General features: G+C 35.4%; 2 protein-coding genes and 1 pseudogene across 11 annotated transcripts; 1 reads left to right on the forward strand and 2 right to left on the reverse strand.

The window, feature by feature from the left end:
- The first annotated feature begins 27,863 nt into the window (after positions 1-27,863).
- Positions 27,864-29,289, forward strand: LOC150038716 (uncharacterized; annotated as a pseudogene).
- Positions 29,290-29,838: 549 nt separating this feature from the next.
- Positions 29,839-37,554, reverse strand: LOC120084039 (polyadenylate-binding protein-interacting protein 3-like). 10 transcript variants are annotated; one of them, XM_090317929.1, is made up of 17 exons: positions 37,201-37,483; positions 36,942-37,003; positions 36,669-36,781; positions 35,626-35,783; positions 35,388-35,549; positions 35,117-35,253; positions 34,689-34,876; positions 33,565-33,742; positions 33,219-33,452; positions 32,280-32,407; positions 32,065-32,122; positions 31,935-31,968; positions 31,390-31,694; positions 31,083-31,235; positions 30,782-30,880; positions 30,532-30,594; positions 29,839-30,360 (listed from the first exon to the last, which is right to left on the reverse strand). In XM_090317929.1, the coding sequence occupies exons 4-17, from the start codon at positions 35,762-35,764 to the stop codon at positions 30,331-30,333; spliced, it is 1,908 nt and encodes a 635-aa protein (XP_090174055.1). In that variant the 5' UTR covers positions 35,765-35,783; positions 36,669-36,781; positions 36,942-37,003; positions 37,201-37,483; the 3' UTR covers positions 29,839-30,330. The 10 variants fall into 10 exon arrangements, with proteins under 10 accessions (XP_090174055.1, XP_038895873.1, XP_090174060.1 ...); XM_039039945.2 differs by having other exon boundaries at positions 31,935-31,971; XM_090317934.1 differs by lacking the exon at positions 36,942-37,003 and having other exon boundaries at positions 36,669-36,751; positions 37,201-37,534.
- Positions 37,555-46,552: 8,998 nt separating this feature from the next.
- Positions 46,553-48,907, reverse strand: LOC150038717 (uncharacterized). Its single transcript, XM_090314238.1, has 2 exons — positions 48,820-48,907; positions 46,553-46,878 (listed from the first exon to the last, which is right to left on the reverse strand). Exons 1-2 carry the CDS (start codon positions 48,905-48,907, stop codon positions 46,553-46,555), a joined length of 414 nt encoding a protein of 137 aa, XP_090170364.1.
- Positions 48,908-72,089: the final 23,182 nt, after the last annotated feature.

Below are 72,089 nucleotides of genomic sequence, written 5' to 3' on the forward strand. Positions count from 1 at the left end.
AGGTCCTAAAGAAGCCTATCTCTAAAAAAAATGATAAACGAAAATTATGAAAAGAAAATGAGTATATGTTATCAAACCACCCTTTAAATTATGAATTTGAATTTGTATACAAAGAATACTTACACCCATATAATCAACATTAATCATCTGACCGATCACCACAGCAAATCTTAAAAGCTATTTGTTAGGTCTTGAAAAGAGCTATGTTTTCTATGTTAATTCCCTCAATTCTACTTCATTTATTTTCTTAAAATGTCTATTTTATAGGTAAAATCCAATCCCGACAACAATGGAGTCATCACAACGAATTTGAAGCTAAATCAAGCCAAAATAGACCAAAAGGATAACTAAGAAGATCAAAGCTAAATTACCAATCTGCCCCTCAGCTAAAGCAAATAAGCACAGTTCAGCAATACTCGGAGCGTCGCAACGCTTCCAGAACAACATAGGTCAGCGCTACTCCAACGCTACAAGATAGAATGCATCATTTTGCTACAAAATAGGGTGCAGCGTTGCAATGCTCCAGAGAATGACCGAAAAATAAAAACGTGCATGCACGTGCCTGCCTGCTCAAACCAATGTTGCAACCCTCTTCAATAAAAATTCTTCAGTTTTCAAACTTTAAAGAGGAAGAACGTCATATTTTTTTTACAGAGATTTCGATTCCCACAAACACTAAGAGCTATTCTTTGTAAATTTTAGATTCTATCAAAATTATTTCATTCTTTGTACCAATTATGCAATTCTCAATGGATATCTGGAAGAATTTACATCTCTATGAGAAGATAAGTATTTTTCTTGGGGAATTATGTAGATTATCATTTTCTTGAATTGAAACTTTTCTTTGAATTTCTTCATGTAATTACTTGTTCTTGAATGTTCTTGCTGAGATTTTGAATAAAATTGATTAAAAACGAATTGACAACTCAATTTTGATCAATTTTTGTATGCAAAATTACATGGTTCTATAACAAAATTATAACTAGATTGCAAGAATTAATAATCTTGATAGAAAACTTGGACTTCTTTTCCTATTTTCTTGAAGGACCTACTAATTCAGAGCATTCATACAATCAATTATTTTGATTTCAAGAATTGTCATAGTTAAGAAAACTCACGAGTTTAATGCTATTTAGGGATTAATTGTGGAATGTCTTTAAGGATCAATTAAGAACTAAATTAGAGTTAATTGTTTACTTGACTAATTAGGCATTAGGGTACTTCCTTAATGAACTATGGAACAACTTAATTGCATGAATTTTGTTAAATCCATGATAGAATTTTCTAAATCTACTATAAAATCCCCATATTCATTTTCCCATTGAAATTTATAAAATAATCTCTCTCATTTCTATCATTACTAAAATTTTCCTATCAATTCTTGCCTTTACTTTTATTTTTGTTAGTTTATTTACAAACAAACCTCCCCCAATTGTTAACTTTTTGAATTCAAAGTTCAATTTTGCCAATTAATAGAGGTTCTCTGTGGATCGATGATCCGTGCAAAATAGGTGTCATTAATTCTATCTTACTCAAGAAAATGAAATGTATAATGCTCGAACAACTACTAAAACTAATATGTAGTTAAAGTGGAAGTAGGAGGTCGATCCCAAGTGAACCTCTATTAATTGGCAAAAAAAAATAACCTTTGAATTAAAAAATATAACAATTTTGAGGGTTGTTTGTAAAGAAACTAGAAAAAATTAACTAGAATGAAGATGAAAACAATTTGTAGCTCAATCTTACTATTTTTTTAGAAGAGAACTGATAGAAAAAGATTCTTGGGAAATCGTGTTACTAGGTTTAATCCTATCATTGTTCTTGAATAATTACTTGAAAACTCAACATCCCATAATCCAAAAGGGAAAGACCCTTAAAGATCCATATAGCCAATTAACATGAATCATATCAATTAGCCCTAATCTAAGTAAAAAACACTTCCATATAGCATATATCATGTTCTTTTCTTAGATTGCTTTAAAGACATAGGTTATCATGATTATGACATTCAAGAAATACATTAGAATAAATTTGAAGAATGGTTGAATGAATGTTCTAAATTAAGAAATCCAAGAGTTAAATTCGGAAAAAGTCCTAATTGACACAAGATAACTTAATTTGTGTAACCTATCTCACCATTATGCAATAGTTCCAATCAAGAATTATATACAAGAATTCAATGGAATCAAAGTGTCAGTTATCCTCCATTAATTTCTATTCAAATTCAGCCCAAAAACATTCAAGAATGCAGAAAATTCAAGAAAATATACAAAAGATTTCAAGAATTCAAACCTAGAATTAGGATTTTTCAAGAAATATAATTACCTAGCCATAGAATTGAGAAGTCTTGAAATAAATCCTTGAAAAACTTATGCAATCCATGAATAATTTCACAAAGAAGATTTGTGAAATTGCAAAAAATCTCTCAATACAAAAATAAATTTATGATCATTTCTCTCACATTTCGATCTAAGCTCTCTTTAAAACCAAAAGAAAAATGAATTTTCTCCTCCAAATGAAGTTTGAAATTGATGCCTTTTTGTTCTGAAGAGGGTCGCAATATTGCGACGCTGCAAATAAGAAGTCTAACGCTACATTGTGTAGGCACGCACGCGCACGTTTTTATTTTTCCATCAACTTTCAAAGCATTGCGACGTTGCCCTATTTTGTAGCAAAATGGTGCATTTTTCCTTCAGCGTCGAGCTAGCATTGAGCTTAGTGTTGAGGGGAGTGTTGCGACGCTCCGAGCATTGTTGAAGTGTGTTGAATTGATCCTTTTAAGGGGAAATGTGGTAATTTGTCTTGGTTTTTATTCTAAAATGATTCTTTAGTGCCGTTTGGCTCATTTTAGCTCTAAATTCTTTGAAATAACTTCATTTGTATCGGGATTGGAATTTACCTATAAAATAGACATTTTAAGCAACAAATTGAAGAATAATTGAGGGAGTTAGTACTAATAAGATAACTCTTTACAAGACCTATCAAAATACCCCTAACTTAGCTCTTGGTCATCCCGAACAAGTTGAAAATTGAAGTATGCATTCATTCAAGCAAATATGAATTGTTTTATTGTTTATTCAAAGTTTCATTCATTTATTCAAATTGATTTATTCAAGTTGGCACATTTTCATCTACTCATTTAAATGGTCTATACATTCAATTGTCTTACATAATTAATTGATTCTCATCTCTTTTCTCAACAATCAAGGAAGTAAGGATACAAAGAAAGCATTTAGAAATTTAAAGTTTTTCTAATAAAAAGGTGAAGCTTATTTTGAAAAGAAAAAGTGTTTTTCTTGCAAAATCATAAAAGAAAAGACTACTAAGTTTTAGTTTACTCAAAGGCCAAAACTAGTAGAAATGTGACATCCAACTCTCAATTCCTCTTCGCCCTATATTGGCCCAGATATCGGTTTAAGATATACCTAACTTGCATTGGAGAGAGGCAATTCTAATACAAGGGTGTCTTTTAAGAACTCATGCACATAAAATGTAATTGGCATTTCTTTTAACTACAAAGATAGCTTTCACACTCACACCGCCAGGAACCTATCGCTCTTTTCTTGCAAGCCCTAACTAGACATGATGAAGGCATCTCTTTTCACTTCTATCCATGCACACACATACACACACATTAGTGATAATTATGTTAATTTTTTTTATGTTAATTCTGCAAATTTGCTTTTTATTTCTATATATATATATACTAGCAACCTTCTTTTTAAGGCCCATTTTATTCCTCTTTGTCTAGACTTGCTACTCTAACAAGATGGTTGTTCTCATACCAAAGTTTGTCCTATCGAGGTAATAAAAGAAATCTAAAAAAACTAAGTAGATGTGACATTTCTAAAAATTTTAAGATTCTAAATAAATCTAAAAAACTAAATATTCAATTTTTTTTATGAAATTAAAAGGAAAATATTTTTTTCTTTGGAAAAATTAGCTTCAAATTTTTGTTAGAAAATTCTGAGAGGTCTAAAATTTTGTTTGCATCCTTCCTTGAAAGTGTGTCATCAAAATTTCATTGATAAGAATCGAGAAAAATCAAATGATGAATAAAACGAAGTGAATGAGATTTTTTTTATGTATTTTCATGCATTCAATCATTCATGAATTTATTGCATTCAAGGAAAAATGGTCTTTTGGAGCATAAAGAATTCAATAGTCATGTTTTTCAAAGAATCAAAATTACGCTATCAAAATGAATCAGGTCCTCAAATTTATCTAGATATGTTAGATCAGAGTCGCAAAATCTATGTAATCAGTCTAACTAATCAACAATCTGTTAACCCGAGCTCAGATGTTCAAAGGTTCAAGACATGCATTTATGTGTAAAAAATTTTAGTAAAGCTCATTTTTAAAGCTCATCAAAGAATCCTAAAAAGAATACCAAAAAAATGCAATGTTTCCTACTCCCAACTTAAATATGGAACATTTTTCTCAATGTTTAGAATAAGCAAATGAGTTCAAGAAACAAAAAGTAAGGAATGTAGAGAAAAATTTTCCTAGTTTTTGTGGTTCATCATTTATTTGCTTGAGAAAGAATTCCTTGCTTTTGTTTTGTTTTTCCTTGAGAGCTCCTTTTTTTTTTTATTGATAACCTACAAAGAACAGAAAAAGAATCAATTGTTCTTTTTATTAATAAAAAATATGCAAAAATAAGAAAGAAAGAAAGAGAAAAGAAGAAAAAAAATGAAAAAGAAAAACATAAAATTTGTCTTGTCCTTGCAAATTTTTAGCGTCGGTTGATCGATTGGTGAAGAGATATGTCATGTGTATGAGGGATTAGTCAAATACAAGTCAAAATAAACTTGGTTTACATGCCCTTCATTATAGATTTTGAGTCTGTGCCTGTTTGCCTTGAAGATTTTTGCTATTTCAAGACTTTTTATTTCGACTGTGCCATAAGAGAAAACATTAGTAATTTCAAAAGGACCTAGCCATTTGGACTTGAGTTTTCCAACCATCAATTGTAATCTAGGCTTGTAAAGCAAAACTTTTTGTTCAATTTTGAAGTCCTTTCTTATTAATCCTTTGGCATGAAAATTTTTGGTTTTCTCTTTATAAATTTTTGAATTGTCATAAGCATCTTGTTTTATTTCTTCTACTTGTTGTAACTCTAAGATTCTTTCCTTTCCAGCTTGTGCTATATTCAAATTACATTGTTTTACCACCCAATACGCTTTGGGTTCAAAATCTACTAGAAGATGGCATGCCTTGCCATATACAATTATGTACGGGGTTGTTCCTATAGGCATCTTAAAAGCAGTTCTATAAGCCCAAAGTGCATCATTATGGAACTCCAATCTTTTCTTTTCAGGTTTACAGTCTTTTCTAAAATATTTTTCACTTCTCTATTGGAAATTTTCGCTTGGCCATTTGTTTGAGGATGATACAGAGTTGCAACACAGTGATGAACTCTGTATTTCCTCAATAATGTCTCTATGATCCTATTGCAAAAATGTGTTCCTTAGTCGCTTATAATGGCCTTAAGAATTCTAAATCTAGAAAATATGCTATTTTTTAGGAATTTTGGAACAATAGAAGAATCATTTGTTCTAGTGGGGATTACCTCAACCCACTTAGAAACATAATCTACTCCAAACAAAATGTACAGATAATCAAACAAAGAAGAAAATGGACCCATGAAATCTAAGCCCCACACGTCAATATTTCACAAACAAGAATGGAATTGAGAGGTATTTCATTTCATTTAGACAAAGATTCATATTTTTGACACTTTTCACAAGATTTTCAATATGCATACGAATCAGCAAAAAGAGATTTCCAAAATGGTCTTGAATCTAAAATTTTTCTAGTAGTTCGTTATGGACTAAAATGACCTTCACATGCATGCTCATAACAAAACGACAAAACAGACTCAAATTCTTTGTTAGGGACACATCTCCTAATGATTTGATCTGAAAAAAATTTCCACAGATAAGGAGAATCCCATACAAATTAATTAGAGTCACTTTTTAGTTTAGAGCTTCTAGATGAAGACGTGTTAAAGGAAAATTTACCCGTCATAAGGTAATTTACCATGTCGTCGTACCACGATAGGAAAGTAGTTAACTTGAAAAGATGTTCATCAGGAAAGTCTTCTCTAATTAGAATTAACTCTTCTTCTTACATGATTCGACTTTGATGGTCGACCACTGAATTCTCAGATCATTTTCTGTCTTGATGGTCAAGTTGAATTCTTGCAAAAGAAGGATCCATCTTACAAGTCTGGGCTTTGATTCTTTCTTCGTCATGAAGTACCTAAGAGCAGCGTGATCAGTGTAAACAATTATTAGAAAACTGAGAATGTAAGATCTAAATTTATCTATAGCAAAAATATTGGAAAGAAATTCTTTTTTCGTGGTTGAATAATTGATTTTAGATGAATTGAGCATTCTAGATGCAATACAGATCACGTGGCACTTCTTAACTCTTTGTCCTAATACCGCCCCTACTGCTAGATTGCTAGTGTCGCACATGATCTCAAATGGCAAGTCCCATTGGTGGTTGAAGGATTGGAGTTGATGTCAACTTCTTTTTTAGTGTGTCAAAGGCTTCCTTGCATTCCTTATTGAAATCAAATGTGGCATCTTTTTAAAGTAGGCTTGACAAAAGTCCTTAATGAACCTCTTGTAGAATCCTGTACTACCAAGAAAAGAGCATACTTTCCTAATATTTTTAGGATAGGGAAGGTTAGCTATGACATTTATTTTTGCTTTATCAACTTCTATGCCTTTAGAAGATACAAGGTATCTTAAAACTATTCCGTGAGAAGCCATGAAGTGACATTTTTCATAATTCAAATCTAAATTTGTTTCTATGCATCTATTCAAAATCAAACTCAAATTGTGCAAACAATCTTCAAAAGAATTATCATACACAGTGAAGTCATCTATGAAAATTTCTATGCACTTTTCTACGTAGTCGGAGAAAATGCTCATCATGCATTGTTGAAATGTATCTGGGGCATTACATAGCCCAAATGACATTCTCCTAAATGCATATACCATAAGTGCAAGTAAAAGTAGTCTTTTCTTGATCTCTATGTGCTATTGATATTTCATAAAATCCAGAAAAACCGTCAAGAAAATAAAAATATGGCCTCCTGGCAAGCCGTTCAACCATTTGGTCAATAAAATGTATAGGAAAGTGATCTTTTTTTGTTACCTCGTTGAGTTTTCTAAAATCTATACAGGTTCTCCAAACGTTTTGCACACTCACTCGAATCATCTCATCTTTTTCATTTTTTTACAATGGACATTCCGGTTTTCTTCGGTACCACATGTATCAGACTTACCCATTGGCTATCTGGAATTGGGTATATTATTTTGACTTCAAGTAGCTTGAGGATTTCTTGTGAACAATTTATTTCATGGTTGGATTTAGTCTTCTTTGAGGTTGAACGGTTGCCTTTGCTCCATCCTCTAGAACGACTCTATGCATGCAAAGGGAATGGCTTATCCCTTTGATATCCAAATTCCAACCAATTTCTTTCTTATGGTCCTTCAATGTCACAACCTCCTCCCAGATTATCCTCTTAATCTGGAAAAAGATGTGACGGTAGCAGTTACTAACCCCGTTGCCTGCACTTATCATCTTCAATGTCACAACCCCCTCCCAGACCCATACTTCGGCCTCTCATTTAGAACTACCTACGTGCACGTGGAGTTTTCTAAGTACCATCAACACCTAAGTACTATTACCCAAGTACCTTCTCCTTGTCCTTCAGTACTGGGTTCTTCTCTAGCATCAAATCAAGCTTTAATAATAAAACGTTTACATTAAGAATCATCCTATCATAGCCTTTCTCTAGAAATGCATGCTTCATCATAGAAACTTAACTTTTGTAATGAATTTACATTATACTTTGACATGCGATAAAACATATACAAGCTGGAGAAAAAATGCTATGGAATTCATAAAACATTTGTTGCTTGAGAACGTATAAACTCATCATCAACATTACTAAAAATTGCATGGTCTTTTATACACAAACATTGAAAACATTAAGTTCATTTTAGTCACTCACTACTCGTCGGGGCTCTTAATGGTTTGTAAGCTTCTCCTAGCTCCTCTTGGCCTGGAACGACGTAATTCTTGGTTAGATTCCTTAGAATTCCTGTCAAGATGCTTCAAGTAATTTGTTTACTAGTGAAACCTTCATCAATAAGATCATCATTACTAGCGAGATTGTCATCATAGAGAGACCTTCTCCATGAGCGAGATCCTCCTCATGAGCGAGATCCTCATGAGCGAGATCAAGCATTTCACTAGCAAGATGTCATCATAGCGAGACTTACTAATACTAGCAAGATTTATATCAACACCAGCGAGATTCTCTTCTTGAACGAGATTTAGCACAAAATTAGTTAGATTATCATCCTGAGCGAGATTCACATCTTCCTTGTCTCGTTCTCACTCTCTATGGTGAGCTGCTTGCTTGATCTTCCCAAGCAGCTACCTGTTTACGCACCGAATTCCAATTTCAACTTCAAAAATTCATAACTCTATAGAACTTTTCTCAAGAAACTTCCTTATAAAAACTTGTTTATAATTGAGTTAACTTTTTTTACCTACAAATTTCAGCCCTAAATTCTTTGTAATTTGGCCTGGAGCTTCCAATCTTCACCCCTGGCCTTGATTAATTTGAGAACCTAACCCTTCTTCAAATTCTTTACTTTTCATCCTTCTTCCTGTGAGATCTTTCCCTGATAGACCAACCTCAAAAACTAGATTCTCCCAGGTTTTAAATGGCACTGGTCTCACTTAATTCGCTGGAGTCATTTGCCAAAACCGAGCTTCTGAATTTCATCCTCCCTTTTATACTTTTGGTCGCCTCCCATGAATGAGTATCAAACCGCCACCTCACCCAGTAATAACTTAGTGCTTTTCGGCAAAATTCAATTAATAAATCTCTTCAATCTCTTCTTTTTTTTCCCTCCTTCATAATTGAACCATAGATTTTCACTTATCAACTAATTAACATAATATCCTCATGGCTAAACATACTTATATAGAAAATTTAGAATTCGGGGTTTACATTCAATGTTTCTACTAGTGAGCATTCTTGAGAAGATGTGAGTTCCTAGATATAATCATAGGAAAGGCTCTCTTCTCCTAGGAAAGCTGAGGGAGAAGGGAGAGTCTTAAGCTCGATCCTTTGTACTTGAGATTCCACAATATCATTATTAGAAGAATTATCATTCAAACAAAAATCACCAAAAGTAAACAAAGAGTCAATCGAAGAGTCATCATCATCAAGATCAATGGAGGGGGCAAGAAACAATCCAAATTTTCATCAATAGAAACAATAATTCATCAAACATGTCGCATGTATCTATGGACCAAAGAGATAAATACTCCTCTAGAAATTTCATGGCATCATAAATGTTGAAGGACTTTACCTCTCCATCAAATTCTACTGAAAAAGACCTCTTATTTACATCAATTCTAGTTTTTGTTGTTTTCATGAAGGGTCTACCAAGTAAAATATTAGAAGAAGAAGTAGAGTATGGTTCATCCATTTTCAAAATATAAAAATCAACTGGAAAGATTATTTCACCAATTCTCAATAAAACATCCTCTATTATGCCTAGGGGTTGTATGTATGACCTATCAGCTAGTTGTATGCAAGCAATCGTTTTTTGTAGGCCATTCAATTTCAGGTCTTCATAAACATGAAAAGGCATAACGTTTATTAAACACCTAAATCTAGCATAGCATGAGTAATAATTCTATCTCCTATTTTGCATGGCAAGGTAAACATTCCCAGATCTCTACATTTTTTGGGCATATCCTTTTTTATCGAAGCAAAGACATTCTTGCTAACTGTTAATCTCTCCTCTTCCTTCCCTTTTCTTTTCTCAGTACACAAATCTTTTAAAAATTTAGCATACCTAGGTATTTGTTCAATAGCATTAAGCAAAGGGGTGTTAATTTGTACCTTTTTGGACATTTCAACAAGCTCTAAGTCGGTATCTTCTACCTTAGGTCTTGTACTAGGGAATGATGCCTTACGTACATACAGCTCTACTTTAGGAGGGGATTGAACTATATTTGCATCTTGGGAGGAGGAGAGGATTTCCTTACCACTTCAGAGAGTGATTGCGCTTACATTTGCATGCTCCAATTGACAGGGAGCTTTCCGGATGATTTACTCTTAAGCTTACTTACCACAGTTGCAAGTTGCGTGATTTGTGAGCCCAAATTTCAAAAGCCTTGTCTAGTCTCTTGTTGAAAGGATTTGGTGTCTTGTTGAAGTTGTTTGGTTTCTTGTTGAAGTTGTATGATGTCCTTTTGCAAATTATGGAGTTCCTATTGAAATTTAAAAGAGTGGTCAGCAAGGGATTTCACTACATCCTCAAAAGACATACCTGACGAGCTTGAAGAAAATTGATTCTGATTCTCGTATTGCCCTTGAGATCCCCATTTGAAATTGGGATGATCTTGCCACCTTTGGTTATAAGTTTTCCCGTGGGGGTCGTACTTTCTTTGGAAACCTCCTATTACATTCATTTGAGGTTGACCTTGCGGGAAAGCTTTGGAAGCATGTCCAACAACACCACATGTTCCACAAGTTTTAATTTGGGGGAGTCCTCTTTAGCTTGAACAACATCGTATTTAAGGGTCCTTGATCAAAAATTCTGTGAATTCTTCGCCATGGTTGATATTAGTTCACTAGCTTCAGTGGGCGTTTTGTCTATTGGGGTTGATGCCCTAAATCTCATAGGGTCTTATAGTTGGTAAACACATGTATGAACAAACATTTGTGATATAATAATATGAGATATTTTTTTCACTGATGTCTATGAAATATGGGATATTTTAATTACATTAACCACAAACCAATAAACTAAGATCCATGGTTATCATTGTAACTTAAGCATGTATGTGGAGACATATAAGTGGATCGTGCCTTAAGTGATAACCTAAATGGTCTGTAGTATATGGATAAAAGAGGGAAACCTTATCTTGGTGACATTACGAATACAGCCCGCTTTGTAGATGTTACAAGTATTGTAAAGTAGTACAGGTGGTCTGATCCTAATCTTTCATATGGAGACATGCAAGTGGAGGTATCCTATATAAAGGAGTTTGTATAAGACCGGACCACGAAATGTTTATTCTCGTTATTTAACGTCGTTCATGACAGAGACTTTCATTTCACTAGGATGACAATAGGTAACATAACCTTAATCCGAGTGAGTTGGGAACTTCTGCCTGTGAGAGCGGTCCTTTGATTTGCATGGGTGCGAGTGGCAAGATTGCCGACTCAAACCTACCACTTTAGAGATTCGTTTGATTGGGAAGCTGGGAACTCAGCTACACGAGATGGAATTCACTCCTTCCCCAAAGTAGGGGTAAGTAGATAGATTGCTCCCTTAAGGGCTAATTCTGGAGCTTGAACAGTGTGGTGCCACACACTTTCTCATGGCCTCAGAAGTGATCACTCATAGTAGAACTATGACGTATTGTTCATTAGAAGAATCATTGGCACTTAAGAAGTTAGATGTAAATACGGGGCAAAATGGTAAATTGGCCCAGCTGTAGTTACGAGCGATCTGTGAATAACGGTTGTTTGGTTATATCCAATGGACACAGAAATATATATATAGTACAAAGAGTGTAGCTATCGGTCTTTGATGGAGTGCCTGACAGTTAACAAATGGTGGATATTGTGATTAAAGAGTTTACTCAGTTATTCACATACCGTTGGAGCTTCAAGCTACAGGCTCATAAGGTCCCCTTGGAAGCTCAATGGATTCAAGTTGAGAATCAATCTTTGGGTTAGTTTGAAGTGTTTGAATTAACAGGAGGAAATTTAATTATATATGATATAATTAAATTGGTTCAATTATATGTGATATAATTGATTTGATGTATTAGATACATTAATTGGAGGAATTGATATAAATTTGATTTATATTAAATAAAGGAGAAAAGAACTATGGTTTAAATATTACATATGATGTGATATTAAAACTATAGGTTATAAATATAATATGATAAGTTATATAATAAAAAAATTATGAGATAATTGTTTAGTTGGTTATTTTTTTTCTCTATTAACCATGCAAGTGGGAGGTTAATTTAAGTTTTAATAACTGAAGAATAAAATGAAAAGAGTTTTCATTTTATGGACAATCGCTTAATTATCAAATTACTAATCGATCAAGTGTAAGAAAGTTATACGATAGCCCTTTCGAGAGACTAAACGATAGAGCGAGAGATTGGCTAGACGATTGCTCACGAGAGCGAGAAATTGCTAGACGATTTCTCATGAGAACGAGACGATGCTAGACGATTGCTCACGAGAGCGAGATATTGTTAGACAATTGCTCACAAGAGCGAGAGATTGCTACACGATTGGCTAGACGATTGCTCATGAGAGTAAGAGATTGCTAGACGATTGGCTAGATGATTGCTGACAAGAGCGAGAGATTACTAGACGATCGAGTACCTATTGTCTATATGATAGACTAAACCTTTCTCCCACTTAGTCGATCGTGTAGCTTGATAGTATACATCCTCTTTCCCTCTACCAAATTCACACGGAGCCCACACCTCTTGGATTCTCACTCCAAGAATACCAAGGTTATCGAGTCATAGTGTCAAGGGTTGTTGTTCGAGGATCAGACAGTTCGTGATTGCAACGAGAGCGAGAGAACAGTTCGTGATTGCAACAAAAGCGAGAGTTTTCCAAATGATTGCTCATCGTTTCTTTGCGTTGGTGATCGTTGAGATTTCGTTGAAGAAGAGTTCCTCAAAGGTATGTCTCTTGATGCCATTCGTTTTAGTAACAAAGCATGCTATAATTTTCTCTATAATGCATAATTATTCTTGTATGTTTGTGAATGCATTTATTCTTTTACAATGGGCTTGGAAAGATCTTGCTTCCGCTCACTGATTCTTGAATAAGAGATCTTTCAATTGGTATCAGAGCCAGGTTATTCTGATATTCCAAATCCATTGATGTATTAAATTGCATTTATATTCTTGGTGGGTTTTAAGCATGTCTACATTATGTTTAAATGTTAAATGTATTTGTGGATGTGGATTAATGAAGTTTCTGGGATGATTGCCTTTGGTTATTGCTTTCTTTTATATTTCAAATTTAATTGTAAAGGCCCCTGTGTTTTTGGGCATATTAACTTGCTATCAAGCCTGTAATTCAAAGAGTTTGAGTCTGTAAGAGTCACTCGTGATAAAGCTTCAAGGCATGGAGATGTAGTTTCCTTCGAGGAAGAAGAAGACCAAGAGTTGGTCAGATCGTGTGGCCCAGGCTAAACAGTCGTTTAGATTTGGCTAAACGATCGAGTAAAGAAGTTCTACCTCGATCATGTAACATTTACTAAATGATCGTTTGGCTTATGCTAAATGAATGAGTAAAGTGTTTACTCAATCGGTTTGTGTTGGCTACTCAATCCTGTAAACGATGGGGGTAGACGATCACAAAGAAAGCTACATGATCAGGACATGAGGCTTTACCTGGACAGTTCAAGACCCGGTTCGCCAGTTTGAACCGGTTTACTCGATGGTTTATGTAATAGTTAGTTTTTTATTTTTGGTTTTTTTAGGCTAATCATCCCGATCCATTAATTTTGGTGAATGTACATGAGATGTATGTTTAAATTATATGTCATATAGTATGCCATATAGTTTTAAATCCCACCATAGGTTATGAATTTGTCATGCATCATCTCTATATTGTAAGAGTTATGATATAATAGTTTGCATGATTAAATTACTTTAAAGCAGGCTCATGCATCATATAATATAAAAGTTATATTTATGCATGCATTAAGCATATTCATGCAGCATCTTTATATTATAAATGTTATAATATAAGGTGTTGGGATTGGTGTCCTAATTCTCCCGGAGTCTCGTTGTTTTAATTATGCACATTGTTTTATGAATAAAATAATTGTTATTTCATTCTAGCATTTACCTATATCCAATAAACAAAGCTCCATGGTTATCTTATGTAAACTTAAGCATGTATATGTGAGGTGGGATACCTGATCCTGGTGACACCACGGATACAACTCGCTTTGTAGAGGTTTGTAAGTGTTGTAAACTACTACAGATGGTAGATCCTGGCCATTCATGTGGAGACATGTAAGTGGGGGTGTCCTATACAAAGAGTTTGTATAAGACCGAACCACGAGATGACTAGACTCTGTATATAACACCGTTGATACTGGAGACTTACATCTCACCTAAATGACCATAGGTGATACGACCTCAACCCTGAGTGTTTTGGGAACTTTTGCCTTTGAAGACGGTCCTTTGATTAGTATGGGTGAGAGTGGCCAAATTGCTAACTCAACATGTCTACCATTTTGGGGATTTGTCTAATCTGGGAGTTGGGAACTCACTTACACAAGATGAAATTCACTCCTTTCCCAAAGCAGGGGTAAGTAGAGAGATTGCTCCCTTAAAGGCTGATTCTGGGGCTTGAATATAGTGGCCATAACTTTTCTTTGGAAAAGATGACTCAGTCATAGTAGGACTATGACTTATGTTCATTAGAGGGATCAGTGGTACTTAAGGAGTTATATGTAACTATAGGGGCATAACGGTTATTGGCCGAGTTGTACTTACGAACGATCTGTGAAGAGTTATCGCACTGTTGATTGGTTAAGATGGACACATAATATATCTGTGATAAGGAGAGTTCAGTTGTCGGTTTTTAGTAGAGTGTCTGGTAGTTAACGGATGGTGGATCCCGTAACTAAAGAGTTTAGTCAGTTATTCACGTACCGTTGGAGCTTCGAGCTACAAGTCCAGAAGGTCCCCTTGGTAGCTCAATGGATTCAAGTTGAGGATCAATTCTTGGTGTTGATTTGAAATGTTCAAATTGACAAGAGGTAATTCAATTATATATGATATGATTGGTATGGTGTATGAGATACATCAAGTGGAGGATTAACGTAAATGAGATTTACATTAAGTGTCATGGAATAGAAAAAGAGCTATGGTTTATATGTTTCATGAGATGAAATATTAAAACTATAGGTTATAAATATATTATGGTAAGTTAGTTATCATTTATATTTATAACAATATTAATGAATATTAATTTCAGTTTTAATAACTGAAAAATAAAATGAAAAGAGTTTTCATTTTATGGACAATCATTTAATTATCAGATTACTAATCGATCAAGCAAAAAAAAACTATACGATAGCACTTTCAAGAGACTAAATGATAGAGCGAGAGATTGGCTAGACGATTGCTCACGAGAGTAAGAGGTTGCTAGACGAATGCTCACGAGAGCGAGAGATTGCTAGACAATTGCTCATGAGATCGATAGATTGCTAGACGATTGGCTTGATGATTGCTCACAAGAGCAATAGATTGCAAGACGATTGCTCACGAGAGCGAGAGATTACTAGACGATCAAGTACCCACTATCTATACGATAGATTAAACTTTTCTCCCACTTACTCAATCGTGTAGCTTGATCATATACATCCCCCTTCCCTCTACCAAATTCACATAGAGCCCACACCTCTTGGATTCTCACTCCGAGAATACCAAGGTTACCAAGTGGTAGTGTCAAGGGTTTCCACTCGAGGATCAAAAAGTTTGTGATTGCAATGAGAGCGAGAGGATAGTTCGTGATTGAAACAAGAGCAAGAGTTTTCCAAATGATTGCTCCTCGTTTCTTTGCGTTCGTGATTGTTGAGACTTCGCTAAAGAAGAGTTCTTCAAAGGTATGTCTCTTGATTCCCTTCGTTTTAGTAACAAAGCATGCTATAATTTTCTCTATAATGCATAATTGTTCTTGTATGTTTGTGAATACGTTTATTCTTTCACAACGGGCTTCAAAAGATCTTGCTTCCACTAACTGATTCTCTTGAATAAGAGATCCTTCAATTGGTATTAGAGCCAGGTTGTTCTGATATTCCAAATCCATTAATGTATTGAATTGCATTTACATTCTTGGTGGGTTTTAAGCATGTCTACCTTATGTTTAAGTGTTAAATGTATTTGTGGATGTGGATTAATGAAGTTTCTGGGATGATTGCCTCTAGTTTTTGCTTTCTTTTACATTTCAAAGTTAATTGTAAGAACCCCTGTGTTTTTGGGCATACTAACTTGCTATCGAGTCTGTAATTCAAAGAGTTTGAGTCTGTAAGAGTTGCTCATGATGAAGCTTCAAGGCATGGAGATGTTGTTTCCTTCGAGGAAGAAGAAAACCAAGAGTTGGTTAGATTGTGTAGCCAAGGCTAAATGATTGTTTAGATTTGGCTAAACGATCAAGTAGAAAAGTTCTAACTCGATCGTGTAACATTTACTAAACAATCGTTTGGTTGATGCTAAACGAACGAGTAAAGTCTTTACTCAATCAGTTTGCGTTGGCTACCCGATCGTGTAAACGATAGAGGTAGACAATCACAAAGAAAGCTACACGATCAGGACGCGAGGCTTCGCCTGGGCGGTTCAAGACCCAATTCGCCTATTTAAACCGGTTTATTCGATGGTTTATGTAATAGTTAGTATTTTATTTCTGGTTTTTTAGGTTAATCATCCTGGTCCATTAATTTTGGTGAATGTACATGAGATGTATGTTTAAATTATATATCTTATAGTATGCCATATAGTTTTAAATCCCACCATAGATTATGCATTTGTCATACATCATCTCCGGATATACTATACATAAAGGTTGTTGAGTGTAATCCAGTTCGGCAAGCTTTCTTAACGTTTGCTCCCTTATTTCACCCATTGTGTTTGTTTGTGTTGGTTCCTCTTCTTGACTCGATTCTTTAAATTCTCCTTCTTCTCTTATTGTTCTTTCCTTACGTAGTTTCCTTTCCTCACGAACAATATCTATAACAAAATCACAAAAGGCACTCCGAGAGAAGCGGTTCATGCACAAAAGGAAAGTTTAATCAAACTAACTATTTTTTTATTTCATTTATGTTTTTGTTATTTTAAAAAGGAATTCAAAGATTCTAAAAGACCAATTGCACGGCTCCCTGGCAACGGCGTCACTTTGATTGGTGCAAAATAGGTGTCGTTAATTCTATCTTAACCAAGCAAATGAAATTTATAATGCTTGAACAACTATTAAAACTAAAATGTAGTTAAAGTGGAAGTAGGAGGTCGATCCCAAGTGAACCTCTATTAATTGACTAAAAATAACCTTCTATCTCAATCTTACTATTTTTTTTAGAAGAGAATTGATAGAAAAAGATTCTTGGGAAATCAAGTTACTAGGTTTAATCCTATCATTGTTCTTGAACAATTACTTGAAAACTCAACATCCCATAATCCAATACGGAAAGACCCTTAAAGACCCATATAGCCGATTAACATGAATCATATCAATTAGCCTAATCTAAGTCAAAGACACTTCCATATAGCATTTATCATGTTCTTTCTTAGATTTGCTTTAAAGACATGGTTATTAGGATTATGACACTCAAGAAACACATTACAATAAATTTAGAGAGTTGTTGAATGAATGTTCTAAATTAAGAAATTCAAGATTTAAATTGGGAAAAAGTCCTAGTTAACACAAGAAAACTTTATTTTTGTAACCTATCTCACCATTATGCAATAGTGCCAAGTAAGAATTACACACAAGAATTCAATGGAATCAAAGCGTCAATTATCCTCCATTAATTTCTATTCAAATTTAGCCCAAGAACATTCAAGAATGTAGAAAATTCAAGAAAATATACAAAAGAACTCAAAAATTTAAACCTAGAATTAAGATTTCCCAAGAAATACAATTATCTAGCCATAGAATTGAGAAGTTTTGAAAGAAATTCTTGAAAATTTAATGCAATCCATGAATAATTTCACAAAGAAGACTTGTGAAATTTCAAGAAATCTCTCAATACAAGATCAAATTTGTGAAATTCTCTCTCAAATTTCAATCTAAGCTCTCTTTATCAATAAAAAAAAAATGATTTTTCTCCTCCTAGTGAAGTCTAAAACTAAAGTCTTTTTGTTCTGAAGAGGGTCGCAGCATTGCGACACTGCGAATAAGAAGTCCAATATTGCATTGCACAGGCACTCGCGCGCGCGTTTTTATTTTTTTGTTTACTTTCGGAGCATTGCAACGCTAGGTAGAGCATTATGACGTTGCCCTGTTTTGCAGCAAAATGGTGCATTCTGTCCTGCAGCGTCAAGCTAGCATTGAGCTTATTTTTGTGGGGAGTATCACGTGTTGGGTTGTATGTCCTAAAACTCATAGTTTCTAATGTTAAACATTTCATATTATCAATAAAGATGTTATTGACATTTATTCAATAAAATTGTTATTGAATATGTAAATTGCACTTGTAGAGACTAAATCCATTAAACTAAGATCCATGGCTATTACATGAATACTTGAACTTTATCTAGAGACATAAAGATGGATCAATTTCGAGTAAATAACCAAAATGGTTTGTAGTAAATGAATAAGGTTGGATACCTTATTCTGATAACACTATCGGATGCGGTTTGCTTTGTAGATAGTACAAACGATGTGATCCTAGATCGTTAATGTGGAGACATGAGAAGTGGGTGCATCCTATGCAATGAGTTTGAATAAGATCGGAACAAGAAATAAGTCACTCTTACTTTATAACATTGTTTACTATTTAAGACTGATTATTTCGAGTAGATGACCTTAGTAACTCAACCTTAATCCTGAGCTAACTATGAACTCCTATTTATTTGGGATTATCCTTAGATTTGCATAGGTAAGGGTTGACTCAACAGCACTGGCTCAATAAGCCTCCCATTTCAGGGGTAACACCGGTTGGATAGCTGGGGATATAGGGTGCAAGATGGAATTCACACCTACTCGATTTAGGGATAGTAGAAAGGTTGTTCTCTTAAGTGTTGAATTCAGGTCTTGAACAAGGGGTCCCGCCCTTTCATTGACCCGAGAGGGACTCGGTTTAGTGATTGGATCACAAACCAATTGTTCATTAGAGGATCAGTGAAACTTAAGGAACAAGATGTAATTTCGGGGGTAAAACATCATTTGACCCAGCCGTTATTATGAACAACCTATGAAGGGTTAACTTACTAATTATGATTAATCAAGTGGACAGAAATATATCTACAGTAAGGAGAGTGCAACTATCGAGCTATAGTGGTGTGTCACCATAGTTAACGAATATTGATTAATTTGGTCTAAAAAATTTAGCCAATCAATCCCAAATCGTTGGAGCTCATGATTTATAGGCCCATAAGGTCCCTCTACTAGCTCGTAAAACGTTAACACCTTGGATTAGTGAATTGAGTGATTTTGAAATGTTCAAAATCGAAATTAATTTTTTTATTTTAAGTGTTCAAATTGAATTTAGGTTTTCAATTTGAAGTGTTGATATTGCAAATCATGATCTAATTTTGAAGTGTTCAAATTTCCAATTAGGATTTCAATTTGAAGTGTTCCAATTGCAATTAAGATTTGGATCATTATATTCGATATAATTAACGTTTAATTTTATTGAAATTAAACGAAATTGGAGAGTTTAAAATACTTAAATATTGGTTACATGAATAGGATTCATGTTTAAAATTAGGTATTTGATTAATTTAATATTTGATATTAAATTATTATTTAATTAATTAAAATTACCTTGATAATTAAAATCAAAATTAATTTTTTGATTTGCAATTCAATTTTAGAAATTGATTTAATTTTGAATTAAATCAAAATAAGATTGAAAATTAAATTGTGTTAGTGGCGAAATCCATAATTTTGAGTGATTAGGTGGATTAATCTCAACAACAATACCTAGCCCTTCAATTGAGTGCCCTTTGAAGTGTCAAAGTTGTTGGAGTATGAGTGCTTGCATGTAATTGTTCCATAAAAACCCAAATATCTCAAATTGATGGAGATGACTGCTGGAATTTGGTAAAAATCTATTGAAACTCTTTTTCTCTTTAAAACCCTTTTTATTACCTCACTCAATTCACTTCAATTTTGGGTTCCACCACTCAAATCCAAGGCTGAGAATAGTAGAAAAGACACTCTTGGTGGTCTAGTGTTGATTTGAAGGTCAAATTCATGAAGAGCAGCTTGAATTTCATGGAATTCTTCAAAGGTAAAAGTTCTGAAACCCTCTTCTATGAAAAATGTTTTCATGCATGCTTGTAGAACTCAAATTAGGTGTAATTAGAGTTCTTATTGATTCTGATTGCTTCCGTTGCATGCTTGTATATTCTATTAATTGGTATAAGATTTTGATTTAAGCACTCAATTAACATTTATTTGAGTTTGGTGGGTGAATTTCTATGGATGCATGTTTGGTTGACTGATATGGTTGAAATTCAATTTTGGCATTAGATTTCTCTTTGATTCAGTTGTTAAATTTGTAGTTGGTTGTTGATGATGAGCTTATATGTGTGCTCTAGATTTTGTAATTTTTTTGGAGTCAATAGAGTTAAAATTAGGTTGTAAATGAAGATTGAAGGAAGCGAGGTCCATAGTAGAAACCTAGAGGAGCAGCTACTGCCAGCCAGCGTTGCAACACTGCTCTTGATGAAGCCCATGGCGTTGCAATGCTGGGATGGAGCGTTGCAGTGCTGCTCATCCTGTCCCAGCAAGGCACGCGCTCGTGAGCCAGTTCGCATGGGGTTAATCCCGTTCGACCGGTTTGGTCGACTCCTGGTCTGGTTCAGCACAAATTGGACGGGTTCAACCTCATTTAGAGCCTTAAAGAACCAGTTCGGGCAGTTCAGGTCTGGTTCGGGTTGAGTCGAGCTGTCCAGAATGGTTTTGGAGTAGTTTTTTGCCTTTATTTGTAATAATTAGTTATTATTGCTTGCTTAGGATGCCAAAGTTGAACCATTTCAGTGTTGTTTAAATATTTATGCATGTTATGTATGTTATATTTAAAATGAAACATGTATGTGCATATTGTATGCCATGTAAATTTAAAATCCCACCATAGGAAACATGTTACATGCATTGGATATATGTTATAAAAAGTTATAATATATAGTATGCATGTTTAGGGTTTCTAAAGTTTAATATAAGTGTTATATTAAAGTTTGAATGCATTTGGTAAAAGTTATGGATGCAAACCATATCTATTATTTTATAAGTTGTTATAAAATTGAATTAAACATTAAAATCTATAACAAAGATAAGTTGCATACCCACGTAGGTTAACCACTTGTTTTAATAGTTAAAATACGTCATTATCTTATGAAATATACTTACAAACTCAATCGCTATATAATCCTGTCTAAGGCTGGAGGTATTTAAGTTGACGATCTACGGAACACTTTCTACCTGGGGATTATGGCCGAATTATTGAGCGTTATTAATTGGTTTTATAAGCATGCGTGAGCGATGTGAGGTAATAAAATCGGTTCATCACCTAGACATCGTAGGTTAAATCTATTTATAAACGTTATACTTGGATAAACAACATAGACTTAGGTTGTTTAATTAGCCGGAATAAACCTAAGTAAAAGTATACCCAAACAAGTAGAACACTTCAGTAGGAGAATAATAACATATATGATATGTTGTTAGAACACTTTAGTGGGAGATTAATAACATATAGGATATATTGTTCATAGCTCTAACGCCCTAAGAGTTCACACTATGAGATTCATGCTTCGCTTCGTGTCACCATCGAAGTGACCTCCATTCGAAAAGTATTTGCATGGGTCAAGATCAAGGTGAATAAGGGAAGTAGTTCATAGTAAAATTAAATATATACGATATATTGATTTTAGCTCTCATGTCCCTAAGAGTTCACACCGTAAGATTCATGCTTCGCTTCGTGTCACCCTGGGAGTGACCTCCATTCGGAAAGTGTTTGCATGGGTCAAGATCAAGGTGAATTAGGGAAGTAGTTCATAGTAAGTGGGTGAAGGATATGTGTCAACGTGTCCTGCGCGCTTTTCCATTGGTTCGGACTATGACATTCCTCGTCAACTTGTTGACTTTAGGCAACCTTTGCTAGTCATTTAACGAAGGCTATCCTTTCGAAGGGTTGTAACATGGGATTTGGAACAACTCAAACTCCATAAATGGCTAGGATTTCTTAGGTCCATTCCCAACCTTGACTCTCCAATTCGGTAGAATCATTAGGGTCGATCTCTGATGTCTCAAAATGGAGGGTTACATTTACAGAATTACTAAGTGTTGGTAATTTCTGACTGGAAATGTTAACTAAATGATTATAGGAATAAGAGTTATTATGGAGATAGTAATTAGTCAAGAATTTCTTGCTTTAGTGAAAGAGTATTTGACTGCCTCTCGGTAGCACTTATTCTTACTCACAATAGTATTGTTGCCAATAAATAATGAAATTTTGGTACATTATTACTTTTGCTAAAATTGAGTTGGGTTTAATTACAATTTACTGATTAGAATTTGTTTAAAATTTCAGTATGTCAAATTCTTTAAAATTACACGCTTCCAATTTAGTTAATGGTTTGAATCATTCAAAATGCAAATCAAACATACTAGCTTATGATAATTCGAAATTTGTTTTAACAGAGGAATGTCGTCTATCACCCAACTCATCTACAAATCAAAAAGTTTTGAACAAGGGACTATATGCTTATGTATGGACCTATGGATTTGATCCTTACAGGATACACTAGTTCTGATTTTCAGACTAACGTAGATTCCAGGAAATCTACCTCAGGATCAATTTTCACTCTTAATGGAGGAGCTATAGTTTGGAGAAGTATCAAGCAAAGTTGTATCATTTACTCCACCATGGAAGCGGAATACGTGGCTACATGCGAAGCTGCTAAGGAAGCAGTATGGCTACGCAAATTCTTAGCTGATTTGGAAATCGTTCCAAATATGCACCTGCCTATCACACTGTATTGTGATAACAGTGGTGCAGTTGCTAACTCAAAGGAACCCAGAAGTCACAAGCGTGGAAAACACATTGAAAGAAAGTACCATCTCATCCAGGAGATCGTATACAAAGGAGACATGCTCGTCACAAAGATAGCCTCTGAAGACAACCTTGCTGATTCATTCACCAAGGCCCTCTCGGCTAAAGTTTTCGAGGGTCACCTAGTTGGACTAGGACTCCGAGTAGTGTAATCTAGGATAAGTGAGAGAATGTCTATGGTATTATAGATGCCCTAGTTTATTGTATTTATGTATCTCTACATTATATTGTATATATTTGTTCTCACTGGAGTTTTAGTCCAAGTGGAAGATTGTTGGGAATGTCCTAGAACTCGCAATTCGTGTTAAACATTCTATTTTATCAATAAATTGTTAATTTTGCATCTTAGTATGAAAATCCAATAAACGCATCCTTGGCTATAGTTTGAATGTTGTAACTTTATGTAATGACATAAACAGGATCAAGTTGACAATATATAACCTAAATGGTCTAATAAGTATATGGATGAAATTGGGTATCTCATCCTGGTAACACTATTGGATGCGGCCCACTCTGTAGTTTTTACAAGAAGTTGTAAGGTGCTACAAACGATGTGATCCACAAATCGTTCATGTTGAGACATGAGAGTGGAGGCATCCTATGCAATGAGTTTGCATATAGACTAAACCACAGAGATAGTCACTTTTCTTTATAACGACCGTTTACTATTAAAACTAACTATTTCATTTAATATGTAACCTAGGTTAACTCGATCTTAATCTTGAGCTAGCTATAACTCCTGTTTGTTTGGGATTATCCTTTGATCTGCAAATAGTGAGAGTAGTCCAACAGCACTGCTCAATAAGCTTATCATTTTGGGGATAAAATTGGATGAATAGCTGGGGACATAGCCTTGCAAGATAGAATTCACACCTACCCTATTTAGGGTTAGCAAATAGGTTGTTCTCTTAAGTACTGATTCTAGGTCTTGAATAATCGGGGTCCCGCCTTCTCATGATAGAGAAAGAATTTTATTCATAGAGATTATGAATCAGAATTGTTCATTAGAGGATCAATAGAAACTTAAGGAACAAGATGTATTCACAGGGGTAAAACGATAATTTTAACCTAGTTGTGATTATGAACAACTTGTGAAGGATCGACTTACTGATTATGGTTATTAAGTGGATATAATATATCTATAGTGAGGGAAGTTCAACTATGGGTTATCGTGGAGTGTCCCATTAGTTGACGAATGGGGTTAGATCGGACTAATGAGTTTAGTTGATTGATCTCGAATCATTAGAACCCATAATTTGTAGGTCTGTGAGGTCCCTCTACTAGTTCGTAAATGGATAAGCTTTAAAGTAGATTGAGAAATTAATTTGAAACGTTCAAATTAAATGGAACAAGAGAATATATATTTAAATATATGAAGATGGTTATTGTGCAAAAATAATTTAATATTTGATATTAAATTAATTATTATTTTTAAAATAATTTATGAAATTAATATTAGAAAATCATTTTTCAATCAAAATGGTTTTGAAATCATTTTTTGCTTTAAAAGAAAAATGAAAATCGTTTATGCATGTTGCACAAAATGGAAAATGCACTTTTTCCATTATCTTCATCTTCATGCTCATACAAAAGCCATTATCTTTTCTTCATTAAATCTCCAAGCATGAGCTACAATCTATGCATTTCACTTCTTTGCATGTTCATCTGTAATATATAAAAAAGTTTGGAGTCATTTGAGAAGGAGAGATACAGAAATTTTGAGAAAAAAACCTCTGTAAGAAGAAACCGTTCTTCTTATCTGGCTGCTGTGTGTTCTTCATTGTTCTTCACCTTTTCAAGCTGTTATTGAGTCCCACAACTCTACTTAAAGCTCCAAGAGGATAGTAAGGAAGGCTTTGAGGTGGTTCACGGTGATTTCTGGTGAAGACAACCCCTGTTCAATCGGATTCTTGAAGAATCCTTCAAAGGTATGATCTTAAAACCCTCTTTTTAGAAAAGCATGCTTTAGTTTCTGCCAAAATTAGTGAATTTGAATGCTTATGGATTCTTGATACTTCCATTGCATGTTATTGATGTGGGAGAGTCAGGAGATAAGGGACTCGAGGAAGGAGAGGAAGTGGATAGAGGAGTCTGTTGGCAGAATGGGCGTTGGAAAAATGAGTCAAGGCAAGGAAAGATGGGCTCATTCATTGGGTGGGTTATAGGGACTTGGGTTGGGCCTTTTGGGCCTAGATAAATAGAGTGGGTTGGAGAGGCAGTGTTTGTTGGGCCATGACAGATGGGCTGGGAAGGGGTTCTATTGGTGGTTAGGGAAACCATGATGTTATTGGTTATGTTGGAGATGGTGTGGGTATTTGGGCTGGAGGGGATCCAAAGCCCAATTTAAAAGGAAAGTCTTCTTCATTGAATCGGACATGTCGAGAGATGATTATTTTTCCATCTTCAGTGAGACATCAAGAACCTTTATGGATCAGTGAAGGCCCAAGACAAACACATCGTCGGTTGTGTAGGTCAAACTTGTGAGCTTGGTACAATCGAGGTAACAGGCACAGCCAAAGACACATAAGGAGGAGATATCCAACTTTTGTGAAGGAGAATCTCCATGGAGCTTTTATCCTAAAGAACAGAAGAAGGGAAACTGTTAATAAGTAAAGTTGCAGTTTGAAAGGCATACCACTAAAAGTTAAGTGGCATAGAGGCCTGAGCAAGGATTATGAGGTCGTTTTCGACAAGATGACGGTGTTTGCACTCAGCACAGCTATTTTGGGTAGATGTGTAAGGACAAGAGACTCGAATTTGAATGCCCATGTGTTTACAGATATGAGTAACATTTTTTAATTCACCACCACCATCCATTTGTATGTTTTTTATAACTTTACCAAATTGAGTATGCACAAGAGACTGAAGTCATTGAAGGTAGAAGCAGTATCACTCTTCTATTTTGAGGGGTATAGCCATGTGAATCTACTGAAGTCATCAATGAATAGAGTGTAGTACCAAAAAACATCGACTGACAGCACTAGGGCAGGCCCCCATAGACCAGTATGAATGAAATCGAAAGGGGACTATGCGTGAGAAGGGGAAAGGGGAAAGGGCATGTTGTGCATTTTTTCGAACTGATAAGCTTCACAAAACTCGTTTTTCACATTATCGGAGATTTTGAGATTACATCCACTAATTAATTTGTTCAAAATTATAAGGGATGGGTGTCTAAGACATTTGTGTAGTAAAGATTTAGACACTGATACATTTGTGTGAAAGATATGCAAAGAAGAAGAAGTGTGAGCAGCCAAGCTAGCACTCCCATTTATCTGAGTGTTAGACAAATTATTTATCAATGGGCTTGTGCATTCCATCAGGTAAAGACCATCCTTAAGTGTGCCTCTCAGTAGCTTCTCCCCCGAGTCCTTGTCCTTGATCACACAAAAATCAACATGAAACTCAACAAAAATATTGTTATCCTTGGCCAGCTTAGAAACACTTACTAAATTCTTAACTATATCAGGAACATATAGAATATTTAGCAAGGAAAGAGATCCTAATTTAGAACGAATAGTGGAAATACCCTGCTGAGAAATTTTCAATGGAGTACCATCTCCAATAATCACCTTATCCATACTTGTGTAGTATGTAGCAGAGGTTAGAAAGTTAAGGTTGCTGGTGACATGGTTGGTAGCCTCACTATCAGCGTACCAGTTTGGGTCAGCCACGGTTTCAGGGGAGGTGATGCTAGAATTGGCAACCAAGGTTGAAGGATTTTGATCCTGAGTTCGGTTGGCGGGTAGTTGGGTGGATTCAGCTCGATTGTGTGTTTGGTGAGGATTGTTGAACTCTTTGTTGTAGCGAAAAAAATCAAATAATGGTTGTATGTCCTAGCTTTCCACAGGTTTGACATGTAGGCAAATTTGTTGAGTCATTGTTCCAGCGGCCTCTTCCTCTGTTTCGACTTCCACCTCCCCTGGAGTTCGAGAACTGGATGCTCCCTTGTGAGTTTCAATACTGATTTTGGTTGGTCTGAGTACTTTCGTGCACCACATTCACAGAGATAGGGTTAGGGAAGAGGGATAAGCCAGACATTCCAAATACTCCTGATTTGACTACAAGCTAATATTTGAGGCATTTTTCATATGAAAGAATATCCAACTGCATATCTAACCAACATACTGTACCTTTGCCTTGAATAGCTACTACTACCAGATTATATTCCTCATCCAGCCCCGATAGTACCTGAGAAGCAAGATTAAAAGCAAACACATGGCTCCCAGTAAGGGCAAGCCCATCAGAGTATTTTTTTTCATTAAGGTTAAGTACTCACTCATTTTTAAGGCCCTCTTGCGTGTTTGTTGAAATAAACGCTTGAGGTAATCAGTTTCATCCCTAGACTGGATGCCCACCAGTTCCTGAACAGCTTCCCACAAATCCTTGGAAGTTTGAAATCCCATCACTTGGGTTGCAACATCTTGTGACATTGAGTTGTAAAGCCAGCCTAACAGGAGCTAATCCACTGCTATCCAAACGTCATAGGCCGAATTTGGTTCTGTTCTTTTTCCTGCAAAGTAGTTGGTTCGAAACTTGAGCTCTTGCTGGAGCTTCCACTGGCATTCACACTTTTTGTAATAAACCTACTAGGGCATGGAGTCTCCTCCTATTAGATATCCTTCCAGCCTGTAGCTCCTAAGAATGGGCTAGGCAAGGTTTTGTCAAAGAAGAAAGTTCAATCTGTCCATTTTAATAGATGTCACCTAATTTAGGAGCTGATTTAGAGGAGGTCCTGTCATACTCCCAGTGTTGGTGATGACATGAGGCAGACCTGAAGACGATAAGGATGACTCAGTGTTCACCATCGTTGGCTTTGATACCAAGTTAGAAAACGAAAGAAGAAGATTTGAGAGTGAGAGACAGAGAGGGAGCTTAAAAGCCTCTGTATATTAATTTTTGTATATTTCCTCACATTTGACAAAAAGGTGAAAGAATGATTTTATACACAATTGAGGGTGAATAAGGACAAAAATGAAAGAATCGGTTTTAGGGCTACGTATGAAGGGTAGAGAAAAACGATTGCAACAGAAAGATATTCTAAAGGGAAACCAGAGTGGCAGAGGGAAAACCATCTCAGCAATGTCGTGGCGCCTCGTCAACTTGGGACCGGTCATGGTGCTGATTAGGCTCGTCCTCAATAGGTTTGAGCCTTATTGGAGAAGAACACAAGTGGTTGCTTGATCTGAGATTTGTATGGAATGATTCCTCTTCATTATTCGATGACCAAAGGCCATATTCAAGTCATGCAAGACTTGATCAATGCAAGACCACAGTCTGTTCATACAAAGCTTGGGGATGCCCAAACTATTTTATATTTGTGTTAAAGAGAATCAATTGGAGGCTATGAGCTTGTTGGTTCAATCTACGATTGATAATAAAGACTTTTTAATACAGTGGACAATAATGAAAGCGCTATTTTGGATTTGTCAATGTTACATCAACAAATTGAGGTAAACATTAACTTTAGTTCCCTCTAAAGTTTTAATTGTATATCTAATAATTCTTCTAACGTAGTCAAGTATTTATACAAATAGAACGATATTTACTCAGTATTCTAGGATTAGAAACAACATGAACAAATTTATCATCTAATTTAAAGTTTCCAAAAACAAGGAATGCCCAAAAATAAACGAAAAAAAGGTGAGATACTAGAGCCAGCAGAACATAAAGACAAAACGAGGTTGTATGATTTTATCAATAATATGAGAAAATGGCCGGAAAACGTGCAAGTGAATTTGATGTTGGTGGCAACAGTGATTGCGACAATAACTTACCAAAGTGTAAAACCCTCCTGGAGGAGTATTGCAAGAACTAAGAATCAACAACATGAGCATTCCAAACAACATGGTTTTCACAAGAGGGACTGCGGTTATGGTGCACCATGCTACAGGAAGAAGCCTTTTCCCTAGTTACTTCATCTGCAATACTCTTTCATTTGGTGCTTTAGTGCTTGTAAGTCTTTTTCAATCTCCTTCGACGCCCTCTAGGCAGTATGATCCTTGGTTGTTTGTTTACTCTTGCTATGTGTGCTGCTGTTTTATTCTTGTATTTCAGTTACATGATTGGGCTTTGGATTGTTACCTGGGGTTAGACCAGACCAGATTACTGCTTTGTTGAATGGTATAGCTATAGAAAATAATAATATCAATAATATCCATTTTGATATTATTACGAAGAGCCACATGGTAGTATTTTCTCTATTCACCACCTTCTTTCGAGTTTCGCTACACGTTACCAAATTAAGGTGTATTTGAAATACATATTCAAATATTTATTTTAAAAAATAAGAAATTTTAAAAGAAATTGAAAAATTTTAACAACTTAAAATAACTTGTTATTTTCAAATATATTTTAACCAATTTTTATTAAAAGTGTTTAAATAAAAATGAGTTTTTTGAAAAACATTTTTTTCTTAAGTCTATCAAGCCCTTGGATTCAAGCAAAAGAAGCCTCGACAGCCAAAGACTTTAGGCAAAATTTTGTACTTTCGGATGTAATCATCTTCCGACACTTGATATTGTATCTTCATTTTTATCTGTTTTGAGTTCTTTCATCAATGTTGATGCCTTCTCCAAACATTTGCATGTTCAAATTCTTGTTTGTTTCTCAAAATATAACATTATTGTATCTTCAATAATCAATGCCACAAATTGTCACATCAGTCCTTACAAAAAATACTGAAGACCTAAACAAATTTCAAAAAAGAACAAATAAATTAAACAAGATTATTGTCAAAATTTGAAGAACAGAACATTGAAACAGAATTAACAAGCTCATCGTCAATACTCAAATGTGATGGCAAATGATGTCCGACTAACCACCCAATTTGATAACACACCTCTACAAGCAATCGAATATATATATAAAGTAAAAAATCCAAAGCAAAATCGAATAGACCATAGCATCTTCACCACGATATAACAAAGTGAGAGAAGAGTTGTCATGATTTCAATTCAATGTCCTGCCTCGCCCAACCCTTCCTATTTATTGCACACCTAAAAATCAGTATTAAGATATTCCAATTGTTATCAGTTTTACATTAAAAAGCCTACGATGTTGCATAGTGGACATATAAGTATATAGTGCAAAATGCCGTAGGCAGACAAAACAAACAAACAAACCAAACCAAACCCCCCCAAACATTTTAACTGTTGATTGATAAATAAAGGATCGGGAAACAATGTGATGTGATTGGTGGTTATTTTGAGAAATTTCAAAGCTACCAAATTCATGGGATGAGGGAAAAAGTGATTGAACTGAAAGCCATAAACTCCTCCCCATCCCAAGCGACTCCAGAACCAACACCCCCCCCCCCCCCTCTCACCCTCTCTCTTTCCCCTTTCATCTTCCTTGCGAGTTCTGTCTGAAGCAATGCCTCCAAAGAGCTTATAATGCAGTGCGAAGCAGTTAAGCTGCAGAGCAGCATCAGAGGGACTGTTTAGTACTCGCGCCCCTTGTATGGCATTTCCTGTTAGTACAAAGAGACTCGGAATCCATAAGGCCAGCACGAGGAATGGGAATGAGACATAAATGCAACAGTTTACCAACGTGTATTATCCATTCTAGGTGCTGATGAGGAAAAATATTCTGAAGAAAATAATAAAACTTAAAAGCATCAAGACAATCTGAGGATGCTTACAGGTTGGTAGCCCGGCATGTACATGGCATGCCTCGGGTGGCCAAGAAGCATGGGTTGCACGTACTGCACTCAAAGGAATTCAATTTGTAATGTACAGAACTTTGAATTTATGAAAAGAAAATTAAGAATGCCATAACTTCATATTTTCAGTAAACCCTTTAGTTTGGGATCATTTTGTATATCTTTGGATATTTCATTTGATCAATAAAATTGTTTCTTATCAAAAAGATATATTTTCAGCAAACCATACTTGAGGTCCATTTGGCTGAACATATCCATGTGGTGACTGCATCGGTGCAACCATTGGATTAAAAACAACAGGCTGGTGACCTGCAAATGAAGGTCCAATCTGCACAACAACCATGAAAAGTTGGAAATTATTTCAGATGATCTAGATCTAGTAGATTCTAGCAGATACGATAGATCAACAGCTAAGAAGTCGAATTTGTTTGCCACTGCCAGGCCATCCACAAAAATGTATACACAATTATCTTTCAATAGAAGCTTAATTTATTTAGAGAAATAGCAAAAGACAATGTACATGTACTTACTCCAACACCATAAGGCATCCCATGCATATGGGGCAGTGCAGGTAAGTTGCTCTGATAGTAGAACGAACCATCAGATGAGGACGCTGGAGAAGGTGGCCTAACAGGTGCTTGAGATGGAGTGAAACTCTTTGCATTAGGATTGAGTTTGAATTCCTGTTCACAACAGAAGGTAAAACATAAAAGAAGGCAGAAGATACTACTTTTTAACTCATAAAAACGAAAAATCTTCATGGTCAACATAGTTATAAGCCCCATCGTTTTAGGCTTGCTGAAAGCATCCAGAAAAAATAAATAAAAATAAAGATACCTTAGCACGAGGATTTAGTGTTGATTTTTCGGAGGACAGGGATCCCACCGATGAGCTAGGAGATAATACAGGACCACTAGAAGTACCAGCAGCACCATCTGAATTCAGTGATATGGAACTACCAGGTCGCCCACTAGTGTTCAACGTTTGAACTTCTCCCCGAGATTTTCCAGATCCTGGTTCATCAGAGAGTTCAGGAGGATTTAACTTCTCACTAGGCTTTGACGGAGCACAAGATGGAGCATGTGAGGCAATATTAGGCAATATCTCTTCATCAGATCCATCTTTCTTCAATGGCTGCAGATCTATGGTTTCCATCACCAAATTTCGATTAGAACATAAGAAACACACACATAAACCAGCAAGAGAGGAATTATCACCCAAATACACACACACACACAGATTATATATGCATAAATCTTGTAGGACGATTGACTGTGGCCTACTAGTAGCATCTGATGCATGTCACTTTTAACTCTTCAAATCAAAAGAATAATAGAATTTTAATAAATTAGAAGCGAAGAATAAAGCAGAAAATGGCTCACCATCACATTTAGCAAAATGAGAGTCATTAACTGCCTGCTGCAATGATAGGAAAATTAGAATGAGTAAGTCCAGGAAAACAATATAACAAGCAACAAAGCTGATTCTAGAAATACTATTTTAGAAACCTACCCTGTCCTTTTCTACAGACACATCCGCATCATTCTCCCCATGATGTTTGTCCTGGACCCTATATTTCATAGGTTCAAACCAGAAAATCAACCACAATTATTAATCATGTGGTTTTTTTTAACAAGATGAATCATGTGGTCTTTAAAACAACATTTCTTACTGAGATAAAAGCATTCTCCTCCCAAAAAATTATAAAATATAGTAAACGTACAAACCTGCTTTCAACTTCCAAAGTAGGGCAACTTTTGCACGAAGTTTCAGATGCCAGTTGTCTGGCATAATTAATAGGAGTGGATCTGGATAGATCTACACCAATATTTGTCTGGGAGGGTTGTGCTTGATCCTGCAAATCAGGACATGTTAGCCTTCGTTCATCTCTAGAAGCAATAAAAGAACAGCTAGATAGAAACCTTTTTTTCTTTTCATTTTTTGGTAAGAGGAAAAAGACCTTAATAACCAAAACAACACTCAACAGCACCAACTTGAGACAACTTATCAAGTTCTGATGAGCTTTATTAGTGTTCAAAAGGATAATGAATTTTATTAATCATAGAAATACAGAACGTAACACAAGGGCAAATTTATAATAAACCTAAGTTGTCCATAACAGAGTGAGTTTTTAGAATTTTAAATGCTTATACCAACATTACTATATATTTACTTTTAGAAGAAAATAAAAACTAATAACATGCAGCTAGATACACATAAGACTAAATATCAAGATATTCCTAGTCTTAATCCAGAAAATTTAATTTGAAAAACTGGTCTGATTAACATATAATAATAAAATGCTTATACTAGACGATGTGGGACTGCATGCTTTCCATAGGGAAAACTGAAAAGTATAAATTAATAATATCATGCCACTGATAAGAACTAATTAAGACTTCATGCATTCCAGCTAATGCATAAATGATCCCGGACAAAGGTAAACCAGACTAGGTTAACACTTGAACAGATTAAAACGGCCACCAATATTTTCCTAAAAATACTTTATCAGCATACTGAAGAATTAAAATCATGAGAGTATTTATTAAAAAAAAAAATTAAAAATAAAAACAAAACAAACCCCCAAAAAAAAACAAAAAGAAAAAAGAAGAGGGGAGAGAGAGAGAGAGGGGGGGGGAGAGGGAGAGAGAGAATTGAAGAAATACCAAGGATGAAGAGCTTGACACAGAAACTACATCACTGCATTTTCCGGAGAATGTATCTGCAAACCTAATGTCAGAGCCAGAAGGCCCCCCAAAGGTTTCCATGTTACGTGAATTGAATGACATGTCTTCATTCTCATCAAATCCACTATCATCAGCCACCTTCCCACGAAATACAGAAGAAAATCTGGTTTCCTCATCAATATCAAACTTATCGTGGATATCAATGCCTCTTTCCTGTTCATATAAAATAAAATAAAAGGAAGAATATTAAGCTCCAGAAAAGTTCCCAAAATTCTATGGCATGAGAAATGCAGCTTGAGAAATGAAATCAGATTCCGTAAATTACCTCTGCTAAATGAAGATCTTCCGTGTCCTCGCCCTCTATTTCTCTGGCTATCCTTGAAGCTTCCTTTTCCAACTCTCTTGTTTGAGGGCCTCTCTCAAGCTTTGTGGTATAAAGTTCTTCATCAAAAGTGCTTTTAACTCCAAAGAGTTTTTCATTAACTTCAAACTGATCCCAACTCCTAAAAGAAGCAACATGAAGCACATTCACAAATGTGTATGTGAATGTAATAGAAGTAATTTGAAAGCCTTGAAAGAAACATATAAGTTATAACAGAAGTTTTGTTTGAAAAGGAAACAAAAAATTGCATTGAAAAACGGAAAAGAGGGACTAATGCTCAAAAGATATCAAATAAACCAATGGAAGACAAAAAAAAAGATCTGAAGCACAATGTAAAAATGAAGTTATATGAACTGCTTCAGGAACTGACGTCCCATATTAAAACTAATGTGATACCCCTGTAAGATATTAAGAATATAAGATTACCTGCAATTATAGCCTTCGGGATTCAAGCAACCAATGAGAATAAGCACATATTAATAAATTAAAGAAACCTCAGATGTCCATCGATCACCAAAAGCTTAAAAATAAAAAAAATATAGAAATTGATAGATAAATATAAATATCTTAAACTCAAGCCCGATAAATGCAATTAATTCTAGCAATCACTTTGTTAACCATGACCATGTTCAACCACAACATGCCAACAATACTCATTCTTTTCCTGCAAATAGTGACAATGTTTTACCCAAAACAGTGATGGTTTCAAAGAAACGTATCAGAGCAATTATTAGATGGTGGATAGAAAGAGAAATGGCATTCAACATTTATAAGTATTACCTCGTGAGCAGTTCTTTTTTAAAATAATAGTTTATAGTTGAAAAATGAAAAAGGACAAAGAAGTTCATAAAGAGAAATTACATGGACGAGTGAAAGACTATATAAATTATCTAACCAAAAAAAATTACAATAATCATATACCAGAATACCCTCACTCGTTAAGAAGAGAAATCCAAAAGATAGGCCAATTTTCTTTAGCCACATGCCAAACAATCAAAAGCCCAGGACCTCAAAAGAGGGGAAGAATCGAAAGAAAGAAACAAGGTTTGGGGGAAGTGCATAACAACCTATTCCATGGACCATCAAATATGTTATCCAGTTCAGGAAATTGAGGATCATCATCATCAGGTATCCATGGTTTCAATTCTCTTTCTGCGTCATGTTGACGAGACTGTGAAATAATGCAGTCTATCAGAAGTTCATTATTTTCATTATGAGCTTCATTTGACAGTCCATCCTTTGAAACAGTCACGTCCTGGAATCAATTGTTTAGAAGATTGGTCAGATTACTGAAGATAAATTGAGAACGAAAGATGGACATGAGAAACCACACAATAAAAGACAATCTTTCATGGTCATCAATCAGACAATTACTAACATAGCCTTCCGTTAAAATACTAGAAAAGAAACCACACTGGAGGAGGGACCACATGACTGCTTGATAATACCACAAAAACTAAAAAATGTGTTAACTATTAAATAGCAAAATTAAAACCTTGGCTATAACTTGCACAAGATCTTTAGCCGGTATAACTAAAGTCTTGGAAGGTGCCTTAATTGAAGAGTCTCCAATGGTTTTCTGCCCCCTTGAAGAAGTGTCCTTCGTCAAGCGTGCCATTTTTAATATAATTCCTGAAAAATGAGAATCAAATAAACACTACTAGAGACACCAAATTATAGAATTCCAAACGATGTAAGGATAAATATTAATTACAAGGCTGCTTGTCAAATAAATTTGACATAAGAATAGTGGAAAGAAAACACACCAAAATCTTTTTCAGTATTGCTTGAGTGGAATATTCCACTGTATATAGATCCATTTTTAACCTGGACGTCTACATGTTGTCCAATAAAACATGCAGTTAAATATACTAATCGATCATGTGAGGAACTCCCAAAACTTCCATCTTTGCTGCCAGCCAGTGCTCCTGCATAAACAAATATTAGGGGAAAGAATATCAAGTAGAACACGATTTCAGGGGGAAAATGAGTAATGAAACTCACTTGTATTAGTTAATCTGTTGGTGTTTGACTTTCCAGGCTGAAATTTATTCTCAAACTTAGTTCCTACATCCCTATCGCCTCTACGACGTCCAAAACCATTAGCAGAAGGCTTGGAATGTATGGATTGTTGTAGATTCATATCAGTTGCAATCCAGAACCTATTGAGAAAAGGTCATAAATAAATGGGATCATCATTCTGCCAACTACTGATGTGTTTGAATAAAATATCATGCTTTCCACGCACAAGTAACATGCAACAGAAGGAGAATACATGCCTACCAGTCTAAAACGAGACAATACAGAAAAATATACAGGAAAGTTATTAGCCCTTGAAAAGCAATGAAACATGCTACTAAGGGGAATGTTTTTCAGAACTACTATGATTTCCTAGTGCTATGGTGAGGAGGCAGATGAAAATCATCTGATTAAGTTCAACTATCGCAACGGTGGAAGTAGCAAAATAATAGCATTCTTATGGAATTGGAAGGAAATCGAGGGACTTACTAAATTTTCAGTGTACACTATCAAAAAAAAAAACAGTAAGTGATTTCTTGTGGAGCGGTTTTCTGTAACCTTGTAAGGTTGAAATTAGTATTCCTTTCTCCTAACTTCTGTAGAATCAATGAAACCCCTCGTCTTACTTTAAAAATGGTTACTACGACCAGTCGACCATTAGGTGCTATCAAAGTGAAAATAGCAAAGCAGTTGTTATTTATGTCATTATGACAGCAAACTACACTATTTATTAAAAGTCAATAGAAGTTTTGAGGAGGATATCTCGTACAAAATATTGAGCATAAATAAATGGAACAAAGTAGACACATTTGAAGATTTTGACATCGGATCAGAAGTTAGATTACAAATTTATAATCCACTTTTTCCGTAATGCTGATCCTCATGTGATAACAAGCACGTGTTAACAGAGAGAAATAGCAAGGCCTGACTTTTCCACCCTAACCAAGTCAAGGGTGACAATATCAGGCTCAATAACATCATTCGGAAACTACGTGAAAATGTGAAATCGCTTAAATTACCGAACTTACAGTAAAGTTTACTGTCCACGCATGCAATGTCTCCCAGACTTCGAAACACCAATATCGAAGACAATGAACAAATTAAACGACGTCTAGCAGCAGGATCGTAAAAAATCGTATTACTGATACCACAGCAGAAAAACAAGAATAGTAGCATTATATTGTAGGGAGAAGAAAAGTAAAGAGAAATTCAAATCAAACCAAATCAAATCAAGTTTCCGCACGAAAATGCAAGCGAATTAAGAAACATTAACAATTGAAAACTTGAAAAAAAAAATCTACCAAATGGCGGATGGTAAATTGAAAAACTTTCTCAAGCAAGCCCGTGAAAGTGAACCTCAAACCTAATTTCAATAAAAAAATTTATCAATTTTATCGTCCGTTTTCTATCATCCAGAAGATGCCAAGGCACTAAAAACCAAAGCCCCTGGAAATTGTAGCTCCAAGAGAGAAAACTGAAAATATCGATAGCTCCAGAGCAGAAAGAAAAAGCATGACAAAAATGAAACTGAAACTACAGCATTCTAAACATGATCCTTACCTGGATAGACCCGAGGAATCGATAAAATTAGCTAAGAAAAGCGGCGAGTCGCAGATGGATACAGGGAAGGTGGATTCCGTTAGGGTTTAGGGAACGGAGCGAGGAAGGGGGTGCTTCCTTGTCGAAAAATTAGGGTTTCTTTATGATGCGAAGAATGCAGAGAGATCAAAGATGGCGATCAGGAACAGAACAACCGTATAGAGGAGAGGGAAAGGGTAGAAAGAGAGGGTCGATGCGGTCTCGAAGTGATGGGCACCAAATATCTTCGGGTGTGAGAAAGGGCGGATATGGGTAAACTGCGCTCTATTTATGGATTCTTTAGCGGACTAAATTTGTTTCCGGATGGAAATAAACTATTATTAAGCTAAGAGATTCAATTTTGTTCTTTCTTTTTATCTCTATTAATTATTTTCTTTCCCATTTTTCAACCAGTTGTTTTTTTTTGTTAAATTTAATTTTAATTTAATATTATCATTAACCAGGTTCGATACATTATCTCCTCTATAAAATTTTAAGGATGTCTCATTAAATAGCTTTTTTCTCCATAGAAAAAAAAAGGTCAAAACAGAGAAATACCATCTCTTTAAAATAGTTTTTAATTACTATAACTTGTGCTATCGTGAAAATCATATAATTCAAAACATCAATATCTTGATTTTAATTGTGTCATATGATCTTAAGATTTTATGGTATGATTTTATTGTATAATCATACAAGCTAAAACAACTTTTATTACAATAATTACTTTTGCCGATAGAAGATCGAACTATCAATATTTAGGATTGTAGGGATGGACCTATCGACCTATGATCAAAACTTTATTGGTGGAAATTGACTTTATATAAAGGTGACTATGATGAGAGAATTTTTACATCCACATTTTGCCTTTACAACTTCCATTCTTATTTCGTGGTTTGCCACACCTATTCAGGTCAAGGTGGTTACATGCAAAGTAGTGTATTCTTTAATGTACGTGGGTGATCTGAACCATAAATATGAAATATCACGATCAAACGATAAAAACATGTTTGAATAACGAAAGTCACATCCTTTCCAAATTACAACTATTTAGGTTGAGGTGGTGTATCACATGTATGAGTATGATTTATATCAAAGATATGAAACATTAATGGGGGTGTTTAACAACCAAGGAGAGTTGGGTTGAGTTGGTATTTTTTACCAACTCAATGTTTGACAACCAACGTTGATTATTTTACTAACTCACCCCAACTCTCCCCAATTCTCTCTCTCTCCAATGTTTTTAATGGTTTCACCCATCGGTCTCCGTTGGCGATTATTGCTACCACACTCCGACGACATACTTTGATGACCACCTTTGGGTGACCAACTCTGACGATCAACTCCGAGCTCCGACAATCACCTCCGATGACACTTTGGCAACCAATTCCAACAACCACCTTGGTAAAAAAAAAAAAAAAAAAAACTCTGACTTCCACATTCACACGACCAACTTTGACAAAGAACTCTAGGCTCCACCAACCACCCCCAACGATAACTCTAGTGACTAACTCCAATGACTACCTTCACACAAGAAACTTTGGCGACATACTCTACTTACCACCTTCGTGTGCCCAACTTCAACGGCCTCTAATAAAAATAAAACGACGAGTTTAATTATCTACCATTTTAGCACTCTCACTCTCACCCGTTTCCCCATATATTTTCGTTATTCTCCCAACTCCCTCAATTACTTTGTCGTTTCTCTCTATCACATGCTCTCTTCACATTTACCCCCTTCTCTCATCTTCTCTCTTCTTTCGCCGTCTGGTTCGTCTTTCTCATTTTCTCTCTTCTTTCTCTGTTTGGCTCATATGGGTTTTATTTTCCCCTTTCTTTCTCAACTCCTCGTTTCTCTCTTTTTTTTTTCTTTCTATAGCTGTTCTTTTAGATCTAATTATTCTTCTTCTATTTCATTTTTTTCTTATAAGATCTAAAAAATATTACATACGACGTCCTATTATTGTTTCACTAAACAAAAGTTCAACAATATGTTTTAAACAACCAATCCCTTGATGTTTTCAAATATTACATAATTCTAATGAAATAGTGGAATTTAAAATTATGGCCCAAGTTTTTTTTTCTTTTTTCTATAAAGATAGTTTGTACACTGATGCAATATAATAGTATAAAAAATAGACATCGATATTTCTAAAATCATTTCACCGAGTTTAGAAAATGATAAATTCATATTCCACAAGTTGGTCAAAAAAGACTATCTATAGTTGGTTTTATGATTTAAATTGTAAGATTTGGTTTTTTTCAAGATTGACATTTAAGTGTCATCCCTTCTATCTAAAACAATGTTAATAGTTTCTTTTGATGGCACTAATCCTTTCAGTTCTTTTTAATTTTTATGGTAATTAATGATTGAATGGTACTACTTGCAGTGTATGGGCATCCCCTGTCTTCTTGATCCATGGCGATTAAGTTGGGTTTTTTAATTGAATAATCACTTCTATTTGAGTGTTTAAAATATTGAATTCAAAATTTTGTGTTTTGTATATGAATACTTTGTAGATAATTTGTTATATTTTGAGAATTGGAAAAGAATTGGAAGTTTTTTTTTTTTTTTTATCTTAGAAAAGTTAGAAAAATATGTGTATAGTTGAAAATTAAAATCAACAATAGTGTAAAAAAAAAAAAAAAAAAAAAAAAGACAAAATCAATTTCATTTACAAAAATAGCACCAGATACCCCAATTTAACTCAACTCAACTCAACTCTGCATCCAAACACAGACAATAATTACCAACTCAACTCACCTCTACACACTAAACACAAACAATGTAACTCTCCAGATAATAATTACCAACTCAACTCAACTCAACTCTCTGCTTTTATCGCGCATCAAACGTCTCCTAATATCTAATAATGGAGATATGTTTGGAATAATCAAGTCTTCTCCCCTTTAAACTTTTATAAAGTTCTATTTTGTCTTTTCTCTTCAAATAGTTACAACTATTCGAGTCATATAAGGTTAAAAAAAATATTTGATATATTAATTATAAACTTTTTTTAATTTTTAATTTTTTATATGCATTAAAATAAACTATAAATATCACAGACATCTCACGTGTTATGGACTAGTATTCTAAAACTATAAGGCTAAATATATTTTACTCCAACATGTATTTTTTTTTAAAATTAATCTTTATGTATTGATTTTAAGGAATGAGATCATGTTAATTATGTATTGAGCTACACTCATATTAGTGATAATTCTCATTTATGGAACTTATTTGGTTATAAAAACCTAATGATCAGTTTGATAACATTCCCATTTCTCGTTTTCTATTTTTTGTTCTTGTTTCTTGTTTCTTATTTTTTAAGAACTAGAAATAGGAATATGTTTAGTTGTTGGGGTTGATGCCCTAAAGTCTCGTGTCCTATAGTTTGTAAACAGTTTGTACGAACGCTTGTGATGTATAATATATGATATTTACTTCACTTCTTGACTTTGTACATTTGGATGTTTTATTTGCTTTACCACAAACCAATAAACTTAAAATCCCTGGTTGTCTTTATGCAACTTAAGCATGTATGTGGTGACATACAAGTGGATCACGTCTTAAGTGATAACCAAAATGGTCTATAGTATATGGATATAGAAGGGAAACCTTATCCTGGTAATGCTATGGATGTGGCCCGCTTTGTGGAATAGTTACAAGTGTTGTGACTTGTCATAGATGGTCTGATCCTGATCATTCGTGTAGGGGACATGCGAGCGGGGGCGTCCTATCCAAAGAGTTTGTATAAGACCTGACCATGAAGTGTTAACGTCTCGTCATATAACCCTATTCATGATAGAGACTTCACTTCACTAGGATGACCATAGGTAACATGATCTCAATCCTGAGTGAGTTGGGAAGTTCTGCCATTAAGGACGGTCCTTTGATTTACATGGGTGCGAGTGGCTAGAGCGTCGACTCAAACCTACCATTTTGGGGATTCGTCTGATTTGGGAGCTGGGAACTCAGCTACACAAGATGGAGTTAACTTCTTCCTTGAAGCAGGGGTAAGTAGATAGATTGTTCCCTTAAGGGTTGATCCCGGGGCTTGAACAATGTGGCGCCACACACCTTCTTATGGCCCGTGTATTGTTCATTAGAGGGATCAGTGGTACTTAAGAAATAAGATGTAACTACAGGGGCAAAATGGTAAATTGACCCAGCTGTACTTACGAGCATCTGTGAAGGGTCATCGTACTGATGATTGGTTATATCTGATAGACACAAAAATATATCTGTGATAAGAAAAGTTCAGTTGTCGGTCTTTAGTGGAATGTCTGACAGTTAACGGATGGTGGATATCGTGACTAAAGAGTTTAGTCAGTTATTCACGTACCGTTGGAGCTTCGAGCCATAGGTCCATAAGGTCCCCTTGGTAGTTTGGATACAAGTTGAGAATCAGTTTTTGGGTTAGTTTGAAATGTTCAAATTGACAAGAGGGAATTCGATTATATATGATATAATTGAACTAGTAAATTATATATGATATAATTGACTTTATGTATGAGATACATTAATTTGGAGGAAATTGGATATAAATATGATTTATGTCTAGTGGAGGAAAAATACTATGATTAATATATGATATTAATCCATAGGTTACGAATATAATGTGATTATATTTATTATTTATTAATTGGACAAATATGGGATAATTAGTCGGCATCTCTTCTGTTTTCGTAACTGATGAGTAAGATGAAGAATCATTTTGAGACGCTTAAATAGCTCACGGTGTGTTAAGCATTTGGTGATATAGTGTTTGAGAAGGTCATTGCTTAGTAAATTAGAGCCTATACGATAGTGCTACTTACTAAACAATCGTTTACACCCGCGTGTGCTATTTACTAAACAATCGCTTATCTTTTACTAAACGATTGTTTAGCTCGCGCCCGAGCTTTACTAAACGATCATATAGATGATCGCTTAGCTTTTCCTACACGATCGTATAGACAATCACTTAGCTTTTCCTACTCAATCGTATACTTCACCTAAACGATCAAGCATTTTGTCTATACGATAGACGAGTCTTTCTCCCACTTGCTTGATTGTTGTATACGATCTCTTTTCCTCCTCCCCTCTACCAAATCCGAATAGAGCCCACTCTTTGGATTCTCACTCCGAGAATACTGAGGGTTCCAAGTGGTGGTGTCGTCCCTTTTCTTCATTTGTTCGTGTGGAAACTGTTCGTGGTAGAAGATTGGGTATTGTTGAACGATAGTTGGTCGTTCATGGAGAGAGAGTAAGATTTCAAGTGAAGAAAATTCTTCAACTGGTATGTTTTCTTAGTCTTTTGTTTGTTTATCCTTTAAGCATGCTAGTAATTTAACGTTGTGAATGCATATCTGTATGTTTGAATGTATATGTAGAAATTTTATCACAATGAATTGGAATGATCCACTTCCGCTCATAGGTACTCTTGTATAAGAGTTCCTTCATTAATAACTATTTTTATTTCATGTTTCTTGAGAAAAGAAACGAAAACAGAAACTTGTTTGATAACCATTTTTTGTTTCTCTTTTCTTGCATTTTTTCCTTACATTTTCTCTTATTTTATAGTTTAAATATAATTTACTTGTGTAAAATAAAAATATATACATGCATTAAAAAATAAAAAAATTAATTATAAAACACTTACATTATCAAATGCAAATAATAATTATAAAAAATCTACATTATCAAATACGAATAAGTTTCAATGTAAAATTAACGACAATAATATAGTTATTGTTGTTTTATCTTTCAAATGTTTCTCAAATTTGACGTACAATGTTACTTTTCACTTTTGTTGGCCTTTTGTAGATCCATTTACATCCTATGGGCTTGACCCCTTTCGATAAATCTATAAGCTCCTATACTGAATTAGAGTACATGGAATCAATTTTAAGGTCCATGGCTTTGACCCATTGATCCTTATCTACGTCATTCATTGCCTGTTTATTGGACAATGGATCCTCAACACCATGATCTGATATGACAAACTGAGTTTCTGTTAAACCCAAGTAACATTCAGGTTGTATCACAACCCTTCCACTACGTCGAGACTCTCTCAACGATTGAGAATGACAAGACTGACTTGAAGTGCTAGCTTCTTCATTAACTCTTGATGAAGGACCAACTTCATCAACAACCCTTGTTAGCTCTTCAGTAGTTTCATTTAATACTACTTTGCAATGTAGTTTATGATCTTTCATGTGGTCTTCCTCTAAAAATGTAGTGTTTGTCGATACAAACACTTTATTTTCTTGAGGGTTATAGAACAAACCACCTCTCATCTCCTTAGGTTAACCAACAAATTGGCACAATTTTGAACGAGATTTCAACTTCTTAGGATTTGTCACTGATACATGTACAGGCCAACCCCAAATTTTGAAGTAACGTAAACTCGCTTTACGCCTCCTTCATAATCGAAAGGTGTTTTAGAAACACTCTTCAAGGGAACATTGTCCAAGATGTGAACTACAGTCTCTACTACCTGCTCCCAAAACAAGTAAGGCAATTGAACATAGCTCACCATAAAACGAACGATATCTAATAAGGTTCTATTTCTCCTTTCTGATACACCGTTCTACTGAGGTGTACCAGGTTCTGAGAGTTGGGATTGAATTCCATGTTCTATCAAATAGTCTTGGAATTCTAAATTCATATACTCTCCATCCCAATCAGATCGAAGTGTTTTAACTATTTTACCTAATAGGTTTTTAACTTCAACCTTATACAATTTGAACTTTTTAAAGGTTTCAGACTTATGTTCCATTAGGTATAAGTAAGCATACCTCGAATAACCATCTATAAAAGAGATGAAGCATTTGTACCATCATCTAGCCTTTACATTCATTGGACCACATAGATCTGAATGTATGAGCTTGATAGCTCTCAAAAAGAGCTATTATTCTTAACTTAATTTGGGCTTATTATTGGATTTTATGTTTCTTTTTTCCTATTTTGTAGGTATCGAGCAATCAAGAGGTAAAATTGGCAATTTGGTGAAGAACAGGGTTAATTTGGAGCAATTTGGAGTTGATTTGAGCATTCAGACTTCAGAGGAGTACAAAAGACCAAAATCCCCTACTTCAGCGTCGCAACGTTCACCTTATACGAAGCCCCGACACTTGCCTAATGCTGAGAGGCAGTAGCCTGGTGTGCAAGGGAGCATTGCAATGCTCCGAGTTGGCAATAACGCCAGCGTTGCAACATTTCCCTGACACTCATAGCCTTTTTTGTCAAGCGTTGCAATGTTATTTCCTACGAAGATTTCTATAAATACATCCCTTCGTCTTTAGATAAAAAAAATGTTGAATTTTGGGGACTGAGCTAATGGAGGCCGAAGTAAACTTTAATCTTCTTCCTTTTCCTTCAAATTTTAGTATCTTTAGGTTAGTTTTTCTTTTTATTTTGGGATTGTAATCAACGAATTGGATGTGTATCTCGGATTTGTCTATGAATTAAGAGGTAACTCCTATCTAATTTCTTTGAGCAAGAGCCCTATGTCTAATTTCTTGAAGGATTTTTAGTTAATTTAACTGAATTGTTGTGAACTCTTTGGGATGATTTGATTGAATCTTAATGAAATTTTTATAAATTGATCTGACAAATTAGTTTATTGAAATTCTTGTTTGCAAAATCGTCATAGCCTATATATATATTGATTGATTTAGTTGCGCATATTAGGATCACATGTGTAAAGTCTAGATTTTTTCTGTCCAAATACATGTATGCCCTAATATAATCTTTTCCAAATAAATCATGCTATAAGATTGGCTTTTTCGACTTGTAGTATGTCTCAACAATTGAACCCTTTTGTAATGCAATTCAATTTTAATTTGTATGTCGCTAAGAATGAAGAGTTGTAGATTGAATTAGGGCTAATTTGGTTTAATATTGAATTTGACTAATTGGGCTGTTAGATCTTCTAATAGGTTTAGGGGTTGACAGGTTCAATGCAATTAATTGGTACCTACTGAAAGAAATTACATAGGATTCTCTCTCTTGCTTTAGAAATTAGATAGACTCCTATTCTAGATTATATTTACCCCTTTTATTTTAATTTCACACATTTATCTTTTTCACACCAAAATCCCTCATTCACCGCTCTAGTTAGGAAATTAACTTAACGAAACAAATTGAACTTTCATGCGGATCGACTTGGACTTACTACTGTTGCTACATTTTAGTAGTAATAGGAGTAGTTCGTTATATACAATTTTTTTTTTATCAAGTTTGAAGCTTATTAATGACGTAAGTTTTGAGCTCGTTAGAGCTCTAAGGGCTCTTTGGCTCTATAACTTTTTCCACTAAAAGGTATTTTAGTCATTTTCCCTTCAAAACATGATTCACATGGAGGTAATGAATCACCTTCTAATTTGCTTAAAAGTCCATTCTTTACCAATCTTCCGATCCTATTGAGATTTATGTGGCCTAATCTCAAATGCCAAAGATATGTATCATTGTTAACTGGAGAAAATCTTCGCCTTTTAGTTTGAGTATTAGCAGTTTTAAACATCTCATGATTTAAAAGTGCTTTCAACCCAATTGGTCCTAACACGTATAAGTTGTCTTCTAGTTTAGCTGATCAAATAATCACACCATTTTTCATAACTAACGCTTCATTTTAATTAAAAGAAATTGAGTATGATTGTTCAATTAAACAAGAAATAGAAACAAGGTTCCTCTTCATCTTGGGAACAATGTATTAGTTTTCTGAAAACAAAAATCAATTTCCAAAAGATAACTTAACAACTTCCACTGCAAGAGCTGAAATGACATCTCTGTTCTAACCTTGAACATCATTTCACCCTCTTCTAGCTACTGGAAGGAACTAATTCCCTATAAAGATGAATAAACATGATTAGTGGCTCCTGAATCAAGTATCCATGCATCATGGTCATTTTCCACTAAACAAGTTTCTAGGACTAATAAATCATATTTACCTTACCTTCTCTTTCTTCTTTTCAGTAAGGTACTTTGGACAATTGTGTTTGCAGTGACCATTCACATTATAATGGAAGCATTTCTTCTTGTCAACCTTAGCTTTGCCCTTGCTTTTTCTAGCATTGGGAGGCTTCCCCTTCCCTCATTTCTTGTTTTTGGATCTTCTTAGTACTAGAAGTTGAAGGAACAAACTTAGTTCCAAAGGATAAACCCTTATGGAACTTTTTGGAATGGGCAACATTTGCCTCTCCTATTAATGGTCTTTTATCTTTCATAAGAGATTGAAAAGTCTGTAACTCGTTCAGAAGGGTAGTCAGATTGTACTGTATTTTGTTCATTGTCGCATTGCTGTGGAACTAAAGAAAATTCTGGAAGAGATTCCAAAATAAAAGGCACCTAAATCTGCTCGTCTATGACCGCACCGTTCATTTCGACGACATTAAAATGGACCATTAGATCGAGAACATGTTCTTTCACTGATTGGCTCTCTTTCATATGCACATTATAAATGTACTTGAGGGCCTCGTGCTGGGTCTGAGTGAACAGTTGTCTGAACATCTTCTGGAGGGACTCCATGATCTCACATGTTGTCATCATGACCTTATACTTTTTGGTAAGAACGCCAGACAAACTTGCCAAGATGTAGACTCCAGCCTTGTCATTAGCCTTTGTCCAACGGTCATAAGCATCCTTTAACACTTGAGATGCATTTCGAGCGGGGACTGGAGACATTCATTCATCAAGAAAAACCACAAATCATCAACAACCAGAATCATATTCAAATTAGATTTCCACATTGCATAGTTTTCATCGGTTAATTTCTCTTTTTTAAGCAAAGATATGATTGTGAAAGACATGCTGAAACATATAACAATTAATTGACTTTATTAGTTATCTTTGTTATTACCCATTACTTAATTATCCAATCAATTTAGCAAAAACACATGCAATCATATAACCCTAATTAAACTATTGATTTCAGTTTTTACCATGATACTTCAAATGCTTAGAGCAACAACTACCGAAGGGTGATCAGCTATTCCTCCCCTAAATTGAGACAATCTCAACAAACAACTGTTGAAGATTAACCTAAGAAACCATGTCCATTATTGAAGTTTGCGTTGTTCCGACCCCTATGACAAGGCCCTCCGAAGGGATGGTCACTCTAAAACGACACGCAGGTAGACCATAGGAATCTCATGGTGCAACTTAATGGTGGAGCCCGGGGTATGTTGACAGGCGTCCCTCAGCCACATACTATGAATACTTCCCCATTCATCTTGTTATTGACTCATATAAACACTCTCGAAGGGAGGCCACTCCCAGGGCAAACGAAGCCGAGCATGGATCTCACATAGTCAACTCTTGGGGACGTGAGAGCTGAAATTTGATATATCATATATACCAACATCCTCCCACTGAAGTATTCTAATCTTTTATTAGGATTTTATTTTACTTAGTTAAAACCCCAACTAATGAATTTTTCTAAGTCCTTTACATTTGCTCAATATAACATTTATGTTGAATAGTTTAACAATACTTGATTTTATTAATTAAAATCTTTTAATAAAATCAATCATTTATTGCATGTTTATAAAATATTTGTCTAATTCACCTTCCAGGTCAGTTCCCAGGTGGAGATGTTTCATTTTCTTCAGCTTAAATACCCCTTCTAGATAGAACCTTCATTAGACAAATGTTCCTTATGGGAAATTATTTTATAAATTTAATCTTTTATTAAAAATTCTTTTAATCCTATTAAAACAAATTAAAAAGATTAATCTATTCATAATCTCATTAGAAATAACATAAATCAATTTTAAACAATTTAAAAAAATTTGACCAATGTTTGCATGAAATCTAGATTATAGATTTCAATCAATTTTATTAATACTATAACTCTTTATAAATTAATGAATTATTAAATCCATAAACACATCAAACATTCACATACATCATTCCTTAGACAAAGGTCCCTTATGGGCAATTATTTTATAAATTTAATCTTTTATTAAAATTCCTTTTAATCCTATTAAAACAAATTAAAAAGATTGATCTATTCCTAATCTCATTAGAAATAAGACAAATCAATTTTAAAAAAATTTAAAAATAATGAGGGTCAAGAACGATGCTGCTTATAGAATTGTTGTTAGGCCTTCTACCTACTAACAATTCCGATAAGATTTTGACACGCGTCCCAACAAATAAAGATTACATGATTGAAAAATTCCAAAATATGGCCGACAGGACAGGACCCCTGACTGGAAAAATATCTTTTAGAATCTTTCTTTTTAAAAAGAAAAGATTACGATAAGATTTTCTCGGTGGGACAGGACCCCACTTGACCTTATCTTATCTTAAAAGAAATAATGCAATAATACAAACAAACAGTAAAGTAATAATGCAAACAATAGATAAAGATAGATGGGATATGTCTGCAATATCCTCAAGCACGCCTGATAAGATCTTCAAGTGATAACTATCGATGATGTCACCCAGTTTCTCCTGAATGGCCTGGATTGAAACGTCTATTACATATATCTATCGTATCAACTCTTTTGGGACTACGATCCAGGGTCTTACTTCTTCGGCTACCCCGCCTACTTTTGACTGCCCAACGTAATCCTTATGAGTTAATGGGATATTATAATCATTTCTCTTACAATGATCTGTCTGAGCTTTCCAATCTTTAGCTAACCGCTGTGGCCGGTGGTTGGTTAGTCCACTCCAGGAACATACTATCTCCACCATTTTCGTCTCAAATGTAGGTCTCTCATAAACGACGATGATAATTGCAGACTGGTTACACACCTATGTACAAAAGCATTTAAATAATAATTTGAGTAACCATTTTTAGACTAATTTGGTTGTGAGTCTAAAAACGGGTCATTGATGTCGTAATCGACGAAGGGGTCGTAATCGTCTTCGTCGTCTTCGACTTCATTGTTCACAGATGCAGAAGAATTTGCATCTTCTTGAGTTTCATCAGGGTCTGATAATTGCCTAACGACTGTATTGAGGACTAAAGTAAAATCAGCATGTGATCTTGCTCCAGCAAGAGAACTCATAATTGAATTTTTTGTCAAAGTGAATTGTTCATCTTCTTGGCGAGATAAGTCCTGTAGATGAACATTGGCTTTGAACCAATCCTTCAACTTTGACGCTTCTAGGTGGGAGTAATCAAACTTTTCCCACCACTTGATTCTTAATGCCTTGCTTAAGGCTTTGAAGTTTCCATATGATCCTAGTTGGAAATTCCAACAAAAGATCCACGGAATTTGAAAGTATAGTGCAAATCTAAACGTCTTTGAGAGAGGAGACGCATAGATGTTGGTTTGAAAGAGGTGGTAAGACCTTTGGACTTCCATAGGAAAGATGTCTTCAGATAATCCAAAGTAGTTCCACCAAGATTGAAACCAATTCGGAAAGTGCATTTTGTAAGCTTGCTTACAAAATGTCACAAACCAGGAATGGCCCTTATAGAGATAATGCAAAATGAGGGTCGAGAATGGTGCTACTTATAGAATTGTTGTTAGGCCTTCTGCTTACTAACAATTTCGATAAGATTTTGACATGCGTCCCAACAAATAAAGATTACATGATTGAAAAATTCCAAAATATGGCCGACAGGACAGGACCCCTGACTGGCAAAATATCTTTTGGAATCTTTCTTTTTAAAAAGAAAAGATTACAATAAGATTTTCTCGGTGGGACAGGACCCCCACTTGACTTTATCTTATCTTAAAAGAAATAATGCAATAATACAAACAAACAGTAAAGCAATAATGCAAACATTAGATAAAGATAGATGGAATATGTCTGAAATATCCTCAAGCATGCCTGATCTTCAAGTGATAACTATTGATGATGTCACCCAGTTTCTCCTGAATGGCCTGGATTGAAACGACTATTACATATATCTACCGTATCAACTCTTTTGGGACTATGATCCAGGGTCTTACTTCTTCGGCTACCTCGCCTACTTTTGACTACCCAATGTAATCCTTATGAGGTAATGGGATATTATAGTCATTTCTCTTATAGTGATCTGTCTGAGCTTTCCAATCTTTAGCTAACCGTTGTGGCCAGTGGTTGGTTAGTCCACTCGAACATACTATCTCCACCTTCATCTCAAATGTAGGTCTCTCATAAATGGCGATGATAATTGCAGACTGGTTACACACCTATGTACAAAAACATTTAAATAATTTACATAAATTTAAATAATAATTTGAGTAACCATTTTTAGACTAATTTGGTTGTGAGTCTAAAAACGGGTCATTGATGTTGTAATTGGCAAAGGGGTCGTAGTCGTCTTCATCGTCTTCGACTTCATTGTTCATAGATGCAGAAGAATTTGCATCTTCTTGAGTTTCGTCAGGGTCTGATAATTGCCCGACGACTGTATTGAGGACTAAAGTAAAATCAGCATGTGATCCTACTCCAGCTAGAGAACTCATAATTGAATTTTTTGTCAAAGTTAATTGTTCATCTTCTTGGCGAGATAAGTCCTGTAGATGAACATTGGCTTTGAACCAATCCTTCAACTTTGACGCTTCTAGGTGGGAGTAATCAAACTTTTCCCACCACTTGATTCCTAATGCCTTGCTTAAGGCTTTAAAGTTTCCATATGGTTCTAGTTGGAAATTCCAACAAAAGATCCACGGAATTTGAAAGTATAGTGCAAATCTAAACGTCTTTGAGAGAGGCGATGCATAGATGCTGGTTTGAAAGAGGTGGTAAGACCTTTGGATTTCCACAGGAAAGATGTCTTCAGATAATCCAAAGTAGTTCCACCAAGATTGAAACCAATTCGGAAAGTGCCTTTTGTAAGCTTGCTTACAAAATGTCACAAACCAGGAATGGTTGTAAGCTTGAAACGAAAAAACATTATACCATGCACGCATATAGTCACGGTATGTATACGTTTGTGGTTTGAAAGGTTTCGAGAATTTATTTGCCACAAACATCCCTTGATTCCAATAGGATGGTGTTAGCACTTTGAAAATTCTCAGCTTTGAGTATACAATTTTTGAAGGATCCAAGCGATCCGGAACATGAGTAATTGCTATTGACTTGGTATCTACCAAGATGAATTCGTAGAAGGTTTTTGTTTTTGATACATTCTCCGGAAGATAATTGAATCCATGGGGGAATATTTGAGAGCAGACTTCCTGAATGGATGGTCCATCGAATTCTGGCTCGTTAGATCGACTATTGTTGTCTTTGTGAAGTATCCCAAAATTGGTGGCCTTGGTTGGAAAACCTTTGGCTTCACCACCTAGGAGAATGTTGACGGATTTTTTGGGATTAAGGTTGAAGATGACCTTGTAGGTCTCTTATTTGAACTACTTACCCCCGAGGGACGTAACAGTGTCTATGAGGGTTGTGGAGGTAGGCTTAATGAGCCTGACTGTATTGATAGTGCCTTTTGGGCATTGCTTTGACGTCTTCTGGACACGAATTCAAAGTCAGTGTCCATGGCGTAGTTTTCTGCACTCATGGGAGATGGTGTAAAAGATTGAGATACGAACTATTTGCCCTTTGAGCTACTAGCTTTAGAGGAGCTAGCTTAGATGTTCTGTGATGGAGGAGGCCGCCTTGGTGGTCGCAGACGGCCGAGGGGTTCCATGGGTTTCTAGGAAATTACAGGGGATGTGTTTTTCTTTTCTAGGAATATTTTTGCTTGAGAGGTGCTCTCTGCTTAGATAGTCTGCAAGAGAGTTCTCTGTGCCTTTTATAGGCTCAATTTTGAAATCAAAGCAAGATAAGATCGCTTGCCACCTTGCAAAGATTTATTTTGACACAAGATTCTTTACATCTTTTTCAAAGATGTATTTACTGACCTTTGAATTTGTTCTCACCAGAAAATCTTTGTTGATAAGATCTCCTTGGAACTTTTGAACGCAATTTACTATTGCGAGAATCTCCTTTTTCACAGTGGAATAGTTCTTTTGAGTATCGTTCCAGACTCCAGAATAGTAACAGACTACTGTTTCTTTTCTGTTAATTTCTTGTTTGAGAATGCCGCCGTAACCAATGTCAGATGCATCGGTTTCCACAATTGGATAAGCTTTTTCATCCATTAATGACAAGCATGGGATGCCTTTTGCTAAAGCTTTTATTGATTGGACCGCTCGAGTATGCTCGTCCGTCCATGGCTTTGGATTCTTTTTCAGTCTGGTATAAAGGGGGAGACAGATAATACGGAGGTCTTTAATAAAGTCTCCAATATAATTTACACATCCAAGAAAGCGTTGGAGCTGTGTCTTGTCTTGAATAGTGTCTGGAAACTTATCCACAAAGTCTAACGATCGTTGGATTTGTTTGATTATTCCTTGATTAATATCATAACCAAGAAATCTAATTTTGTTTGAAAAAAATTGATCTTTGGTAAAGATTCCACAAGGTCATTTGTCTTAATGATGTTGAAAAACACTTACAAGTGCTTAAAGTGTTGTTCAACTGTATTTGAGAAGACCAAGACATCATCGATATAGACGATGGTGAAATCCTGATATTTATTGAATATGTCATTCATGACATTTTGGAATTCCGAAGTAGCATTCTTTAGTCCAAAGGGCATGACATTCCATTGGTATTGCCCAAAGGGGACGTTGAAAGTTGTTTTATATATGTCCTTTGTAGATACTTGGATTTTCCAAAATCCAGACTTCATATCGAACTTTGAGAAAACCTTTGCTGAGGTTATTCTCTTTAATAAATCTTGTCGATTAGGAATTGGTTACCTAATCCATTTAAGAGCCTTGTTAAGGGGCTTATAGTTGATCACCAATCTTGGAACTCCTCATTCCTTCTCGGCTTGATTATTGACGTAAAAGGCCGCACATGACCATGGATCTTTTGATGGGCTAATAAGCCCTTTTCGGAGGAGCTCATCAATTTTTGCTTTGCAGATTTTGATTAGATCTTTCGACATTTGAATGGGCCTGGCCTTTATGGGAATTTACGTTTCGTCAAATCCATCAACATATGGGAGCTCAACTATATGCCTTTTGCGAGCCCAAAATGCATTTGGAATGTCCGAGCAAATTTCGGCTTCCATTTTCTTTAGAAAATGCTGGATTTTCTTCTGGACTAAAGGTCTAGTAATTTGGTCAGCAACCTTCTTGTTCTAAATGTCATCTTGAAGAAATTCGATTTGCTTTTTTTTCTTAGAAATCCTATTGATAAACTGCTGGATTTCTTCTTCAATATTTGAAATGTACTTAGGAGTTATCGGATGATAGAACTCAAAAGTCATTACTTTTCCAAATTTCTGAGATGATAATCCTTTCTCAAAAACATGAAAAGGGTATAATTGAGTAAGGAAGAGTGTTCCTAAGATCACTTCTTCCAATAAGTCTTTGACTAAGAGAAAGGTGTTAACGAAACACACATCTCCTTTGCAAATATGTGCCTTTGGCAATTTATAATTAATGTGAAGTCTCTGGTTGTTGGCTCCTCTCAGGACTTCCATTGTTTTTTCAAAATACCTTGATGGTATTAATCCTTCTTGAATGAAGTTTTGGTCTGCTCTAGAATCCAGTAAGGCTCTTCGAACTTGAAATCCTGGACCTTAATCAGTGACCTTAGATAACCATTTTTTATTGTAGACCTTACTGATATAGTTAATTCCTTCTATATCATCCTTTTGAACTCCCGAGGTTTCTTCTAGAGGAATTACGTTTGAGGACTTCTGTTGGAAATTGCTTTATGCATCTTCCAGAATTGATAGTTGTTGCTTATTGATTGCAATTTACCTTTTGAGTTTCTTGACTTCCATGTGGAGGTTAGAAGCTCTTGCGGGTTCTTGGAATGATTCATTATTGACCCGATTGAGTATTTCCTGAAAGGAATAATGAATTGGTTTCAAGACTTGAGGCTTCGAGCTTTGTTCTTCTAGAGACTCCCGGAGCTTTAGAAGGATCGTTTTCCGAGATATTTCATCGGGAAGCTCTTCTATCAGATCAAGTAGGATTTCTTGATCTCTTGTTAGAACATTGATACATCCCGTGCAAGGGACAACTGCTTCAGAAAATTGAGAGGAATCAGAAGAGTATCCTTCAGAGAAGGAATCTCCAATAACTTCATTGATTATTCCCTCGGAAGATGATTCTTCTGAAATAAAGGTTTCATCTTCAGACCGAATGGCAAAGAGAAGAGATTGTTTTAGGTCATCGTCAATCTTTAGGTTATTTATCTTCTTTATCAAGGGGCATTTGTTAGCATAGTGTCCCTATTTGTTGCAGCGAAAACAAGTAGTTCCTTTCTTCTTGGAATACTTCTTGTTTCTATTGTAGTACTTCCTCTTTCGAGGTTTTTCCTCGTCCTTTGTTCTCTGACCTTTGTTGTAAGGTTTTTTTTTTTTTGAAAATTTCTTCTTTTTCTTTGAAGGTGGTAGATCTTGTTCAACACCGTATTGTTTGCAGAAAGTCCCTAGTTCCTTTTGATAATCTACATCTTTGATGATTCTTTAATTATGCTTGTTGTCTTTGCAAAGACTTAAGCATAAAGCTTGAATGTTACTAGTAATATCTCCATAAGTGAGAGAATTCCAGTTGATTTGATTTCCTTCGAAGATTTCAAACATCTTCTGATAAAATTCTTCAGCGATATAAGGAGGTAATCTTTCTACGAACTTTCGTTTCCAGATTTCGTCTCCACAAGATGTAAGGTTGTAAAGACGTGCCATAAAAACGTCTTTGTACCATTTGAAATCGCTCATCTTCTTGCAGCGCATCTTGAGAAGTGCTTCAGTGGCTTGATTACTGTAGATGACTGTTCGTCCTACAAAATGTTTCATTGTAGTATATACTAATGAGTTAACCATATTTGGTTCATTTTGCATTATCTCCATTGGCGCCATTCTTGCTCCTGGATTTCCTTCTTGTTTTAACGTAACCGTTTTTGTGACAGTTAGGATAGTCTGCCTTTCTTGTTCAGAAAGTTGATTATGCCACCAGCTCCTCAGATTTCTTGTGAATCCTGAAACCAGTATGTGAGCTGTTCTTAAGACAGATTTTCTAGTGCTATATGCGGTAGCAGCTAAAAGCATCTCTTGGAAAATATTCATCATTTGTTGATCGGATCAACCGTTAATATTCCAGCTTATAATGGAGGTTCCATCATAAGTCTTTTGATCTGGACGAAAATCATCCCATCGTAGATCTGGAGGAGAGAGTTTCGCATAATGATTCTTCATTTCCATGCTATAAGAGACTACGGGAAGGAGTTTTGTATAAGATGTAGAAGTCTCTTTGGACTCCCTTATCATATTATCAGCTTTTGAGACTTTAGTCTTCTTTGAAGAATTTGCTTCTCCTTTGTCAATCTTGAATGCTGATAATTTCTTGTTAATCTTAGCTAGAAGTTCCTCTGGATTTCCTTTCAAGTCTACAATAGGAAAGGTATTTGGTTGGAAGATTGGTCGGTCTGGATCAATCTTTGGTATACCCTTTAGGCTTGAACTTGGACTTGGGGCTGCCTTTTGATCTTTTATTTTCTCAATTGTCTGAGAGAGGGTTGTTAACATCTTGTTTGAATAATTCAGTTGATGCTGAATGTTTTTGATTTCTCGTACTCCAACCTTCGAGACCTTTTCTTCATCGATGGTTTTGTACGGAGAAGATACCATCTTGATGGCTGAGACTACCGGATGGGGAAAATAAGATTCTTCCTCAGGAGGATAATCTGCAACTATCTGTTTTCCACTACTTGTAATCCAAGTGGTATTTTACTTGAGAGTGAGACAACAACGTTCTGCCATTTCATCTCTTTCTTTCATTCTTTTGAAGAAATCTCCTTTTAGAATGAAAACTCCTCTGGTCTCCTTTGGCAGAGATATATAGAGATCTATATATTGACTGTACTTTCGCTCGTATCTTTTCTTAGGAGTTTCATACGTCGATAGTACATTAATTTGGTTGTAAATTGGCTCCAATCTTCTTTCCATGTCGAATTGGGTAGGAGATAAGAAACCTTCGTCCCTTTCATAATGAATGTTCGGAATAGATCTATCAAAATCCACAGACGTTCTCATTGACCTAGATCTAGGGATAGATCTGGAAGTGTTGCTAGTTGGTCGTGTTTCGGAAGAAGTTCTTGGCCTACTACTCATAATTTCTTGAATTCTGGGATATCTTGGTTCTGAATATAACTGAATTTCAACATCCCCATTATGGTGATCAGTGATCGTAGCATCCTCACTTTGCTTTGTAACAGAAGTATTTGCTCCTGGAATTCTCCAAACTGGTTTTTGCATGAGTTCATTCCATTGTAGAAGCTTTGGGACAGTATAGAGGATTTACTTATATTGACTTCCGTAAGCATAGTGCTTCCCTTAGGAGATATTCCTAAGGCTCTTGGTGATACATTTGTATGCATCGATTTGAAATAAAAATGATATTAGATGGCAAATGCCAAAGATCCATCTTTTAATTCAAGGCCTTAAGAATGGACATCGAGACTAAGGGTATCTCGGAGATTTGCGTCTTGAAGAGAAATAGTAAATCCTGGTTTGCATGTGAAGTAAATCGGACCTCTCTCAAGGTTTGATTGGACGATTCCCAAAATAGAGTGTGAGAATCGAAGATGCCGCTTATCTCTGAGAGCAAGATAGATTGGGACGTCTAATCCTTCTCTGAATAGGGGTTTAAGGGCAACTTGAACACATCCGATGTATAGGTATTTGTATTTATCTATAGCTTGCTCTATAGATTCTCTTGGAAGAAGGCTGATTTTGATAAACTCATCCTTCATTGTGAGATTTTTCTCGGTGATGACAATTATGTCAGTTTGAGAAAAATTAAAGTTGTTGATCTTGTAGATCAATCTTGATCCAACTTAGGAGTGGTCCAATTTTTTAGACGATCTTCAACCTTAGCAATTTCTGCTTCAGCTGTATTGTATTTTTGAATGATGTTTAGCGGATCATCAATACTTTAAGGTTCTTTGGATTGAGAGGAAGAGGCAGTATTGTCGAGAATCATCTAGGGGCGAGAGATTTTAGAGAGAAGTTTAGATAGCATGGGGAGAGAGAGAGCGAACCTTGGGAGTTTTGAAGCAATCTGTCAAAACTTTCTTCAAAAGTGTGACAAAAGTAATGATATTAAGCTAACGTTGAAACAAATTAGAATCTTCAATCGATCGATCTTTAATCTTTGTAAGACTTAAACGAATACATCACATTTTGTGATAATTTGTATTCTGCCATCAAGGTTAACTACGCCTTCTTTCGGATATAATACAAATTAATCACTAAATATGATATACCTTCTAGACTTTCAAGGATAAGAGAGACTTCTGATTCAAATTTCTTGGAATGTTAGTTTAAGATCATGACTAAAAGCCATACCTTTGAAGACAACCTTAACTTTCATGCTTCATTTTCCCCAAGGCTCTAGAGAGAGCGACTACTCCATAGAGAGAGAAATAGAAGAAAAGTTGAGCTTGAAGGCTCTGATGTCATTGAGGGTTGAGAACGGTGCTACTTATGGAATTGTTAGTAGGCCTTTCTCAAAAACATGAAAAGGGTATAATTGAGTAAGGAAGGGTGTTCCTAAGATCACTTCTTCCGATAAGTCTTTGACTAGGAGAAAGGTGTTAACGAAACACACATCTCCTTTGCAAATATGCCCCTTTGGTAATTTATAATTAATGTGAAGTCTTTAAATCTATAAACACATCAAGCATTTACATACATCATTCCATTATTTAATAGAATAATTTTAATATATAGTATGATGCATCGACATGCTTAGGCTAATCGTACATCACTAACATAACTCTTATATTATGATGCATGAGCATACTAATTAAATCATGCATTTATAAAATATAACTCTTTATATTTAATCATGATGCATGTACATGTTTATCCTAAGGTGGGTATTTTTTTAATCTATATGACCTACCATATGTAATATGAATTCAATAAATAATTTAAAGTATACATTCAATGCATAATTAAATTAAACAACACTAATTGGACCACTTTTTGATACCATAATGTAAAATTAATTGATTAAATTAATATAATTAATAAATTAATTAATAAATAAATAATTGAAAAATACATATGAAGGAAAATAAGTTAAACGTCACAGCATCCAATCTTTAGCCTTGCGTGCGCTGTCACGCTCCGTCCATGTTTGGAGCGAAGCAATGTTGTAGGCAGCGTTGAAACGTTGCGACTGCAGCCTAATGCCTATGTCTTACAGCGTTGCAACACTGCGATTGCAATGTCTTGACACTGAATTCTCCTCGTTTTTGGCTCCGAACTTGTCCTGAACACCTCTATTTGATCCTGATCTCTTTTGCAACCGTTGTTCTATCGATCAACACGAACTTATAGACTTGAAACAAGAATTAAAATGCTCAAAATACAACATACCCTTATAATTTAATCAAATTAAAAAGTAATCTAGGGCCAAAATTGAAAACATCCAATTTTGCAAACCAACCATTCAAACATTCAATAATGCAAAATAAACCCACCTTTAAATGATTTTGTTTTTAAAAATAAGAAGAATGAAGATGCAAGGAATTGGCTCTAATACCAATTGAAGGTATCGAATCTAGCAGCGGAAGGGTTCTCTCGTTAGAGATCGCCTTGCGTCCCGCGATTCAATTTTTACAATTAACAAAATCGTAACACTAGATAGAATAGATAAACACATAAACTAGCATGCTATAGGGGAAAGGGTTAGAACGATTCTTACTTTTGTAGATTCCCAAAGTGCCACGAACAATCATCTCCAAGGTTCCAATGAACGGATCTCCAAACAATCTTGATTAAGAACAACTCATTGAGTGATCTCGAACACTACCACGAGAGTTACTTCATTATTCTCTGGGATTCCAATATAGAGATAAATGGTATCCAACTATTAGGAGAGGGAGAGGAGAATAAGGTTTGGAGAGCAGAAAGGATTTATGGTTTAGAGAAAATTTTGCACAATAACACTAAGGAGTTGTGTATTATCAGAGTTTCTCTGCAATGAGAATTGTGTATTCAGTGTTGTGCATTCCCAAAGAGCCATGGGGAGGTCTTTATATAGAGAATGACCAATGATCTTTCCCAATATATTTTTCTTTTCTATAATTAATTAAATATCATTTATTTAATTAATTAGTCAATTTAATTAAATAACACTTATTCAATTAATTAGCCCAATTAAATAACATTTATTTAATTCTAATTTGTACAATAATTAAATAACTACTTATACATCAAAGCCATTTAATGTATACATTTAGTTATCATATATATCTCATGTATATGTGCAAAACCTCTCTATTTAATTAATTCTTTGTGACTCTAATTCACATTAATTCTTTGTGACTCTAATTCACTTGAGTTAATTTGAATCTTATTCAAATATTGCTCTCCAATTTAATTATATATCATATTCATAATTAATTATATATTAATCTCGTTAATATATAGTTTCCTCAAATTAATTTGAAAAATTCAAATTGTCCCTTTTAAGTATCCTCTAGCGAGCTAACGAGGGGACCTGTGGACCTGTAGATCAGAAGCTTCAACAATATGAGATTAATTGGTTAAACTCATTAACCAAGTTAATCAATATTCGTTAACTGTGGATACACTCCATTAAAGACCCACATGTGCATTCTTCTCACTACAAATATATTTCTGTGTCCACAAATATAAACCAATACCAGTAAGTTAGTCTTTTATGAGTGTTCATAACTCCAACTAGGTCAAAGTACCGTTTTACCCTTGGGTTACCTCTGGCTCCTTAAGTACCAATGCTCCTTTAATGAACAACCTGTTTATGGTCCAACCAATAAACAAAAACCTTCTCAGGCCAATGAGAGGTAGGCCCTTTATTCAAGTCCCGGAGACACCACTAAAGGGAACACTCATCTACTTACCCTCAAGGAGGGAAGAGTGAATTCCATCTTGCATTATTACGTTTCCAGCTCCTCACTTGGTCTTGTCCTCAAAATGATAGGCATATTAGGTCGGCGATCTAGCCACCCTCACCCATGCAAATCAAAGGAAAATCCCTCCTGAAAAAGTGTTCATAATATACTTGGGATTGAGACTAAGTCGCCTAGTAGGTCATCCTATTGAAATAGGAGCCAAACTAGTCAATGGTGTTACATGTATTGGTTACAATTTCACGGTCTAATCTTACACAAACTCATTGCATAAGATACCCCCACTCATATATCACCTACATGAACGCGTTGGATCATTACATTTGTATCAAATACAAAGTTAATTGTATTCATAATGTTACCAGGATAAGGTACCCAACCTTATCCTTATACTATATACCCTTTAGGTTGTATCTTGAACATTGATCCCTGTTTGTCTCCATATACAGTTCCAGACTCATAAGATAGCCTTGAATGTTAGTTTATTGGATTTAGGGTTATTAAGACAAAATAGACAACAATACAAACAATAACATTTATTGATTTAACATCTATAATACTTTATTGATGACGACAATTAATAACATTTACTACCTACGAGTTTTAGGGCATAAAACCCAACAATAAGAGGATTGATATCTACTGTTATTACATCTTCCTCCTAGAGAAGGAGATAAGTCTGGGAGTGGGTGTGACAAGTTGGTATCAAAGCCAGGTTTAGGAAAACTTGAAGAGTTATACGCTCAATAAAGGTCTAAAAGTTAGATGTTCATGGGGAACCTGAGGGGTTTAAGCTTAGGGAAGGCCTAAGATCATGTGTTCATGGGGAACCTGAGGGGTTTAAGCTTAGGGAAGGCCTAAGATCATGTGTTCAAGGGAAACCTGATGAGTAAAACAAAGAGAGAGGTCAATGGTTTATGAAAAAATTGGGAGATGTAAGAGTCAATTGAGTCAGAAAGGGACTTAGGAAGTTAAATGGCTTATGAAATCCAGGGATTAGTCACAAGAATAGAGTTACGAGTTTCAGGTGAAATCTACAGGCTAAAGTTCAAGGAGTACAATGCATTAGGAATGCATTGAGAGGTTAGTATGTTCTTAGGCACAGGGAAATAATAAAAAGTCAGTATTACTGAAAATGTTTGTTACTGTATTGTAGGGAATCATGGACAGAGGGATTATCTTTTGATTTGTATGGGTGAGAGTGGCCAGTTCATCGACTCAATAAGCCTATCATTTTGTGGACAAGGCCGAGTGGGGAGCTAGGAACATAATTATACAAGATGGATTTCACTCATTTTCTACTTTAGAATAAGTAGATGGGTGTTCCTTTAAGTGGTGTTTCCAGGACTTGAATAGTGTCACCAGGATACGGTAGCCATTCTTATCCCTGTACTATAGGCCTTTTAGGCTGTATCTTGAACATTGATCCTCGTATCTCTCTACATACAATTCAAGACTCATAAGACAACCTAGGATATTAGTTTATCGGATTTAGGGTTATTAAGACAAAGTGCATACAACAAAATCAATAACACTTATTGACATAGCGTCAATAACTCTTTATTGATGACAATCAATTATTTACATTTACTATCTACGAGTTTTAGGGCACAAAACTCAACATATGAACCTATAGATTAAAGCTCCAATGGTATGAGATTAATTAATTAATATTTTTAATTAAATTGATACCCTTTCATTAATTATCGGTCATCCACTAAAGACCGACAACTACACTTTTCAAACTATAGATATATTTCTGTGTCCATTAGATATAACCAATCAACAGTACGTTGACCCTTCACAAATTGCTCGTAAATACAGTTGGGTTAAAATGACCGTTTTACCATTGTAGTCACATCTAACTTGTTGGATTTTATGTCCTAAAAACTCGCAGTTTGTAAAATGATAAACATTTTCTATTATCAATATACTTGTTATTGATCTCATAAATTGTATGAAAGTCTAAATCCAATAAACTAAGACCCATGACTATTGTATGAGTACTTGAATTTTATGTCGAGATATAAGAATGGATCGGGTTCGAGTAAATAGTCAAAATGATCTATGGTACATGAATAAGGTTGGGTACCTTATTTTGGTAACACCATTAGATGCGCCTACTCTGTAGTTGTTACAAAGAGTTATAAAGTGCTACATACGATGTGATCCTAATTTGTACATGTTATGACATGAGGAGTGGGGGCGTCCTATGCAATGAGTTTGCATAAGATCAGGACCAAGAAATAAGTCACTCTTACTTTATAACATTGTGTACTGTTTAAGACTGACTATTTCACCTAGATAACCTAGGTAACTCGATCTTAATCTTGAGCTATCTATGTACTCCTGTTTATTTGGGATTGTCTTTAGATTTGCATAGTTGAGGGTTGGCTCAATAGCGCTAGCTCAATAAGACTCCTATTTCAGGGGTAAGACCAGATAGATAGCTAGGGACATAGGGTGTAAGACGGAGTTCATGCCTACTCGATTTAGGGATAGGAGAAAGGTTGTTTTCTCAAGTACTGAATCTAGGTCTTGAACAAGGGCTCCCACCCTCTCACTGGGCTGAGAGAGTTTGGTTTAGTGATTGGATCACAAATTAGTTGTTCATTAGAGGATCAGTTGGGACTTGAGGAATAAGACGTAATCTCGAGGGTAAAACAGATATTTGACCCAACCGTTATTACGAACAATCTGTGAAGGGTCGACTTGCTGATTATGGTTAAATCATGTGGACATAATATATCTACAGTGAGGGGAGTGCAACTATGGGCTTTAGTGGAGTGACCCATTAGTTAACGAATAGAGATTAATTTGATCTAATGAGTTTAGCCAATCAATCTCGGATCGTTAGAGCCCATGATTTATAGGTCCGTGAGGTCCCTCTACTAGCTCATAACAGACTAGCTCTAGAATAGCGTGATAAGTTAATTTGAAACGTTGAAATTAGAATTAAGGGAATTAGTAATTATATGAAATATAATTATATGTTTAATTTTAGAACTAAACGGAATAGGAGAGTTTATATATTTAAATATGATTTAAATATATAAAGATAGATATGTATTAAAATTAATTTAATATTTGATATTAAATTAATTAAGTTTTATTTAATAATTAATTTATGAAATTAATTAATTTTTCATTTTTAAAATCAAATAGATTTTTTAAATCAAAATTTGATTTTTAGATAAAATTGAAAAAGGAAAAGAAAACTAAAACACAAATGGAAAAATGGGTTTTTCCATTATCCATCTTTGAAGTAACTTACACATGAAGCAACCATTTGCCTTGTCTTCTCTAAGCATGAGCTACAACTCATGTAGCTCTTCTCTTTGCATGTTGATCTGCAATAAAATGAGAAGATTGGAGTGAAAATCGGGCATGCAATCTACAGAATTTTGAGAGAAAATTCAGTTTGAAGAATGGTTCTTCAACAAAGATTGCTACAATGAGCTTTTCTCCTTCATCCCTTGATTCAAGCTTGTTTTGAGTCATACAAATTAATCTAGAGCACCAAGAGAATAGTGGGGAAGAACTTGAGGTGGTCTACAACAAGATTTGGAGAAGATTGCAGCTGGAGAAGGAGCTTTGAAGAAGTTCTACAAGAGGTATATCTTGAAACCCTTTTTTTTTTTTTTTTTTTTTTTTTTTTTGCAGAAGCATGCTTTATGTTATGCCAAAATTAGTGAATTTGAATGCTTAGATGATCCTTGTGCTTCCGCTGCAATTGATATAATCCTACATAACTTCCTAAGTACCACTAATCCCTCTCATGAATAATTAATCATAGTCCAACTATAAGTCAACCCCTTTCAGGCCAGGAGAGTGTGTGGCACCACATTGTTCAAGATCCGGAATCAGCCCTTAGGAGAGCAATTTATCTACTTACCCTAACAATGGGAAAGAGTGAATTCTTTCTTATGTAGTTGTGTTCCTAGCTCCTCAATCATACGAATCTAAAAAAATGTAGGCTTATTGAGTTGGCGAAATTGGTGACTCTCACCCATGTAGATAAAACGACTACCTTCATAGGCAGAAGTTCACAACTCACTTAGGATTATGATCAAGTCACTTATGGTCATCCTGGTGAAATGTACATCTCTTTTAGCAACGATGTTATAAAGAGAGAATATTCATTTTGTGGTCCAGTCTTATACAACTCTTTATATAGGATACCCTCACTCATATGTCTCCACATAAATGATCAGGATAAGATCATTTATAATACTTTACAACAATTGTTAATAATTATAAAGCAGGTCGTATCCATAGTGTCACCAGGATAAGGTACCCAACCTTATCCATTTACTACAGATCGTTCAGGTTATTACTTAAACATGATCCACCTGTATGTCTCCACATACATGTTTAAGCTTCATCAAATAACCTTAGATCTTAGTTTATTGGTTTTGGGTTAATGCAACTAAATATCAAATCGAATAACACTTATTTTATTAAATAACACTTACATGTTTAAGCTTCATCAAATAGTCTTAAATCTTAGTTGACTAGTTTTGGGTTAATGCTACCAAATATCAAATAAAATAACACTTATTTTATTAAATAACACTTACATGTTTAAGCTTCATCAAATAGTCTTAAATCTTAGTTGACTAGTTTTGGGTTAATGCTACCACATATCAAATAAAATAATACTTATTTTATTAAATAAATAATTTATTTGTATCAATAAAGTCTATAAACTACAAGACTTCATATTTAAGGCATAAACCTTAACAAATATGTGTCAATCACTGCCTATTGTTTCTCCTTGTCATTATTATCTTTCTGTTTGATTTGGGTTTTTTTGTTATAGGAATATTATCGTTTCATTAACTTTGTGTTTGATTTTTTTATTTTTGTCCTAGGAATCTGACATCCTGTTCTAGGAATCTAACATCCAAACTCAACAACTTGAAACACAAGAGTTGGAACCTATTCCAACAATTGATTTAGAAATTCTGAAAAACAAGTGTTGGAGGATGGTTAGATACCAACAATAGAAAAAGAAAAGGTTTGATTCTTTTATTAAAATACTTGTTTCCTCTAATGTTTATGGACAATGATAGATTTCTATCAATTTCTATCATTGATAGACATTGATAGAAGTCCATCACCATCTATCATTGATAGACACTGATAGACTTTTATCAGTGTCTATCTTAGACAAAAAACAATAACAAATTGTTTTGTTGTAGAAGATTAAAGGTGAAAATGTAGAGAAAACTAATGATGATTATGATGCTGAGAAAAGCAAGGTAAATATCTAGAAACTATGAAATGATAGTTAAACTGAATTTTGGAGTTTTGGCATTTTCGGGGGTTAAGATATGATTTTTTTCCCTTTTGTGTTTCTGGGTTTTGTTTGATTTGACTTTGTTTTTGTTGGGTTATTAAAGGAATTTGGTTGAATCGTTGGAATTCTTATGCACTTAAGTTTATAATTATAGTTTCTTTGGTTTAATAGTGGATTTATTGAGCTTTGAGTATTAGGTTTTGTGATAACTTGTAGAAAGACAAGTTATTATAGTCTTTTACTTAGAATAATGAGGATAGATAAAAAGAATATGCGTCAATTTTTTTAAGAATTCATGCTACATATTAAACTTGCGCTGAAGTATCTCATAAACACTCGTTGATCACATATCATGAGTTATATTGTGCCAAAGTGTCTATTTTACAGACAAATCGCAGAACTTCGTCGCATACGTGGAACCCCATCCAATGAATAAACAATTGGTTGCATGGCTAGGGATCTCTGAGCCAGCACCAGTAGATTGCCTGATAAGTATTCAGAAGATTGACTATGATAGCAGTGCTGACATTCTCACCTACCACGTCAGATGACAATGATTTATCAGAGTGGGAATCCCACCAATTGTTAGCTCATGACTTGTAAGTAGGGCCTTAATGCCATGAAGAAAGGGAATCTATAGATGGAGAGAGAGAGATTTTTACGAGAGAAAATTCCACTTCCATACTTCAACTTGATTTTTCATTGGAGCTTTGTTGGAGCAAGAATCTGAGAGGGCCTTCTCCATTCACCCAACCATTATATCATCAACAACCTTGACATTCATTTGTAGGAAGCAAGAAATTACTAACAACATCCCTTACCTTATCTCTTCAATTCTTTAGTTGTTGTATTGCATTTTATTTAAGAGATTACTCATCTATGTATCTGATAACTTGTAGAAATACAAGTTATTGTCTCTCAAAAGTTGGAATAATTAGGATTTTTAATGATAAAATTGTTGGGTTTTATGTCCTAAAACTCGTGGTATGTAAACAATAGAACTTATTCTGAAAATTCAATAAAGGTGTTATTGTATAGATCTATTGCTTGAATAGAAATCCAATAAACCTAAAATTCCTTTGTCTATTAGATGAGTACTTGAACTTTATGTGGAGACATAAAGGTGGATCAGGTTCTAGTAAATAGTCAAAATGATCTATAGTATATGAATAAGGTTGGGTACCTTATTCTAGTAACACTATTGGATATGGCCCGCTCTGTAGTTATTACAAGGAGTTGTAAAGTGCTACAAACGAAATGATCCTAATTCGTTCATGTTGGACATGAGGAGTGGGGGTTTCCTTGTGCAAAAGGGTTTGTACAAGATCGGACCACGAATTGAGAAGGCGTAGGAGAGGTACTTACCTTAGGTGGTTGTTTCTCAGAATCACCATCATTTTTTTCCAGTTTCTTCATTTGTCTTACCGATTGAAGAAGGATCATCAGAGGAGGTCTTGGCTGATGGAAGCTCCTTACCACTTCTTAGTGTTATAGCACTGACGATGGCATGCTCTGGTTGGGCAGGAAGCTTTCCAGAACTTTTGTTCCCAATTCAATTTATTGCAACAATTAGCTGTGTAACTTGAGTCCCTAGATTGGCCATGCTTGCTCTGGTCTCTTATTGATGGGCCTTATTGTCTTAAGACAATTGAAGTGAGTTCTTCTACAACTGCTGGAGTTCCTGTTGAAATTTAAGAGAATTATCAGCTAAAGACTTAACAATGTCTTCTAAAGACATATCCGAGGAAGACGACGATGGTTGATTGGAATAGTTAGAATTGTCATACCTCTGTCTTTGGGCTCAACCTCCTCACTTAAGGTTAGGGTGATCATGCCAACCTGGGTTGTAAACTAAGCCATGAGGGTCGTACTTCCTCTGATATCCCCCAATTGCATTTACTTGAGCTTGAGAACATGCTTCAGATGCGTGCCTAACTACTCCATAGGCTCCACAAGCCTTAACATGAGCTACTCCTCCCTGGGCCAACTGTGTCATAAAAGAAGTTAAATTAGAAATTTGAGATTTTAATTCCTTAACTTCTAAATTACCAGATACATCAGATTCAGTGGCCTTGGTGCCAAAGTTTTGGTTATTCTCAACCATGTGAGATATCAATTCTTGGGCCTCCCTGGGGTCTTGTCAGCAAGAACACCCCCAGCTGTTGAGTCGATTGAGTTCCTATCATGGGTAAGTAAGCCACTATAGAAATATTAAATTAAGAGTTGGTCAGAAATTTGGTGATGGGGAAACCTAGCACATAAATGTTTATAGTGTTCCCAATATTTTGATAGAGATTCTCCTACAAACTGTTTTATACCATAAATGTCTTTCCTTATGGAATGGGCCCTAGAGGTTGGGAAATTTTTTTCAACAAATTTCTTTTTCAGTTCATTCCAAGTAGTAATTGATCTAGGAGCCAAGTAGTACAACTAATCCTTGGCGTCGTCCTGTAGTGAAAAAGGAAACACCCTTAGGTTTAGTTGCTCTTCTGTGACTCCATGGGGTCTCATACTTACACAGACCATATGGAAGTCTTTGATGTGTTTGTGGGGGTTCTCCCCTGCAAGCCCTCTGAAAGTTGGTAATAAATTGATCAGTCCTGGTTTTAATTCGAAAGGTACTGTGGCTGGTGGAAATACGATGCACAAAGGCTACTGGTTCATGTCAGGCTCCACCAGCTCCCTTAAAGTCTTCTCACGAATTTCCTCTCCCATTTTTGTGTTTTCAAAAATCTCTGGAACTTCTTCTGTATGTTTCCTTCGGATTCTCCACTCCTTTTGGTCTATATCTACAAGAAAAACAAAATCTGGTCTCCCAGAGGAGCGGATCATAAACCAAAGGGTATATATTATTTATAAAAAAAGGAATTCACAAACTTTCCTAGGTCGATTGCCAAGTCTTCCCCGCAACAGGGCCAATTTTGTTCCGACTCAGGAATCGATGTTATTACTCAACCCCAAAATCGAACAAAAATTTATTTATTTTCATCGATCTAAAACTCATACCACAAACATAGGAAAACAGTAAGATCAGGGTCGAATCCATAGGGAGACTGTTGAATCAATCTAGGACAATTTATGAATTTCAAAAAAAAAAAAAAGATTTTGATTGTTTTGGTTTTGATGAGGGAAATTAAACAAAAAGAAACAAGAGCAAGTTCATAAAAAAAAGGTTTTGAATCAAATTGGGGGAAAATATTGGGATCAGTTTGTATGCTTTTTATTTTCTATTCTTAGGTACAAGTTATTTTTTTCCTATTATGTAAACCTCTCGACCTATTAGAAATTCTAATAGTCTAATTAACCAATTTTTCATAAAAATCTAAATCAGCCCTAATTCAATTAAAAACTTTTCCTTCTTAGCGATGCCCAAGTTAAAACTAAAAAGCATTAAGAAAGGGTTCAATTGTCGAGACATTCAACAAGCAGGAAAGCCATATCTTATTGCATGATTTATTTGGGAAAGATCATATTAGGACCCACATGAACTTGGCCAGAACTCAATCATGCGATCCGAATATTTGCAACTTAATCGATCAACAATGCATAGGCTAGAAAGATTTTGCAAACATGAAATTCAACAAATCAATTTGTCAGAAAAATTTATTGAATTCAATTAAAAATAAAACAAATTCCCCAAAGGGTTCACAATAATTGAATAAAATAAACTAGTTGGCCTTCAAGAATTAAGGCATACAAACTATCCCAAGAAAATAATTTAGCCTCTAAAAGGCATATTTAGACTATAATGATAAAAAAAAAAGAGTAAGAATCGAGGCCAACTATACCAATAATTTCTCAGCAAATTGACTCAATCACTCAAAAACTAGACAAAAAACTCTCAAATTTCTCTTTATTCGGGCTTATTCTCGAATGTGTAGTGGCTACTTTCAAAGCTGACCCTGAGGGTTCTATTTATAATATCCTCGCAGTGTCGCGACGCTAGGGTCAACCATTGCAATGCTTGGTTGCGCCATGTGCGCCCTTGGTTCTCTTTAAATGTTCACAGCATTGCGATGCTCTAGGGGAACATTGCAATGATGCGCTTCTGTCTTCCAACGTTAAGCTTCAGCGTCAGGGGGCGTTGCAACGGTGGCGGTGACTCAAATTCGGAGTGTCGCAACGTTCTGGGCAACGTTGCGACGCTGCCCTATTCTTGAAGCTACTACCTTTCAACGTCGAATGAGCGTTAGACTTAGTCTTGAGATGAGCATTGTGATGCTGGCGTAGGGAAAAATCGTCCTTTTTCAACTCAACCTGATTTAGTGCGTTTAGACTCCAGTTTTCCACTCTTTTGGCTCGATTCTTTGTCTTTTCCATGTGTCGGTTCTATAGGGTTAATTCTCCTACAAAATAAGACAATAGAATCCAAGAATTACCCAAATATAGGAAGTTAAAGCTATAAAATTAACTCTTTTTGAGATCTAATAGGACCGAACAATGGTGAATAATAATTATAGGAACAAACAGTTATTCTGTTTATTGGTTGAGATGGTCTCATTTTAGTGAAGAGGTACTTAATCACCCTACGATGGCTTTTACCCTACCTCACTGAAACATCATTACCAAGTAGATGTCACATAGGGTGCATTAAAATATTTTGCTAAATTTGATTGGTTTTTCCAAAATGGGTAATGCATAGATTACTAATATAAATAAATTGTATGTTTCAGCACTTTTATCAAAATGACTTCCACGACACTTAACATGCTTTCTGTCGACAAATTAATTAGTGATAATTACACAACCTAGAAAAACACAATCAATACAGTTTTAATCATCGATGACTTAAGATCTATCCTCGTTGAGGAGTGTCCTCAAGTCCCCACTTCAAATGGCACTCGAAACATTCGAGAGGCATACAAATGTTGGGTATAGGCAAATGAAAAGGCCTGAGTGTACATCTTGGCAAGCCTTTCGAGGTCTTGGCTAAGAAGCATGATCTCATGTTCACTATCGGTAAGATTATGGAGTCCCTATAGGGAATGTTTGGATAGCTCTCCACTCAACTCAGGCATGATGTGCTCAAATTCATCTTCAAAGCCCGCATGCCATAAGGGGCCTCTATTCGAAAACACGTTCTAAACATGATGGTCTACTTTAATGTGGTTGAGATGAATGGGTCTATCATTGATGAGGCTAGTCAGATTAGCTTCATCCTGGAAACTTTATCGGAAAGTTTCCTACAGTTCCATAGCAATGCTGTCATGAACAGGATTGACTACAACCTGACCACCTTGCTCAACGAGCTACAGACTCACCAATTCTTGATGAAAGTCAAGGAATAGAAGGATGAGGCAAATGTTGCCTTGTCCTAAAAAAATTTCTACAGAGGTTCGACATTTGGAACTAAGAATAAAGGTGGAAAAGGGAATGCTAATATAAGACCCTAACACTAAATCTAAAGTGGGAGGTTAAATAGAAAAATCCTAAGTAAGGATATTGGAGCAAAGGGTGGAAAACATTAAAATTATCTAAAAAGGTGACCAAAAGTCCAAATGCCTATGAAGGGCTTAAACATGTTGGATGTAAGAATGCATGGAGGATGGAAGCAAGAAGACTTGGAAAATGGCTAAGGGTTGCATACAACAACGCAAAGGCATACATGAGACATGCAGACATAGGCAGGAGGCATGCGTCGAGTGAGCATGCTAGATGCGTAGGCCATGTGTTGAAGCCAAGTGCACAGGCCATGCGTCAAGGACAAGCGCATAGGCCATGCGTCAAGTGCGTAGCCCATGCGTCGATGGTGTATGCTGAACGCCCTGCCTATGCATCGAACGGGCAAGCGGGTAAGCCATCCTATGCGTCGAAGCACTACCGAGTTTGTCGAGCAACCATGCGTTGATGCCTTATGCCAAGCGCATGCCCATGCGGCGAGGCACGCCCACACGGTCGAGCGTGCCTATGCGGCCAAGTGCGCAAGCACCTAGGCAGCACGCCCATGCGTCGATGGTCAGCACCGTGCGTCCATGCTTAGTAGGCCGAGCAAGCATACTTAGCAAGCCATGCGTCAAGGGTGAGCGGCCACCCTATGCGTTGGTGATGGCCGACTCATGCGATGGCTAAGTGGGACTTTGATGAAGGAAAGGTGAGTTGCTATGCGTTAAGGATAAAAGGTAAGGCTAATTGATGGAAAACTTCAAGGGAAGATGCCAACGGTATACGAGCATAAGTCTTAAACAATTTAAGTAGAGAATATGTTAAGTATTTAAGTAATTTAGGTGGCAAAAGGAGGATCACACAAAGTTCTAGTAGGAGGAGGACAAAGGAGATTTCATGCAATGGAAGTCTTATCACCCTAAGCAGGAGGGGGGTGAAGGAGATTTCATGCAAAAAAGGAGATTTTGGCTGGCAAGCTGAGATGAGAATAACTTAAGGCTAGGTTGGGTAGACTAAGTGTTGGCAGCTCCAAAGTGAGATAAATGGGAGTTGAGTTGTCACAAGGGGGTGGTTTGGAATGGCTATAAATAGAAGGGTTGGGCAAGAGGAATTTATTCATACCATCACCTAAATCTTGTGTTGAGAGCATATTTAGAGAGTTACGTTTGAGTTATTCGACTGCCAAGTTGATTAGAGATCAAAAGAAACAAAGGTTGCGTTGGTGAGGCATTGAGTTAGCCGGACACACAGCCAACCCACACCTTGCAGCGCTGCGTTCGTCCGCGCTCCTCGCGTGCTAGCCCAGCGCAGTTACCCCTGTGTGATGCATCACGCCCA

This window comes from Benincasa hispida, chromosome 1 (genome assembly GCF_027475165.1).
Source record: "Benincasa hispida cultivar pf3 chromosome 1, pf3_genome.v1.1, whole genome shotgun sequence".
In the NCBI taxonomy this organism is placed as follows: Eukaryota; Viridiplantae; Streptophyta; class Magnoliopsida; order Cucurbitales; family Cucurbitaceae; genus Benincasa; species Benincasa hispida.

Excerpts from the sequence above, each read along its gene's own strand:
- LOC120084039 (XM_039039947.2), bottom strand. The coding sequence starts at position 35,764 with ATGAATCTACAACAATCCATACATTCCAAGCCTTCTGCTAATGGTTTT. Across the intron at positions 35,254-35,387 it reads CAATACTGAAAAAGATTTTG|GAATTATATTAAAAATGGCA; the intron begins GTGTGTTTTCTT and ends CTCATTTTTCAG. Across the intron at positions 31,695-31,934 it reads TCATTTTGCTAAATGTGATG|ATCTGCAGCCATTGAAGAAA; the intron begins GTGAGCCATTTT and ends TGGAAACCATAG.
- LOC150038717 (XM_090314238.1), bottom strand. The coding sequence starts at position 48,907 with ATGGTGGAGATAGTATGTTCCTGGAGTGGACTAACCAACCACCGGCCA. Across the intron at positions 46,879-48,819 it reads GAAAGCTCAGACAGATCATT|TCCCCGCTCGAAATGCATCT; the intron begins GTAAGAGAAATG and ends GAATGTCTCCAG.